Here is a 72,089-nt window from a genome sequence, read left to right on the forward strand (position 1 = left end):
CCTGCCTCCAGCTCCTTCAGAGAAGCCAGTGCCTTTCTGCTCCACCCTAGGCAGGGGAGTGACCCTGAGGACCAGGCCTGGGGCATCTGCCACCTCCAGTCTCCTGTCTGCCTGAGCCCTAGGGTCCTTCTGGTCCCCCTGATGTTTGTACACCCTTTCTACCCTCTGCCTCTGCACTTTCTGCTCAGCTCTGCTGTCCCTCCACTATGTCCTCTCTCCCACCCAGTGGGTCTGGCCCCTCCCCACTAGGAATCTTGTGAGCCCCTGCTGTGTATGAGGTCCCAGACTCTGGGCTCCTTTCCCTCCTGCACCCCCACCCATTGTCATCTCTTATTCATATCCCCCCTTTCTGCCCTCCTGGGAGAAGAATGAACATACTTTGACCCCTATTGTATACCAGGCCCTTCACTCACCCTCTCTTATCTCTTTACACCCTCCCCTTCCCCCTCCTGCTTTTCTGCCTGGAGAATATGGGTATTTATTGGGCACCAGCAGTATGCTAAGCTTTTTATAAACACTTCCTTCCCTTTCCCTTCCTCCCTTCTGTCCTTTGCTTCCTGCTGGCTCCCCCCACACACCCCAGGAAAACGAAGGGGCAACTAATTGAGCACTGACTCTGTACCAAGAAATCCACACGTATGCCTCTCTTGGCTCTCTGTCTCCTCTTCTGCAGGGGAAGCTACAACTATTCCAGAAAGAGGGATGGGGTGCCCTTTGGGAATACAGCTAGGGTAAGAATGGACCAGCACTCATCTCCAGGAACAAATGTGGAAACTAAGGCTGATGGGAAGAGGGTGCACCCCCTACAGCTGGCCTGGGTCCCCTACGCCCCTCTTTCTTCCTCCCAATGTGATTCCCACTCTGTGTCTCACACTCCCTGTCACATGCCATCTTTCTCTGACCTCTTCCCATCTCTGCCCACATGATATGGCTCCACAAACCTCCTCACATACAATGCAGTACCTGATGCTTGGGCACTCCCATTATCACCCAACTCAGGTGCTGCAGCCTCCTCCCAGGCCAGCCATCCGTTTCCTTTTACTCCTCTTCCTCCATTTCTTTGTCCTCTCCCTTCCCCTTCCCCTTCCCCTCCTCCTCCTCCTCCTCTTCCTCCTCCAACTTCTTCCTCTTTCTCTTCTCCAGCTTTCTCTTCTCTCTCTCCATTTCCTTCTCCCCCTGTACCTCCATCTCCTTTCCTTCCTCCTTCTCTTCCTCCTCCATCTCCTCTGTTGCCTTTTCTCCTCCTATTTCCTCCTCCTCCCCTAATTCTCTTCCTCCTGCCACCTTGTCCTCTTCTGCTCCTTTTCCTCCTCCATCTTCTCTTCCTGCATCTCCTCGATCTCTTCCTTGTCTCCCTCCATCTCTTCTCTCCCCTTCTTTTTCTCATTCCCTCCCTCCATTTTCTCATGTCCCTTCCTTCCTTCTTCTTCCTCATGCTTCTCCTACTCCATCTCCTTCTACTCCCTTTTCCTCCTCTTCCTCTTTTTTTTTTTTTTTTTTAATTTTTTTTTTAAATTTATTTTAATTTATTTTGCAATACAATTCAGTTCTACATATCGGTCACGGATTCCCTTGTTCTCCCCCCTCCCGTCCCCCTCACCTTCCCCCCAACGCCCCCCCCCATTCCCATCTCCTCCAGGGCAAAGCCTTCCCCACAGACTGAGGTCAACCTGGTAGACTCAGTCCAGGTAGGTCCAGTCCCCTCCTCCCAGGCCAAGCCAAACAATCCTGCATAGGCCCCAGGTTTCAAACAGCCAACTCATGCAATGAGCACAAGATCTGGTCCCACTGCCTGGATGCCTCCCAAACAGATCAAGCCAATCAACTGTCTCACCCATTCGGAGGGCCTGATCCAGTGTGGACCCCTCAGCCATTGGTTCATAGTTCATGTGTTTCCATTCATTTGGCTATTTGTCCCTGTGCTTTATCCAACCTTGGTCTCAACAATTCTCACTCATATAAACCCTCCTCATTCTCGTTGATTGGACTCCCAGAGATCCACCCAGGGCCTAGTCATGGATCTCTGCATCCAGATCCCTCAGTAGTTGGATGAGGTTTCTAGCACAACAATTAGGGTGTTTGGCCATCCCATCACCAGAGTAGGTCAGTTCGGGCTGTCTCTCGACCATTGCCGGCAGTCTGTTGTGTGGGTATCTTTGTGGATTTCTGTGGGCCTCTCTAGCACTTTGCTTCTTCCTGTTCTCATGTGGTCTTCATTTACCATGGTCTCCTATTCCTTGCCTCCAGTACCTTCTCCTTCATCTACTTTTCCTCCTATTCCTCTTCCTTCTCCATCTCTTTCTCTTCCATCTTCTGATGTTCCTCATCCCTCTTTCTCGCCTTCCATCTCCTTCTCCTCCTCCATGACCTCCTTCTCTTCCCTTTCCTCCTCCTCTTTCTCAGCGTCATCCTGGTACTTCTCCATCTCCTTCACCTCCTCCTTTTATACCTCTTCTTTCTCTGCCTCTTCCTCTTCTATCTTCTCCCCCTCTTCCTCCTTCCCTTTATCTCCTCCATCATCTTCCCTGATTTCTTCTCCATTTCCTTCTACTTCTATTCATCCTAATCTTCCATATCCTCTTCTTCCATCTCCTCCACTATCTCTTCCTCCTTCTCAATCTCCTCCTCTTCCTAGTCTTCCTCCTGTGTCTCTTTTGATCCTCTTCTTCTCCTCCATCTCCTGCTTCTTCTTCATCTCCTCCCAGTCTTTATCCCCTTCCTCCTCCATCTCTTCTCTTTCTGCTCCTTTACTTTCCCCCTCTCCTCTTTGTACAGCTACTCCTCATTTTCTTCTTTCTCCTACATAGTTTCTTATCCATCTCATCCTTCTCCTTCATCTCTTCATCTTCATCAGCTCCCCTTCTCCTCATCCTCCATCTCCCCCTCCAGTTACATGTCTTGATCCTCTGATTCCCAGTTTCCCACCCCTTAGTCTTCCATAGTCTCCCCTTCCTCCATCATTTCTTCCCCCTCCATCTCCTCCCTCTCTTCCTTCTCCTCTTTTTCCAACACCTCCTCATCATCTCATATACATCCTCTTCCTTTCTTCCTCCTCCTTCTCCACCTCATCTTCTACATCTATTTCCCCTCTTCCCTCTACTTGTCCTTCATCTCCTTATTCTCCTCCATTTTCTTCTCTTCCTCCATCTCCATATCCTCTTCCTATTTCTCTACTTCCTCTTCTTCCTCTGTTTTCTTCCTTCTCCTTTCCTCCTCCATATTCCTTTCTTCCTTCTCTGCTTCTAATCCCCTTCATCATCTCTTCTTCTTTACCCTCTGTTATTTCCTTCTAATCCTTTCTTTCTCTTCTTCCCTCCTCTCCTCTCCTCTTATTCTTCTTCCATCTTCTATCTTCCTCTATTTCCTTCTCTGCCTCCTCCTCCATAGCCTTCTCTTCCATCCCTTCCCTTTCTTCCATATCCTGTGTTGTCTCCTTTACTTTTCTGTCATTTCCTCCTTCTACCTCCTCTTTCTTTTCCTCCTAATTCTTTACCTCCTTCTCTCCTTTCCCTGACTCTCTTCCCTTTTACCTCTTCCTCTTCCTCCACATTCTTTCTTTCACCTTCCCCTTCTGTGGGAGCCCATAATTGACTTAGTTTTTTAGGTTAAATCTGAGGTCTATTCTGAGTCAATAGAGTTCAAGCTTGTTTGCTCCAAGGCTGTGAGAAAGTTCTGATTAGCCCACAGAGTCTCCTTAAAGTGCTGTGAAAAAGTTCTGATTAGCCCACAGAGTCTCCTTAAAGGGCTATTAGAAAGTTCTAATTAGCCCATAAGAGAAAACATACTATCTAGCTAGACACAAACTACTGATGCCTTCCAAAGATACATTAAGATAAAAAAGAAAACTGCCTGTTCCTTAATACAAGACAAGATAGATAATGGTTAAATGCCTATACTATACATTGTTCTACATCTGTCCTTCAATACTATATATAAACTAACTATAAAATAAACTCGGGGCTGTTTGGCAGTACTTTCCGACATTAACTGACAGACCTCTCAACTCTTTTCTGTCTTCTTCATTGTCTCTTCAATCCACATGCCTCTACCCAGCTACCCAGCTTACTGTCGACAGGCCTGACACCCTTCTCTTCCATATTTTTCTTCTCCTCCTCATCTTCCTTCCCCTTCTCATGTTCTCTTTTCCTTTCCTCCATTTCCTAATCATTTGTTCTTCTCTTCCTTCCCCTTCCTTTTCTTCCATCACTTCCTCCTCCTCTTCTTTCTCCCGTCTCCCTTTCTCCTTTCTCCCATCTCCTCCTCTTCCTCTTCCCCTTCTCCCCTTGTTCCATCTCCTCCTGTTCCATCTCCTCCTGTTCTTCCTTTTCCTATTCTTCCTCTCCTCCTCCTCTTCCTTTTCTCCTGCTCCATCTCATTCTCCTTCTCCTTCTCTTTTCCTATATCCTCCAGCTCCTATTCTATCTCCTGTACCTTCCTCATTCTTCTCCATCTCATCCTTTCCCCCCTACTTACCAATTTCTTTCTTCATCTTTTTGTCCTCCTCCTCTTTGTCCATTTCCCTTTTTACTTCCCCCTTCTCCATCTTTTATCTTTCCAATTTTCACTACCTTTATCTACTCCTCTCCCCTTTATCTTCCTCTTCTATCTCCTCCATCTTTTCTTCCTCCCATATTTCACTACCTTTATCTACTCCTCTTCCTCTTTATCTTCTTCTGTCTCTTCCTCCATTTCTCTTCTACCACCATATTCCTCCTTCCTTTCCTCTTTTTGTCTTCCTCCATTTCTTCTATCTCCTTCTCTACCTTTCTTCTCTTCCCCCTTTCTTCTTTCTCTATCTTCCCCTCATCATTGTCCTATCTCTTCACCTCTCTTCCCATTTTATCTCCTCTTCTTCATCCATCTTTCACATTTATCTCTTGCTCTTCCTTCTCCTATATCTCTTCTTCCTGTCTACCTCTTCCTTATCAATCTCCTACTTACATTCCATCTCCTCCGTTTTCTTTATCTCCTATTTTTACATTCCTTATTTCTCCATCTACTCCTCTACTTTCTTCTCCACCTCTTCTTCCTTCTGACTGTTCCTTTTCCTCCATCTCTTCCTCTTCATCTTCCTTCTCCTCCATTTCTTTCCTCGTCTTTTTCAATTTCCTCCTCCTGCATCTCCTCCTATCTCTTCCTCCTCTTCCATTGCCTCCTCCTCTCAATTCTGTTGCTTCCTGCTCCATCTCATCTTTCTCCAGCTCCTCCTCCATCTTCTCTCCCATTTCCTTCTCCTCCTCCATTTCCACTTCCTCCATTCCCTTATCATCCTTGTTTTTTCCCGTCTCCATCTCCTCCTTCTTTGCCACCTCTTCCTTTTCATCTCCTTCCTACTCTATCTTCTATCTTTCCTCTATTTCTTCCTCTTCTGTATCCTCTTTTAATTTCATCTCTCACCTGTTCCTTCATCTCTGTCTTCTATGTCTGCATCCCTCACCCCTTCCATCTCCTTTCTCTCATTTACCTTTCTCCTCTATCTCCTTTTCTTCATCCATCTCCTTCTCCTCCACCCCTTCCCTCTTCTCTAACTCCATGATCTCCTCACTTCTGTCCTCCTCCATCGCCCTTTCCATTTTCATCTCCATCTTTTTCAACATCCTCCTTCATGCCTTCCTTTCCCTGCCCCTCCTCATCATTCTACTTTTCAATATCCTGTCTTTTCCTCTTTCATCTCCTTCTTACCCTCCTCTCTTGCACCTACTCCTCCATCACATCTCCTTTTCCTCCATCTCCTTCTTCATCTCCCCCACAATCTCCCATCTGCATCTCTTCATTATATATTCCTCTGCTCCATCTTATTCCCCACTTCTTCATCTTGCCTTTCTACTCTTCCTCCTTCATATCTTCCTTACCTTGCTTCTTCCATCTCCTCCTCCATTTCCTTCCTCTCCTCTGACTTCCTTTTCTGCTTCCTCTCTTCCATATCCCACTCCTCCACCTCATCCTTTGTCTTTTCCTTCTTCTTCACCTCACTCATTTCTTCTATCTTTCCTTTGCCTCATCTTCTCCTCCTCCATCTTCTCTTCTTCCTTCATCTATCTTTTTCCTACTCCTTCTGTCTTCTCCTGCTGTTCCACCTTCTCCTTCTCCATCTTGTCTTTCTCCTCATCCTCAACTGTCTCTTATTATTCTATCCATCTCCACTTCTTTCTGTGATCCCTTCATCTCTTCCTCTTCCATCTCTTCCTCCTCCATTTCCTCTCCTTCATATCCTAACTCCCCATATCTTCCTCTTGTATCTCTTCTTTGCTCATCTCCTCCATATCCTCCCCCTGTTCTCTATTCCCTCCTCCATCTTCTTCCTTTCTCCTACCTTCTCCCACTTCCTCTGTTCCGTTCCTCTCATTTTCTCTCCAATCTCACCTATTTTTTACTCTTTTTCCTCCTCATCTGTCTACATCCCCCTACTCTCCCTTCTCCAACTCCTCCTTCTTCGTCCATCTTTCATCTCCTTCACATCTGCCTCCACCTCCATCTTTCCCTCCTTCATTTTCTCCCTGCTTTTCCATTTCACTTTCTCTCTTGCTCCTGCACTTCCTCCCCCTCTTCTTCATCTTGTCTTCTCTCCTTCTCTTCTTTGCTTCCTCTTTCCCCTTCTCTCCTTCTATCCTCTTTTCATTTACCGTCCACCCTCCTCCCCTCCCTCTCCTTCAACTTCCTCTTTCTCCTTTTATGACTTCTCCTCCACTTCCTCATTGCTCATCCTCATTTCTTCTTCCTCCGTCGTCTCCCCATTTCCACCTTTTCCACTTTCTGTCCCACCACTTCCTCCTCCTCTTACTGCTCCCTTTCTTTTTTCCTCTTGCATCCTTTCTCTTCCTTCTCTTCATCCTCTTGTCTTCCCTTCACTTTCTCCTTTTCCTGCATTTTCCTTATCCTAGTCCGATGGCTCCTTCTCTTCTTTGCCTTCTGTCTTTCTCCTTTGTCTTCCTCCTCCCCATCCTCTTTCCTTTCCTCACTCCTCTTCCTTCCTTTCCTCTACCTCTTCACTTCCCTTTTTCTTCCTCACCATCTTCCTGACATTTCTTAAAATAAACCTCTTCCTCCCTCCTCAGCTAACTTCTTGTCCTCTTCCTCCTTCCTCAGCTCTCTTCCTGTCCTCTTCCTCCTTCCTCATCTTTCTTCTTGTCCTCTTCCTCCTTCCTCAGCTCTCTTCCTGTCCTCTTCCTCCTTCTTCAGGTCTCTTCTTGTTATCTTCCTCCCTCCTCAGCTCTCTTCCTCCTTCTTCAGCCCTCATCTTGTCTTCTTCTTCCTTCCTCAGCTCTCTTCTTGTCCTCTTCCTCCTGTGATCTATTTTACCTTCCCTCTCTTACTTGTTTTGTTTCTCCTCCCCTTCCACTTTCTCATCTCCCTATATCATTTTATATCTCACTATACCTCCTTTCTCTCCTGCTCTTCTTTTGTCTTCTTTTAATCTTCCTCTCATTCCCTATTCTACTACTCTTTCTCATCCTAGTCACTCTCCTCCACTTCCAGATATTTCCTCTCCCCCTTTCCTCTAGTTTCCATCTCCTTTCTAGCTCATTCCCCTATTCCTAATCTTTCCTTCTGTACAACCCCTTCCGCATCCTCTCTACTTCTAGTTCTCTCTTCCTCCTTGCCGTCATCTGTAAGCTCCACTTCTTCCTTCCTATCCTATGTCTCTTGTTCTTCCTTCTACATTCATTACTTTCTCATCCTTCTACTAGTACTAGTCTCTACTTTTCTTCCTCCTCTTCCTTATTCCTTTCCTTCCACTCCCTCTTCCTCCATGTCCTCCTCTCCTTTTTATTTCTCTTGTGCTCTGGCCTCACTTCATCTCCCACTCCTTGACTTCTCTTTAACATTCTCCCTTCTATCTTCTTCTCTACTCCTGCACAACCTCATCCCTTAATATTTTCACTTCCTGCCTGCTGGCCTGCAATTGGTGGGGGTTTGGGCGCATGAGTTTTGCCCCTAGGCCTAAATCCTAGAGGCTGAGGTGATCGACTAGGAGAACAGACTCACCTCTTGGTCTGATCAGAGCTGGTAGAGTTTGTGTCTCATGGAGCAGCTGTGGTCTCAGAGGATGGGTGTGTTTGGGGGATGGAGTGGGGCTTGTAGGTTACAGGTTCTGGTGGGGTGGTGGTGGTAGTCAGACTTCCCTGTAGAAGTCCTGCCTGCTGGCCTGCAGTTGATGCTGCAATGGGTGGGAGTATGGGAGCATGGATTGTGCCCCTGGGCCTAAAGCCTAGAGGCTAGGGTGATTGACTAGGAGAATAAAGAATTACTTCTTGGTCCAAATGGAGCTGGCAGAGTCTGTGTTTCAGGGAGCCACTGTGGTCTCAGAGGATGGGTGAGTTTGGAGGGTGGAGTGGGGCTTGTAGGTTACAGGGTCTGGTAGGGGATGGTGGTAGTCAAGTCTGCCTGTAGGAGTCCTGCTTGCTGGCCTGCAACTGGGGCTGCAATGGGTAGGGGTTGAAAGATTACAATTTTATGTTTATTTTTATAACTTGCTTCTTTGCTGAAAATGCTTATTTGTTTCAAGAGATTCCTAGTATAGTTTATGAAACCTCTTTAGTGAGGCATGAAATGTTTTTGCAAATTTCCACAGGTAATTCTGAGTTCATGTTTCTGTTTGTAAAAACCAAGCTTTTGAGGTAAAATCTATCTCAATCATTCCGTGTCTTTGCTGATAGAGTACTTCTGCATGATTGTGTTTTTTTTTTACTAGTTGTCACATTAACTTTACACAAGATAGAGTCTTCTGATAGGAGGCAACCTTAATTGAGAAAATGCCTCCATAAAGTTGAGCTATAGGCAGGCAAATGAACAGGGCAAATTTGTAATTTTTTATTTATGGGAGAGGGCCAAACCCACTGCAGATGCAGGCATGCCTGGGCTGGTGGCTCTGGGTTTTATAAGAAAGCCTACTGAGCAAGCCAGTAAGCAATTCTCTTCCATGGTCTCTGCATCAGCTTCTGCTTCCAGGTTCCTGCCTTGAGTTCCTGCCTCAATTTCCTTCAATGATGGAACATGATATGGAATTGTAAGTGTAACATTCCTCCTAAATTGTTTTTGGTCCTAGTGTCTCATCCCAGCAATGGAAACCCTAAGTAAGACACGGATGTTCCACATTTCACCATAAAACACACACACACACACACACACACACACACACACACACACACACACACACACACACCAAAAACCAAATGGCTAGGTGCGTGAAACCATGATAATCAGGGAGTATTTATCTGACTCTGAAATGATTGAGTTAGGATAGATTTTTGTTTTTGCTTTTTGTTGCTTCCCTCCAAATTCCCCCCTTTTTTTGTGGAAATTGATGAGGCTAGCACATCCCAAGTTCAATGGATATGCTTTGCCATGGGAAGAACACCTTCATCATGGTATCTCTCCTGCCAGCTAAGTATGAAGGGAAAAGGACTTAAAGCAGGAAATGAAATGCTCTCTTACATCCTGGCTGGTGAGGCTGTGAAACACAGGGACTAGAAGGAATCAATTTGCATGTGATGACAACATGACATCTCCAAAATTACTATTTCCACAATAATGCCCTCTACTGATAATAAAATAGATGAAATCTCAGACAAAGAATTCAAAAGAATGCTTATAAATATGTCTAAAGAACTCAAAGGACACAAATAACTTCTGAGTGGATTCCAAGGTACACAAAAGGAAGCTAATAGAGGATATGAAAATGTAATTCAATAAAGAGAAATACTGAATAATAACCAAACCAACCACAAAGCTCCTTGGAAAGCTTCAGCTGAAGAATGAGTCAGGGAGATCACTGTATCAGGGCCTGAGGACAGGGGAGGAAGTGAGACTTGCAGACCATGATGACAATAAATAGGTAGGATGATAAACAGAACACTTGGGTTCCATGGGATGGGAAAGCAGAAAGTTTGAGGTCTATAAGTTGGTACAAACAGGACATTTGAGGTCTGTGTGATGATATGACACCCATTGTCTTGGTTAGGCTTTTGTTAGCTCTGCACAAGTGAGAGTTATTGAGGAAGAGAAACCTCAATTGAGATTTGCTTAGGCAAGTCTGTGGGGATATTTTCTTGATTAATGATTGATGTGGAAGGGACCAGCTCACTATGGGCATTGCCACCCCTTGGCTGGTAGTCCTGGATGCTGTAATAATGCTCATTGGGTAAGCTAGTAAGCAGCATTCCTCCATGGTCTCTGCTTCAGTTCCTGCCTCCAGGTTCCTTTTTGAGTTCCTTTGCCCCGGCTTCTTTCAATGATGGACTGTGAGCTGTAAGATGAAATAAATCCTTTTCTCCCCAAGTTGCTGTGATCATTGTCTTAGTTAGGGTAACTCTAGCTATGATGAAACATTGTGCCCAAAAGCAGGTTGTGGAGGGAAGGGTTTATTTGGCTTACACTTCCATATCATAGTCCATCATTAAAGGAAGTCAGGCCAGGAACATGGAAGATCCTCCTCTCAGATGACTTTAGCTTGAGTCAGGTTGAGATGAAATTAATTGACTCAATTGACCCCTTGTCTTGACACACAAACACATCAGGTACAGGGGTTGTAACAGGCCCCCAGACCTCAGCACAATGGACACTATGTTGGAGGCATCATTCTGACCTCAGAACCCAGCATGTAGGCCCCAACACCTGCAGAAATGGGAACAAAGACCTAATACATAAAAGACAAAGTCAATAGCTCCAGGATCCAGGAAAGCCCATAAATGTACTAGCCTTGCCTTTTTTTGGCTTCTATAGTTCTGCTTCTTGCTAACTGTTCTTGCTCACTAAAGCATGTCAACACAGGATATAGTTTTTGTGCTTGAAAGACCAGAGGCAGTGAGGCTCAGGGCTGCATGATTTGTGTAGGTTTCCCATGCAGCTGCTGGACAGAAATACAGACTTTCTATTCAGACATAAGAGTGTCCATGTGTGCTCTTTTCTAGAATCACCACACAACAGAATCACAATGGAGGTTCTTAAAAAAAACGAATCTTCCACATGACCCAGTTATACTATTTCTGGGTATTTACAAGAAGGATTCCAACTCATTATATTCGGGACATATCTGCACATTAATATTGATTACAGCAGAATTATACTAGTCAGGGTTCTGTAGAGGAACAGAACTGACAGACTCATTCAATCTATCCATCTCTCTATATATAGAAAGGGGATTTATTAGAGTGGCTTACAGGCTATGGTCTACTTAATCCAACAATGAATATCTACCAACTGAAAGTCCAAGAGTGGAGTAGTGGTTCAGTCTATGAAGCTGGATATCTCAGCTGGTCTTCAGCATACTCTGGAATCCCAAAGAAGAAGTAAGATCTAATGCCAGTGAAGGAAGGACATGCTAGCAAGAGCAAGGGCAAGCAAGCAAAGAGCAAAGAGCTTCCTTCTTCCATGTCCTTCATATAGGCTGCCACCAGAAGGTGTGGCCCAAACTAAAGGCAGATCTTCCCATCTCAAAAGATCTGGATTAAAGTTGAATATTTCTACGTCAAATGATTTAATATTTTTTAATGAAAAAATAATCCCTCACATTGTACCCAGTTAACTAATTCCACATGTATTCAGGTTGACACCAAAAATAGCCTTTGCAACAGTCCACAGCAGCAACATTAGGGAAATAGCCTGAGTGTCAACAACAGAGAAAAGTATAAAGAAAATGTGATGTATTAACTCGTTGGGAAATTATTAATTCATAAAAAGAATGAAATTATGCTTTGTGAAGGAAACAAATCTGTGGAGATTATCATATAAATTAACCAGGCTCAGTAAACTGTCCATGTTTTCTTTCATATGTGGTTCCTAGATTATATTTACATAAATGAAATCCTATGTATGTGTTTCATGAAATTAGAGGCATAGCTCTGTAGCAGAAAAATGATGTCTAAGTGCTGTGGGGAGAGGTGAGAAATGGTCAGACTGTGGTCAAAGAGGAAGTGTGCTCAATACTCAGTATGTGCTTTAAGGCATACCATGTCCTGTGAATGAAAAACTCCAGGATAATAATTTTAATACAACTAGAGCATTTAATTGATTTAATACTTAAAAGGTATTTTGTGAGTTTTATTTCATATAGAATATGATATTGTACTTGGAAAATGTAAAAATTAAATTATCAAAGTTAAGATAAATATTGAAAGACAACTTACTCACAGATGAAATAACAGACTTAAGACTTTTTAGGGAGTTTTACTAAGTACTCATATATATGTGAATATAGACATTTTGTATATCCATCTATATCTACATAGTTATCCGTATTACTACATTTGGACCTATGTATCTATACATTTCATTTAAGTTGTTAAACTCCTTGTATACATGTGTATTGGTATTTATATCTCTTCTTATCCACATTGAAAAGCACTTTGCTCTAAAAACCTGGCCTGCTCTTACATGACATAGCCATAATATCGAGAAATTTCCATATCCTTCTCCCTCTGGAGGAAAAGCTGCAGTTTTCCCAGAGAGGTGTACTTGGCAGCATTCTCTCTCTCCCATTGAGCCTGCCTCTTCATGGCCTCCCGCTCTGGTCTCTGCTCTTCTGTGATGGGCTGTGAGTTGACTGGCCCTGGAATGTGGACTTTCCTCCATGGAATTGGTTGGTGGCTGAAGTCTTGCAGTAGATATTGGATTTGAGGTTTGGGGGTTGATGGGGCCTTGTTCTTCACAGCAGCGGCAAGCTCCCTCTGGAGTGAAGTGTGAGATGATGCCCTGTACGATACTGGCCTGCAGACAGCTGGCTGAGACCCAGGGCAAGACTGGATGGGGTTGGTTATGTTAGGTCGTGTGGCACTGGTAGCAATAGGCAGAACTGGCTTGTCAGAGGCCATCAAAGAAGTGCTGGCAGGAGCTGGTTTAGATGGCTTGAGTGTGGTAGGCTGAGCCGAGTGGGAATGAGGCCCCACAGGGTATAATGCAGGGGGCCTCCGTGAAGCCAGGGAGAGAGGCTTTCTAGAAACCAGTCTGGCTTGTGGCTTGTCCACGGCTGGGAAAGGCAGAGGTACTAACTTGACCATCCCAGGTGGGGGCAGCTCATACTTCGATGGAGATGGACACTCCCTGTAAGCATTGCTTTCTGGTCTCTGAGCATTGCTTGGGGTTTTACCAGGGCCTCGGTCATCACTTGGCACATCCAGAAGGGATGTGGTGGCTGGGCCTGTCCTGGGATCTTTGTTACTATTGAGGTTTAGCCGAGCCTGGGAGGAGGAGATGCCAGTTTTCTTCTCACTCTTCTTCCCCAGTGGGTGAAAGATTTGCATGGATTCTAGCATGTGCATGCCGAGGTGAGTTCCAGGCTTTTTAAAGCTGTCATGGCTGAGCTCGGGTGGATTCCTCTTCCTCTGGTTCTTTGGCTTGGTGGTGTTTTCTTCCTCCTTGACTCTGTACCTTGACTGCTTCAGCTCCTCTGTTTTCTTGGAGTTGTTTTCTCTGGTTCTCTTGGTCTTGTCTTTCCCCTGAGCCCTACCTCTGCTGGACATGTTAGGTGTGGCTTTCTGGGCCTTGCCCTCCAAGTGCTTAGGCATGTTGTCAAGAGCCCCTTCACTGAACCCATCACTGCCCACAGCCTCTTCTTCCTCCACCAGGTCCTGGAGCTGGATTCTGGCCTGAGGAGACCCATCAAGCATCTCAGAGGCTTTCTGGCCTTTCACTTGGTCCACAGGTACACTGATAATGCTAGAGCTTTCCTGGGCCTGATCCCTCCTGATGTCTTTGGATTGGGTTGTTGTGGGATCTTGGAATTGGTACATTTCAGTGATTGAGTTGAAGAGTTGGGGAAGGTGACTATCTGCCACCAGTGTAGTCAAGTCTGCAAAGTCCATGCTGGAGCCCATTGCACCTTGCAACATCCCAGGCTCTTCCTGATCAAGGCTGCTGCTTCCCAAAGTGGCATTATCAGGAGAAAGCATCTGTTTTAGCTTCCCTGAATCAGTGTAGTTCAGGGCCTGCTGCATGTTGGCATGTGCTAAAGGGAGAAGTGATGGGTCTTGGTTTTCTTTTATGCCCTCATAGGCATCCAGAGGAGTTGATAGATCGGCTGTCATCAAATCCAAGTCATTATTCTCTGTTTGTTCCAAGCTTGGAGCAGGAAGCAAGCACAGGAATTCTGAAGGACTATCAAAGGGGGCAATTAATGACCAATCCCCATTGACAGGTGGTGTCTTCATCTGGACATCCTGGGTGCAGGCCTTGCAGAGGTCTGGACTTTGCAGCAGACAGAGTGTCTGGCCTGAAGCTGTCAATCCCAGGGATGTCTCCATTTTCACCACTGAAAAAGAGTCAAGGAAGAAGTCAGTGCCTGGTAAGTGAGGTGCTCCCCACTTTTCAGTGCACCTCAGTACTCAGACCCCTACAGCAGTGGGGAAGGCATTCCTATGAGCTCTGTTTGAGTAGCACAGGCGGCACGGCACCTCTGTTGGGAGACTTGTGACCACTGTCTTATTTTTGGTAACCATGTGATATCATGTTTTCTCAGATGTTTGTGTTTTCCTTGGTGTTTGTGTGTTGTGTGCATGCATAGTGATCATGGGGAGGTGACAGAATTCCCTTGGGGTGTGGTCCTCCCTTACTTTTCCCATGTCTCTGTAAGAGTGACCCTCATTTTCATGGAAGTTTGCTATCAGGCAGCTTGTCTGGTCCATAATTTTCAAGAACTTACCTGTGTCTGCCAACTTCTTGCCATTACTCAAATGCCCCCAGTAGCCTGGCTTTTTAAGTGGGTTCAGGTATCCAAACCCAGTTCCTCACTCCTGCAAGGCAATCCTTTCAACAAACCTGGATTTCCTCCAGCTCCACATTTCACAGCCTTGTTATTAATGACGTGAAAATTGGTTTAAGAAGGTGAAATCTTTAGTCTTGGGTGTGACTTGTAGTAGAGAACATATCCTAGTGATCATGCATAACCTTGGCTCACCTCTGAATAACCATAGCAAAGAAAAGGGGGGAGAGAGACAGAGACAGAGAGACAGAGAGACAGAGACAGTGAGAGACAGAGAGAGACAGAGAGAGAGAGACAGAGAGAGAGACAGCGAGAGAGAGAGAGAGAAGCTTTGCCCAACTTAGCAGTTGTACACTGGTACACTGGGTATTCTGGACTCTCAATGCACTTATGCTTGTAAGAGAATGGCAGGGCCAGCACTTGTAATCTGTGAGTTATACTTCCTCTGGGACAGGTTTGGATTTGCACTGCACTAGAGTCAGAATTTAACCCAGAGAAAATAAAGTGTTCCCAAACAGAAAGGCCTTGGTGTCCTCTACAGTCTTGAGCAATTCATTACGAAGGAAGTGATTGCAGTGCATGGACTGATTTGCTACATCAGTGACATGTGTGTTTATGATGTGCTCCATGGACATGTCTTAATGGAGGATGGATGCCACTCTGCCCTGCATTGTCAGTCATTATAGAGACTGAAGATGGGGATGGTGAGCCACACCCAAGGCTGAGCACTCAGGACTCCCATCTTTTCTCCCTGAAGACATCCACTGCTGAAAGTTGAAACTGTGTCTGCTTTGAGTGCTGATCTCACTCCTCCCCTCCTGGCTTTACTCACCTTGAAGACTGGTGTCTGGCATGTCTTGAGCAGGTGTGGGATAGTAGATGGCAGAGGTTGAGAAAGGTGTTTGGACATTTTTTGGCTAAATCTCCTTTATCATCATCACTATCTCTGGTTGCAGGGCAGAGCCCTGACCCCCAGAGTAAGATACAGAGCCACAGGCCTGCAGGCACTGCCCAAGTTCTCCAGCCATCAGAGAGCCCAGGATATTGAGTTCATAGTTGTAGACCTGGCTGCCTTCCTGGTAGGAAGGTGCCAGGCTGTATCCTTGATTTGGCAACTGTGGTGGTGTGGCCTGAACAAGGCTGGCAGACAGTGTTGGATAGGAAAGGACTAAGGCATTGGTATCTAAAATATTATCACTCTGGGCTGTCATACACAAGGAGGAGAATGTGGTATTCTGGTAAATGACAGGTACAGTGAAGTCCCGGAATGCAGATCCCCTCCTGTCAGTGCTTCCCGTGGGATCCCACTGGAGAACACCTGGATAGGAGAGTGCTGAGGCAGAGCTCTGGCCCTGGTCAGTCAGCGCAGTCACCAGGGTTGTGCCAGCTGGTAAGTAGGGGTAGGTATATCCATGAGCTGCTGGCAACAAGTGCTGGAGTCTGATGGCAGGAGCCATGCTGAACTCACAGCTGGGGTGGAGACCATGGAGAAGTTGCACACACTTTCTGCTAAGGGCGTGGCATTCCTCAGCACAGGTGCAGAAGGCTGCAGAGCACATTCTGTCCCAAAGAAAGGTGCACTTTGGAAATTTTCTGTAGGAAGGAAGAGGAAAGTGGGAAGAACAGTGAGATGGAATCTGTGTGGCTTCCTGTGAGGAGCTTTATTATCTGCAGTTTGTCCTGTCTGGGAAAGTCTGAGACCTATTTCCCCTCACATATCCCAAACAAGTGGTTCAGAATGATTGTTGATAATGGATAGGATGACACTCATTTGATGAGCTGCCTGTTCTTCCTGTGTGGGCATGCACTTCCTATTTGATCCACATTGACCCTTTCTCTGACTGGACAACACCCTTCTTTGCCCTGCTTTGTCTTGTTCTGATACTTGCTGTGGTACTGCCTCACACCTGTGTCTGAGAAGTGTTTAAAGGAGAACCTCATGCCTGTGCCTTTGTCCTGTTCTGTGCAGGTATTTCTCTATGTAGAGAGAAAAGGTCTCTCTACCTAGATCAGTCTGGCCTTGGCAATCACACAGACTTGCCTGCCTCTGCCTCCAGAGTGCAGTACTTACTTGCCATGTCTACCAGATTTGTCTCTACTCTGAGCTTTCTTACAATCATGATGTATCGGGAATTTCATAGATAAGCACTGCATTTAAGCTAAGAATCCCTTTCTCCTCTTAACTCCTACTGTTTCCGTCCCATGCCTTCTATAATTAATGTCCTCTTGCTATTTATATAACCCTTAAACACATATGGGTACATGAGTTCATGAATACAACCAACTGATAACATTTTTGTCCTGTATGCACCTGTGTAGTGTGTCCTCTTGATATTTCTAATGAATATTGCATCTGAATTAGATTGTTTCTCAATATAACTCTGGGACAAATTTTTTTTGCCAGTTGCTCAGTAACTGTTAATTGCTTATAACTCTTCTAGTGAGAAACCCTTGTGAAAATTGCTCCCACACAATGGCATGCCAGTTGTCATAGTGCAGTGTACAACTGTCTGTCAGAGTGTCCAGCCCCAGTTGTCAATATCCAACACCACCAGTGCCCATATGACAATAGGAACAGTGCAGAGTTTAACTGGATGGCTGGAAACAGAGCAGGATACTGTTTTGTGTATGTGACATGGAACCTTTTTTCAGACTGATCTTAACAGTGTGGTTGGTTGTCTGTACATGGCTTGGGAATTATAAAATGTATATATGTACAATGTATGCAATGCCTTTGTTATTTTGATTTAATATCTGTGGTTGTCTGCAACATTCTGTTCCAAACTACCTTAGTTTGCCTTCAGGAACACTCTGCAGTGTGCCTTCTTGTATGTCTATATTTTCTCACTCCTCGTACTTTATTTTCTTCTTCCCCAATTTCCTGTGTGTCTGTCTTACATGTAACTCCCTCAACATATCTTCCACTACATTACCTGCCTTCTCAGAATCCATGCCCTCTAAGTCAGTTTCCTTTTTTAATCTAGGGAAGTCCAAGTAACTCCAAAATTGGCAGCCATTCTCTTTGTCTATTTTTAATATTTATTTTAGTGAATGTGGAGACAGGCCAGTGTAGACCAAGTTACACTTGAACTGAACTTCATCCCTTCAATCTCTACATGCTGTGATTACAAGTGTATGTCACCATTCCTGGTGTGAACATTACTTTTAGAGCAGCCCTGAACTTGAAACAATAAATGGGAAATAGTATGCGAGGGAGTCTGTCCCATTCTTGTTAAGGAATGCTAGATTTCTGCATATCTTGTTCATGTTCCTGAGTCTCTTGAATTTAGCATCGTCAAGAAGGGCCTGATTATATTCACTGTTCACTTGCCTTTTGAGACTTGACAGTACAGAGCCCAGAATTAGTGACACTCTCATCCCCTGAGGTTGATGGAAAACACTTGAGATTAAATTGTCTGTCCAAGCTCATATACCTAGTCAGAACCAAACCTAAATGTGACATTCAATTCAAGATATCACTATCAGCATAAATGGTATCCCCCAAAAAAGATTTAAAAGAATAGTAAAAATAAGGGGAGATGTGATCAAAAGAAATGTTTAAAGTTTCTTTCCTTACCTGCCATGGTCGGAGGGAGAGTATCAGCAATCCAACCTACAATGTAGGAAGAAATTTGGTTGTCCTTGTCTGATCAGCTGACCTAAATAGCAATTGTGTCTGGTATCAGACAGCACTTACTGGTCTCTGGTCACAGGTGACCTGTGATGGTCCAAATATGTTTACAGGCATCTCCATGGAAACCCCAAGAACCTACCAGGTGGTGGTAAGGTTGGAGGGACAATGATGTCATAAACCGGGCAGCAGCCAATGGGAAGGTTGGATTCTGTGCTAAAAGATGGAATTTGTTGGATAGGATACCAGGAGACAAATAGCCATGGAGGCTGAAGTGTGGGCTAGTGAAAGAGACAATCCTGGCATGGAAGTCCCCCTTCCCATGAGGTTTACTCCAGAGTACTGGCAGAGCTTCTTATAAGGTTCCATGTTGAAGCTGTGTCTACTGTTTCTTTGAGGTATCAACTTCTAGCAGACAGTGTCCCATCAGCAAGCACTGTACATACAGTCAGTAGTCTTGGGCAGGAAGGAGGTGAACACCTAGGTGGAGGGAACTCAGGTGAGAAACCGTTACAGTTGATCTGATTTATGGGCTGTCAGCATCTGTCCATGAGCCAAGGAAGAGATCAAAGGGCTCCTTTGTGACTGTGTTGAAGGACAGGACTGAGTGCATTGAATGCACCTTGAATGATGAACTCCAAGACTTTTCTCTTTGAGTGTCTTTTCCTAGAGGCCTTCCTTAGTCTGTGTTGCCCCAGGCAGGACTCACATCTCTCTTCTCTGCTTTTCACCCCTTTTTGGTAGGGTTTGATTCTTGGACCATCGTGAACCTGTATCCTTACAGTGGTGGGCAGAATCATGGTGAACTTCCAGAAGCAGTGGTCTTCTGTTTACCGTGAAGATGCTTGTAATTGGATGCTGTTCGTAGAAGCAAATGCTTGAGGGCCTGATGGTGAACCTTGCTGCACATGTTACCTTTTTCGAACTTGTTGCTCTTTTGCTGCCCAGACTCGTATACCTCTGGATGTTTTCTCTCCTTCTTGACTTTTATTTTCCTGAGATAGGCAAGTCTCTGTAGCCCCTGTTATTCTGAAACTCACTGTGTGTCTCACCCTGGATTCAGACATGTGGGCATTCGTTTTATCTTGCCTCCCTTCTTACTGTATTGAGGTTGTTTGCCATTGAGTCTGGCCGTTTTCTCTCTTCATCCACAAGTGTAATGAGTGTGACAGTTACTGAAACTTCTTCCTCCTGGCAACAGTCTCTGCAGAATCCTGGGCTTCTAGCATTCTCTGCCAAGTGTGAGTCTGAGATCAGGATAAAGAGAGTAGAACACCTGGAGAAAGAAGACATGTTTTGGTACTGGGTGCTAGGTGATATGAAAAAACATAGTATTTATTTTTCTTCTGTATGTATGGAAAAGAACAACCAGTTTCCCATCTCAGTGTATCTTCTCAGACAGGAATGTGATCTTTTGTTGAAATATGGGGAAATCTTGTGTTTCCTCATTTTGGTTTAGATTGTTTTCGTTCTTTTCCGTCATTGACTGGTGGGTTTTTAGCCAGTATTATGGCATGTTTATAGTACATGTTTATATACATTTCTTATTTTAACTGCCTGAAAAAGTACTAATATGACAATGTCTGTCAGTCCTTACTGAAATTGACCCTGCAACCTGTTTAGCTCTCCTCCTGCATTCACATGAGTTGTCAGAACTTTCACTCAGGACCTCCTTTACACTGAGCTATTACTGTAGCATATAGCTACATGTCCAGCTCAGTAGAAGTGTTCCTCTATACATATTGTTTCATGTTTTGAAGTTCTTGGCAAAACTCTGCAATAAGACTGTCCTTTTTCATAGGCCAGCAGGCTGCCTCTGTCTTTCACACTTGCAATTTCCTTCATGACTGACCACTTGTCAGATAATGTGACACATTCCAAGTGTCAATGACTAAAAGTCAGAAGGTTCATCCAGGTTCCAGGTTGTAGACCTTTCTGGAAAAAACTGTCCTCTTGTAGCAGCGTAGACCCTAATGAGTAGAACATCACTGGGACTGTGTTATTGAGAAGTCTGAAAGTGGAGAGAAAACGAGAGATAAATAGGTAGATAGAGATAGATAGACAGATAGATGGATAGATAGATAGAACTATGTTCTGTTTATACTTCCCATCATTTCTGTTTTTTTTTATTTTTAAATATTTGCATATTATTTTTCCTTCAGTGTAACAATGAACTTATTTCATCTAACAACCTATAGTGATTTTAGTTTCCCCACCCTCCACTCCTTCTAATTTTCCAAGTCCCCACTTCTCAGTACCTACTCCCTTTCTGTCCCTCTTTAGAAAAGGTTTTCAAGAGATAACAACCAAATATGTTGAAATAAAGTAAAATAAGATGAATGTACACTTATTTTTACCAAATTGAACATGGCTACCCAGTGGGAGGAAAGGGTTGTGAGTGCTGGCACATGAATCAGAGAACCATTTGTTCTCTGAGTTCAGAGTACCATGATATTCTAAGCTAATAGCTATAATACATACACTGATTGGTAATTTTTTGACTTTATATTTAGATGAGTAGTGTCTGCCCTTAGCCTAAGACTCTGGGCTGTCTCGTTTCTGGTTCTTTGTTAGACAAGTGGTGTTGGGTATGGTTTCCCTCTTGTGGGGTGTGCCTTAAATTAAATCAGAAATTGGTTGGTTCCTCCAATATGTTCTGTGTCACCATTGCCCCACTGTAATTTTCAGGCAAGACAGATTAGGTCAAAGGATTTGTGGCTCTGTTGGTTTTCCAATTTCTCGTTCATCAACCTGCAGAATACCTTCTCACACCAACAACCCTTGATTGTAGGAGTTAAGGCTCCATGTAGGCACCAGGTTAAAATGTTCATGCTCAGTTTGTGTGTTGGTTGTTATCCTAGGCAATGGAGCAGGGATGAGACTGGAAGGATTGAATGTCTGAGTGTTGTTGTTCTCCCTTCTTCCTAATTGTTGCCCAAGGGATATATCTGTGAGATCCACCTTATAGAGTAGCATGTGTCAGAAGGCCAGGTTTGTACGTGTGTTCTGTTACAGAACTCAGGATGAGTTTGTGGGATTGGATCTGGGCATTAGAGAGAGAAGAGAAGGTTTGCAGGCAGCCTACATGGGTTTCCATTAGGCATGGCCTTGAGACTTTCATAGATAGTTAACCCCATTTCATTCAGAGTTCAGAATAATGGGTGACTGTTGCTTCCCATGATGTTGCAGTTTGTCAATGCCCAAACATTCATTTGCTTCTTTACTCTTGTAGTGCAGTTTATTACGTCCCCTGACTTCATAGGGGTGTTGTTCTCTCTCCTCAGTGCATAGGTCATCTTCAGGTCTGTGGGGCATTTACCCACCAACCCCACACCTCCCCAGAGTTTTCTTGAGTGTGAGCAGTAGGAAATATTAAATAGAAGGATTCAGATTGCAGAGATAAACAGATAGAAAATAAAGGATAGCCTCGAGAGGACCTGGAACCTTTTCCAATGGGCCCTGACTGTCTCTGCCCCAGGGTATTTATAGAGAGGCCAAGGGGGTGGAGCAAAAGACCTCCCCCCAGCACAGCCAATTGCAGACCATCTCAGACACCTGCACTCAGGCCCCTGGTCCTAATCATCCTCTCTATGAGGACCTGCTGGGTAAAGCCATGAGGAACCTGACAATGGGCTCCTACAGGTCCCCCTTTCTTAATATATAAAAATAACTTGTTATTAATGGTTACAGCAATCTCCATAGCTGTTACACCTCCCAGTATGGGAATAGAGGAAGATAAAGATGGCATTTCTCTTTTGGATTTGGTCCAAGGTGACTACAGCTCTCTTTAGTTGCATCAAGCCCTTTCTAAACCTAAAGCTCTTAATATGCAATTGCAAACTTAAAGAATCCCTTATTTCATCATTACCAGTAATAGGTTAACATAAATATTGCTATACATAGTCACAATTCTCCCAATCTTACAACTCAAAGCAAACTCTTCTTAACAGAACCATTTGAATTAACATAAATGGTGCTATATATAGTTAACAATTTTCTCAGGCTTACAACTTTAAGTCTTAATAGAATCATTTGAATTTTCTTGCTAACAGAACATAGGAAAAACTTCTGATGTATTCACATCAAACTTAAATATTTCCTTAACTTCACAAAACCAGGGTGTATTACTATCAATAGGTTAACATAATTTCTGCAAACATACATTCAACCTTAATTCACTCCTAACTCCTCGTTTTCTTTATAATTTTTAAAACAAAATCTCAAACCTAATTAGAAAAATCCAAACTTACACAATTCCTACAAACCCATATTGAAAAGCAATATTCTCAATCTAACCATTAACACTTTGAAAACTTTTAGCAAAACATCCAAAAGCAGTTTCATAATAAAACTCTTTACACTTTAATCTTAGTATACCCCCCTGCATTTCTTACTAACAAACCATTAATCCACTCAAATAAGAAAATATTTTTTAAATTAAGTAGACTAAGGAATATTATTTCTTCCTTTCTTTATAAATTTTTTTTGAATAAAATCTCAAGCCTAGTTAGAAAACCCAAACTTCTCTGTTTAAACAGTTCCATTTATAACACAAAACCAGTTCCATAAGTAATTCCATTTTTACATAAACAGTTCCATAAAACGGTTCATGAATTATCAGTTAATAAAGCATATATGCATGCACAAAACTGCATATTGACTCTAGGTAGAAACAATAAATTTCTTCATTTAAACAGTTCCATTTTTAACCCAATTCCAGCAAACTGTTCCTAGGTCATTACTATAAGTAAACTCAAAATTGTCCCATCAAAATGAAATCTCTACTGTTCATTTCATTTATTAAGTCCCAAAATTCAAATAATAAATTCTGGTATGAGTCTTCCAAATATGAAGAAATATATAACAAAAGTCTTTTTGTACTTTTATCTCATTTTTTTTAAGTTCAAAAAGTTCAAAAAAAGCAAATTCTGGTATCAGGCTTTCACTTCCAAATATGAAGAGACGTTTTACAAGCAAAACTTTTTGCAGTTAACAATTTTAGTTCAAACAAGTGTCTCTGCAACTTTTATTCTCAAGCCAGAGACCTTTTTAGGTACAGTAATATTTTAAACTGCACCATTTTTTATGTTAGCTCAGGTTTTTCTATGTTGCGTTGATTTTCCACAGATCTCAGCTGCAGATGCCTTGTTGTGGCTCTGGTGTCTGCCATTCTTCACTTCTTAGCAGCTTCTGGAGTTTTTGAGACCATTCAGACTGCCTACTTTGCCTGTGTCTCAGGTTCTTTCTCCATATACATTAAGCATAGATTCACACTTAACATTTACATTTTTACAAACTCACGTATAATGTATTCACATCTACTTACTTATACTCCTTAAGGAAACTATGGAACTACTTCAGCAAATGTATTTCTTATTTACTTCTTATTTTCATCTTTTTTACAACTAGAACCTTTATTTATTTACTTATATTTTTATTTAAACTTACATTTACAACTAACATCTTTACTTCTTACAAGCTTATTACTACATGTCTTAAGACTACCTTAGATACTTCTTGCAAGCTTATATTCTTTTTTATTTATTTTTTTTATTTTTATTTTGCAATACAATTCAGTTCTACATATCAGTCACAGATTCTCTTGTTCTCCCCCTCCCGCCCCCCTCACCTTCCCCCCAGCCCACCTCCCATTCACACCTCCTCCAGGGCAAAGCCTCCCCTGTGGACTGAGATCAACCTGGTAGACTCAGTCCAGGTAGGTCCAGTCCCCTCCTCCCAGTCAGAGGCAAGCAATTCTGCATAGACCCCAGGTTTCAAACAGTCAACTCATGCAATGAGCACAGGACCCGGTCCCACTGCCTGGATGCCTCCCAAACAGATCAAGCCAATCAACTGTCTCACCCATTCAGAGGGCTTGATCCAGGTGGTGACCCCTCAGCCATTGGTTCATAGTTCATGTGTTTGAATTCGTTTGGCTATTTGTCCTTGTGCTTTATCCAACCTTGATCTCAACAATTCTCGCTCATATAAACCCTCCTCATTCTCGCTAATTGGACTCCCAGAGATCCACCCGGGGCCTAGCCATAGATCTCTGCATCCAGATCCCTCAGTAGTTGGATGAGGTTTCTAGCATGACAATTAGGGTGTTTGGTCATCCCATCACTAGAGTAGGTCAGTTCGGGCTGTATCTCGACCATTGCCAGCAGTCTGTTGTGGGGGTATCTTTGTGGATTTCTGTGGACCTCTCTAGCACTTTGCTTCTTCCTATTCTCATGTGGTCTTCATTTACCATGGTCTCCTATTCCTTGTTCTCCCTCTCTGTTGTTGATCCAGCTGGGATCTCCCGCTCCCCCAAGCTCTCTTTCCCTCGACCCTCGCCCTTCACTATCCCCACTCATGTCCAGGCTATTCATGTAGATCTCATTCAATTTTTCTGTCATTGGGCAATCCCCGTGTCTTTCTTGGGGTCCTGTTTTCCAGGTAGCCTCCCTGGTGGTGTGAGTAGCAGTCCAGTCATCCTTGTTCCACATCTAGTATCCTCCTATGAGTGAGTACATACCATGTTTGTCTTTCTGAATCTGGGTTACCTCACTCAGCATGATTTTTTCTAGATCCATCCATTTGTCTGTAAACCTCATGATGTCATTGTTTTTCTCTGCTGAGTAGTATTCCATTGTGTATATGTACCACATTTTGTTTATCCATTCTTCAGTTGAAGGGCATCTAGGTTGTTTCCATGTTCTGGCTATTACAAACAATGCTGATATGAACATAGCTGAACAAGTGCTCTTGTGGTGTGGTTGAGCATTCCTTGGGTATATGCCCAAGAGTGGTATAGCTGGATCTTGGGGGAGATGGATTCCCAATTTTCTAAGAAAGTGCCATATTGATTTCCAAAGTGGTTGTACAAGCTTGCATTCCCACCAGCAGTGGAGGAGAGTTCCCCTAGCTCCACATCCTCTCCAGCATAAGGTGTCTTCAGTGTTTTTGATCTTGGCCATTCTGACTGGCGTAAGGTGGTATCTCAGAGTTGTTTTGATTTGCATTTTCCTGATGATTAGGGATGTTGAGCAATTCCTTAAATGTCTTTCAGCCTTTTGAGTTTCCTTTGTTGAGAATTCTCTGTTTAGTTCTATAGCCCATTTCTTAATTGGACTGTTAGGCATTTTGATGTCTAATTTCTTGAGTTCCTTATATATTCTGGATATCAGTCCTCTGTCAGATGTGGGGTTGGTGAAGATCTTTTCCCATTCTGTAGGCTGTCGCTTTACCTTGTTGACCGTTTCCTTTTCTCTATAAAAGCTTCTCAGTTTCAAGAGGTCCCATTGATTGATTGTTTCTCTCAGTGTCTGTGCTACTGGTGTTCTATTTAGGAAGTGGTCTCCTATGCCAATGCATTCAAGACTACTTCCTACTTTCTCTTCAATAAGGTTCAGAGTAACTGGATTTATGTTGAGGTCCTTGATCCACTTGGACTTAAGTTTTGTGCACGGTGATAGATATGGATCTATTTACAGCCTTCTACACGTTGATATCCAGTTATGCCATCACCATTTGTTGAAGATACTTTCTTTTTTCCATTGTGCACTTTTGGCTTCTTTGTCAAAAATTGTATGTTCATAGGTGTGCGGATTAATGTCAGGGTCTTCAATTCGATTCCATTGGTCCACATGTTTTTTTGTATGCCAGTACCATGCTGTTTTTATTACTGTAGCTCTATAGTAGAGCTTGAAGTCAGGGATCGTGATGCATCCAGAGGTTGTGTTATTGTACAGGATTCTTTTTGGCTATCCTGGGTTTTTTGTTTTTCCATATGAAGTTGAGTATTATTCTTTCCAGGTCTGTGAAGAATTGTGTTGGTATTTTGATGGGGATTGCATTGAATCTGTAGATTGCTTTTGGTAAGATTGCCAATTTTACTATGTTAGTCCTGCCTATCCATGAGCATAGGAGATCTTTCCATTTTCTGACATCTTCTTCAATTTCTTTTTTTCAGGGACTTAAAGTTCTTGTCATATAGGTCCTTCATTTGCTTGGTTAGTGTTACCCCAAGGTATTTTATGTCATTTGTGGCTATAGTAAAGGGTGATATATCACTGTTTTCCTTCTCCGCTTCTTTGTCCATTGTATATAGGAGGGCTACTGATTTTTTTGAGTTGATCTTGTATCCTGCTATGTTGCTGAAGGTGTTTATAAGCTGTATCAGTTCCTTGGTGGAATCTTTGGGCTCGTTCAAGTATACTATCATGTCATCTGCAAATAGGGAAAGCTTGACTTCTTCCTTTCCAATTTGTATCCCCTTAATCTCCTTATGTTGTCTTATTGCTCAGGCTAGAACTTCAAGTACTATATTGAATAAGTATGGGGAGAGTGGACAGCCTTGCCTCGTTCCTGATTTTAGTGGATTTTCTTTGAGTTTCTCTCCATTTAATTTGATGTTGGCTGTTGGCTTGCTCTAAATTGCCTTTATTATGTTTAGGTATGTTCCCTGTATTCCTGATTGCTCCAAGACCTTTATCATGAAGGGGTGTTGGATTTTGTCAAATGCCTTTTCTGCATCTAGTGAGATGATCATGTGGTTCTTTTCTTTGAGTTTGTTTATATGGTGTATTACATTGTCAGACTTTCGTATGTTGAACCACCCTTACATCCCTGGAATGAAGCCTACTTGATCATGGTGGATAATTGTTTTGATGTGTTCTTGGAGTCTGTTTGCCAGTATTTTATTGAGTGTTTTTGCATCAATGTTCATGAGGGAGATCGGTCTGTAGTTGTCTTTCTTTGTTGTATTCTTGTTTGGTTTAGGAATCAGGGTAATTGTAGCCTCATAGAAGGAGTTTCATAATGTTCCTTCTGTTTCTATTGTGTGGAACAATTTGGAGAGTATTGGTATTAACTCTTCTTTGAAGATCTGGTAGAATTCTGCGCTGAAACCTTCTGGTTGGGTTCTTTTTGGTCGGGAGATTTTTAATGACTGTTTCTATTTCCTTAGGGGTTATTGGACTATTTAAATAGTTTATCTGGTCTTGATTTAACTTAGGTATGTGGTACCTATCCAGAAAGTTATCCATTTCTTTTAAGTTTTCCAGTTTTGTGGAATAGATTTTTTTGAAGTATGACCTGATAATTCTCTGGATTTCCACAATGTCTGTTGTTATGTCCCCCTTTTCATTTCTGATTTTGTTGATTTGGATGCTCTCTCTCTGTCTTTTGGTTAGCTTGGATAAGGGCTTGTCTATCTTGTTGATTTTCTCAAAGAACCAACTCTTTGTTTCATTAATTTTTTGTATTGTTCTCTTTGTTTCTATTTTATTGATTTCAGTTCTCACTTTGATAATTTCCTGGCATCTATTTTTCCTGGGAGACTTTGCTTCTTCTTGTTCTAGAGCTTTCAGGTGTGCTATTAAGTCACTAGTGTGAGATTTCTCCAACTTATTTATGTGGGCTTTTAGTGCTATGAATTTCCCTCTTAGCACTGCTTTAATAGTGTCCCATAGGTTTGGATATGTGGTGTCTTCATTTTCACTAATCTCTAGGAAGTCTTTAATTTCTTTCTTTCTTTCTTCCTTAACCCATTGGTGATTCAGTTGGGTATTATTCAGTTTCCACGAGATTATAGATTTTCTGTAGTTTTTGTTGTTGTTTAAATCCAACTTTAGACCATGGTGGTCTGATAGAACACAGGAGGTTATTCCAATTGTTTTGTATCTGTTGAGATTTGTTTTGTGGCCAAGCATATGGTCGATTTTAGAGAAGGTTCCATGGGGTGCTGAGAAGAAGGTATATTCTTTTTTGTTAGGATGGAATGTTCTGTAGATATCGATTAAGTCCATTTGAGTCATGACATCAGTTAAGTCCTTTATTTCTCTGTTAAGTTTCGATTTGGGAGATCTGTCCTGTGGTGAAAGTGGGGTGTTGAGGTCTCCCGCAAGCTTATATTCTTAAAGGAACTCTGTAGATCTATTTTACAAACTTATATAGGGCTACCATTAGCATATATCTAACTTAGCAAACACCTAAAGATTTCTTAACACAGATCTAACAGAACAGAATTTCTACAAACTCACATATCTTATTTTCATCTTTTTCTACTTCTTACTCTTAATTATCATCACTATATTAGAAAGATTCTTTTAACTAGAGAGAAGTACATACATCATTTCTAATGTTTAGAGTTTATACTCAGCTTTGCTATACAACACTGGGATTTAGTGAGTGTTGTTGTTATAGAGTTGTGATACTTTTTGCTAGGGAACTGTAACATTGGGACAAAGCCACACCCCAAATTTGCCAAATTCTCTCAGCCGTACCAGAGCAGGCAGAGATGCACTGGCAGCGGTAAATGTTTTTTTAACTAGAGGCTGTCCCTTACAACCACATTTTTGCTTCAGGGAGAAGTTACTTTCTCCTGCCACTTGGACTTAGCATTTCAGCTGTCCCCAGGTCAAAAGCTTCCATAGGAAACTTTTTCTTCCCTATAAGCTCAAAGAAGAGCTTTTTTACTACCCGTAAAGCCCAAAGAAAGTTTTTTTCCCAGTTTGATTTCATAGCTCCCAAAGTTAGAAAATTGAAGAGTTTTTTTCTATCTAGTTGAATCCAAGAGTGTGGCTGCCTTTGCGTGGGTGGAAAAAGGCAGTTCCCAACTCAACAGGTACAGGGCTTATGCAGGGCTTCTTAGTAGGGGAGTTTTTCCAGGGTGAAGTTTTTCAGGGTGAGAATTGCTCAGATTCCAATCCCTCAGTTTGGAATAACTTAGAAATTGGGTAGAATTTATGCTCAGGGATTTGTTGTTTTTTTTTGATTGGTGTGCTGAGGAATAGTGTGTTTCTTTGACTCGTTTCAGGGCCAAAGTGTGTTTTTTTTTCCACTGGCCCTTTTTAACCTTTTGGCTCTGCTTTTAGAGCCATGGTTTCAGGATAACTATGTGTTTCTTTGGCTGGCTCTTTTATCCTACAATTTCGCTTTATATTTGAAAAAAACCCCATTTCCCACTTCAGTGTATCTTCTTAGGAATATGATATTTTGTTTAAATATGGGGAAATCCTGTGTATTTCCTCATTTTGATTTAGATCGTTATGCTTTTTGGTCACTCACTGTGAATTCATAGACTGTCTTATGGCATGGGTGTAGTGTGCATTTATATACAATTCTTAATCTGTCTCAGCAAGCACTACTATGACAGTGTCTGTCAGTCCTCATTGAAAATGACCCTGGAGCCTGTTTAGCTGTCCTCCTGCATTCACATGAGCTGTCAGCACTTTCCTTGGGACCTCTTTTACACTGAGCTAGTGCCATAGCTAGCAGCTACACGCCCAGCTCAGTAGAACTGTTCCTGCATGCAGATTGTTTCATGTTTTGTTGTGCTTGGCAAAACTCTGCCGTAAGACTGTCCTTTTTCATAGGCCGGCCAGCAGGCTGCCTTTGTCTTTCACCCTTGCAGTTTCCTTCATGACTGACCACTTGTCAGATAATATGACACATTCCAAGTGACAATGACTGAAAGTTGGAAGGTTCATCCAGGCTCCTGATCAGAAAAAAAAAGTGTCCTCTTATAGTAGCTTAGAACCAAGTGAGTAGAAGATCATGGGATTTGTGATACTTGAATTCTGATAGTGGAGAGAGAAAATGAGAAATAGATAAGATAGATAGATAGATAGATAGATAGATAGATAGATAGATAGATAGATAGAACTGTGCTCTGTATTTAATTCCCATTATTTCTGTGTTTAGTTTTAAATATTTGCATATTATTTTTCTTTCACTGTAACAATGAACATATTTCCTCTAACAACCTATAGAGATCTTAGTTTCCACACCCTGTACTCCTTCTAATTCTTTTCTGAGTCCTCACTTCTCAGTACCTACTAACCTTCTGTCCCTCTTTACAAAAGAAAAAGCTTTCAAAAGATAACAAAAAAATATGATAAGATATCGTTTTGGGACAGCATCTCCAAGAAAAGTTAATGTAAATTAAATAATTTGAAAGATGGTATCTTGCATGGGTCGAAGAATGGCACTCCCTAAAGACAGATGCCTGCTAAATGATAAGTGCTAGAGAAGGGCTTAAACCTCCGGAGATGTTGACCATGAAGGTCCTTAGTACCTCCTAAAATATGAAAGTTATTGTGATCCTGTTGTAACTTGTGAGCAAGAAGTAGAAAAGGGTCAAACTGAATGATTTGCAGGATAGGAAAATTTCCAAGATGCCTGGAGGTGGAAGCCCCTTTCTGATAACCAGTTGGCTGGCTTTCATAGACCAAGCAGGCTCTTCCATCATTTTGAGTGAGAATGGTCTGGAATTGTGCTATTAGGTTGTTGGATGTCTCTCCCATATAGTAAAATTTCAAGAGAAATGTATACACTGGTACAGAGAAAGGACAGTTGTTAAATATATTTGCAATAACTCTCCAATTTGATATGTGTACACATGCACAGAAAGGAATTCTTATCTTGTACTGCAATCCACCAGAAAATCTCCTGTGACTGAGGAGTTCCAGGTCTAGAGGGAAGACAATTGTTTTGTTGAATGGAATGGTTGAGTGTCAAAGTTTCTCTTCTAAACCTTTGTGGTTTTGCAGGAGATTAGTGTAGTTTCAGGTGTAGATGTAACTGTTACAGCCTGCCTCCTTGCTGGCCTTCCTTTGGCATTTGATTCTGTTGCTGATGGAGAGAGTTGTCATCATTTAGGCTACTGAGACTCAGTGGCTGCTGTTGTGATGGGATGGCAGGCTGGTACTCAGAAATGGATCATGTACAAAGCAGTCCATCCAAAGCTCAGGAATTGTCTTGCAAGTAGGAGCCCAGTCAAATTGAGAGCTAGAGCAGTGGGGTAGAATAGAGTAGCATGGTTTTCTATTCCAAAATCAAGTGAACATCCTATTTTGATGTCTTAGCAGTGATTACCTCAGATGGATGGAGACCTTAGAAAGCAATTGAACAGATTAATGCAGTGATAGACAGGTCTGTGACTGTGAAGCTTAACTGTACATACTAGAAGGAGCCATGGAGAGTCATAATAACTTGACTTGTCATTCTAAATGTTACTTGCATTTGAACATCAGGCCCTGGTGGAAAATGGTCTTTTTGGAAGCTAGAGAATAGAAGAAGTGGAGAGTTAACTGAAAGTAAGGGACTTCCATGTATTGCTTCCACAGGAAACACCAGTAAGTCGGTGAGTGTAATGTGAAGTATTCTACCTTCTATGAATTTCAGTGTGGAGAGCCTTTAAACACCAACACCTGGTCTTCCACATATCTCATTCTTACTATTACAAGAAATTGATCATGTTATTGCTTTGCACATCAGTGTAGATTGCAGCATTTTTCAGGAATATCTATGTTAGGGCCTGATCTTGGTTCAGTAACAGCAATGAATAGGGAATATGTGATGTCTACACACCATGGAAATCATTTCCACTAAAGTGATGAATGCAGTCAAGGTGATTGCAGGAGAATTCTTGTAACTCAAGATAATCATATTATACCAAATGTATCAAGTCCCAGACAAATATCTGATGCTGCCTCTATAGATAGATCTGACATTACGTATATCTACATGGTTCCCTTTCTGACATTGGATGCAATGCTCTTGAGTAGATGATCAATGCCTAAGTTTTTGGTGAGAGTTAAGGATGGTAGGTATTGGTCACAAAGTTGCTGGGCTCAGTATACAATATATAGGTTTAAAAGAACGTGTTCAATGAATAGTATAATGGGAATAAATGTCATTGAGAAGGATTCAATACAAGTACAGCATTGTATTAATTACTTTAATATGAAACAATGCTTCTAGAGCTTTATTTATTAGGGATTACACTACAAGATCCTTAGTTTGAAAACATAAAGATTAAAATAATAATATCAAGGTGAGACGATATCCATCTGAATGTGTTTCTACTGCTCCTAAGGTGTAAAGTGAAGCACAGTAGTCTCATGGCAGAGCCCAAATCTGTAATTAAATTCAAATGCCCCACTTTGTAGAAGTAAAAAAGCAATCATAACTTTATCACAAAAGCACAAAATATCCGGGATAGCAAAGCATACCTCATATGAGGTCAGGACTTCACAAGCATTGTAGCAAGTACAACCTACAATTGAAACAAGGCAGATTGTCAGAATAAATGAGTCTGAGTTAAGTTCCTTTGTCAACACATGCGGTTTAGTCTCTTTGGATTTTATATATGTACCAAAAATGCACCCTGGAATACACATGGCCTCTTCATCAATTCATGCACAGAAATGTGTTTATCCACATGTATAGAAAGAACCTTGATTCCACCTGGCTTCTTGGAGCATTCCTATACTCCCAGCACTCTTGAGGGAGTGACAGAGGAGGAGGCAGAGGTGGAGACAGAGGCTGAGATGGAAACACAGGCAGTGGGAGGCAGACAGATGTTTGTGAGTTCAGTGCTTGCCTGGTCGATGGAGCCAGTTCTAGGACATGCTGGGCTATGGAGAGGGTCCCTATATCAAGAATCTAAAAGTGAGTTAATAAATAAGTAAATTTTTTCTGTATGTAACACTGGAAAAAGATAATGCCAAATGCCTCAGAGGCCAAAGTGTAACAAACTCTGATACTATTAGAGCACAGAGTAGCACAAAGAGTTGAAGGTTCAGGAGATGCCAGTTTTCTTCTCTCCCTTCTTCCACAGTGAGTGACAGACCATCACAGACTCCAGGATGTACATGCTGAGGTGGCTTGAAGGCTTTTTAAAGGTCTCATGGCTGAGTTCTTAGTCTGGTTTTGCCCATGACCATACCTAGGTCTGCTGGGCCTGCAGAGTATGACTTTCTAAGTTTTACTCTCCATTTGCTGGGCCGTGTTGTTAATATCCCCTTCTCTGGCCCCAGCACTGGCCCCAGCCTCTCTCTTTCCACCAACTGCTAACACTAGATTCTCACCAAAGAATTTCCATGAAGCAGATTAGAGCCTTTCTCTTCCTTCATCCTCAACTGGTTTAAGGACAAGACCTTATCTTTACTGGGCCTTATCGCTCCTGATGATCATGGAGTCTTTGCATTAGGTGGCTGTGGGAACCTGGAATTGCTTTAGTTCTGAGAGGGAGTTGAGCAGTTGGGAAGGTGAACTTTTGCCACCAGTGTAATCATGTCTGCAAGTCCATGCTGGAGGTCAACACACTGTGGATGCCCCAGGCTCATCCTGACCATGACTGCTGCTTCCCAAGGTTGTGGTGTCAGAAGCAAGCTTCTGCCCTAGGCTCCCAACATCAGTCAAGTGCAGGGGTTTCTACATGTGGGGTTTGCTAAAGGGAGGAGAGATGGGTTTTGGTTTTCTCTTGTGCACTCATAGGCATCCAGAGGCATTGAAAGATTGGCTGTCATCTCATGCAGGTTGTCATTCTCTGTTTGTTCCAGGCATGGAGCTTGTGGCAATGCCAGAAATTTTGAAGGTTGTGGATGGGGACAGTTAATGACTTGACACCATCAACATGTTGTGTCCTCATCTGCTAATCCAGTTGCAGGAGTAGCAGAGTTCTGCTCTGCAGCAGACAGAGAATCTGGCTTGATGTGTGATTCCCAGGGAAGTCTCCCTTTGCACCACTGAAAAAGAGTCAAGGAAGAAGTCAGTACCAGGTAAGTGGGATGTCCCCTCCTCTCAGTGCACCTCTGCACTTAGGCCCCTACAACAGCTGGATGACATTCTTGGGATCTCTGCCACAGCTGCAGATATTCAGAAACATCAGTCTGAGTTGAGTTCCAGTTGTAAACACATTCAGTTAAGTCTCTTGGGATTTTGGGTAGGTACCAAAAGTGCACCTTGGTTTACACATGGCCTCCTAAACCATCCATGCTGGGAAACCTGGATATCTACATAGACAGAAATAAACCTGATTCCATTTAATTTGTGGCAGCATTCCTTTAGTCTCAGCACTCTTGAGGCAACATCAGGGCCAGGGTCATGGCCAAGGCAATTGGAGAGGCAGAGACAGAGTCATAAGCAGAAGCAGAGATATTGGCAGAGGTAGAGGCAGGCTGATGTTTGTGAGTTCAAGGCTAGCCTGATCAACATAGTTAGTTCTTGAACATGCAGGGTTATGGAGAGAGAACCTGACTCAAGAAACTAAAAGCAAATTAATAAATCTATGAGTTGTATTTCCTACGTGTCACCCTGTCAAAAGAATGCCACATGACTCAGAGGCAATCGTGTGAGTAACCCTGATAATATTAGAGCACAGAGTATGCCAAAGAGTTGAATGATCAGAGATAGTCCAGGATGGAGCAACACACCAGTCACTCAAGAAATCCTGGCTGTAGTTGACAGATGGTCTCTCAGGGAAGTAAAGCATTTGTTGCCAGAAAAAAAGAAGCAGTTATTTGTGAGGGGGTCCTAGAGAACTGGAGTACATCTTTGCTATTGCTACACCAGTAAGAATATTAATATGTAGATTATTTAGAATTAGATAAAATACATAAATCATAAGAAAGAAGGCAACACAGGTAGTAAAGGACAAAGAAAAAGAGAGTCTACTCTGTTATAATCAAAAGAATAGTAAGCACATACAAATGTTCCTATTGAGAAGGAATGAAGTAAATTCGTAGTGAACCTCCTAGATGCCACTTAAGGCCAACTAGAAAAGAAATGAGAGCCACCACTGAGAGAGTTCACAGAAAGGAATGTTATACAGTGCTGGAGGGGATGGGAAGTTTTCCAGCCTGACTGGATGTCAGTGTGGAGGATCCTTCAAAAGCCTAAACCCGGCCCATCACATGATCCATATATGCCTTTCCAAAGAACTCAATATATTAGAGGGGTACTTGCCAATCAACGTTGACTGCAGCACCACCTGCATTTATTAGAAAACCAAGCATGGTGTCCAACAGCATTGCCATGGGTGAAGAAAATGGGATGTCCGAAGAATGTGAAGTCTTTTCAGCCATAGGGAAAATGAAGTTATGTTGTTTGCAGTATGTGGATTTGACTGAGGCTCGATGAGATGGCTCAAAGATAAGAACACTTGCTTTTCTTGCAGAGTCCCCAGGCTTGCTTCAGAGCACCTCCTGGTGGTTTTGGATCTCTGTCTATTCTAGATCCCAGAGATCTGATGGTCTCTTCTGGCCACTGTGGACACTCCATGCATGTGTTCCACAGGAATTCAGATGGATGACAATCAAAACATACACACAAAATAAATTAAAGTATTAAATGGATGATTTCAAAGATGGATACAACTTCAGACATACATCGTTATGAAGGAAACCCTTCTCAGGGAATTGGTCAACCTTGTATATTTTCTCTTTAAGGTGGGTGCTTTATAGTGTGCACATGGAATCCTGTATTTCATTTCATGAAATTTCAGGAGGAGCTCTGTCCCAGACTAGTAATAAAAGGGCTGGGGTGAGAGTTTCAAAATGGGAGGAATTGTGGAGAGAACAGGAGTGTGTTTACTATAACAGTATATACTATAGGAAACATACCAAGTTCAAAGACTTTTTTATTTAAAAATAAAAGCCAAGGAGTATAATTTTATTACCACTATATGTTTTGGCTAATTACTTTTGCTTTAAATAACACTACCAGGGATTTATAGCATATGATATATTTATGTAACATATATTACTACTTAGACAACATAAATGAATAACAGGAAAGGTACGAAGAAACCATCAAAACCGTCTGTATAAAATTTACTCATGGATAAATATAACTGACTTTAGTTTCTCTAGTCACTTTTAGTGCCTTCAGATATTTACAAGTATAGAAACTATGTCTGACCATTTTTATATAAATCCTGGGATGTACATATTATTCAACTTCACTCAATATGTACCTACATATCTACACGTACATCCAAGTCTTTATATCCAATATATACATGTATATGTGTCTCTATATCTCACCTTCTCTATGTTGACTGTTACTGTGCTCCAACGTCTAGGGCAGCCCTTACATGACATAGCCATAATATCAAGAAATTTCCATATCCTTCTGCCTCTGAAGGAAGAGCTGTGGTTTTCCCAGGGAGGTGTACTTGGCAGCATTCTCTCTCTCCCGTTGAGCCTGCCTCTTCATGGCCTCCCGCTCTGGTCTCTGCTCTTCTGTGATGGGCTGTGAGATGACTGGCCCTGGAATGTGGACTTTCCTCCATGGAATTGGTTGGTGGCTGAAGTCTTGCAGTAGATATTGGTTTTGAGGTTTGGGAGGTGATGGGGCCTTTTTCTTGTCAGCAGAAGCAAGCTCCCTCTGTAGTGAAGGGTGAGATGATGCCCTGTGGGATACTGGCCTACAGAGAGCTGGCTGAGGCTCAGAGCAAGACTGCATTGGTTTGGTTATGTGTAGTTGTGTAGTACTGGTAACAACAGGCAGAACTGTCTTGTCAGTGGCCATCAAAGAAGTTCTGGCAGGAGCTATTTGGAATTGCTTGATTATGGTAGGCTGAGCATAATGGAAATGAGGCCTCATAGAGTAAACTGCAGTTGGCCTGTGTGAACTCAGGGAGAGAGGCTTTCTAGAAACAGTTCTGGTTGAGGCTTGTCCAAGTTGAGGAAAAGCAGAGGTACTAACTTGACCTTCCCAGGTGTGGGCAGCTCATGGTAGGACAGAGAAAGATAATTTTTGCAAACAATGCTCTCTGGTCTCTGAGCATTGGCCAAAGTCTTTACAGGGCCTCAGTCATCAAAAGGCACATCCTGTAGTGATGTGGTGACTTGGTCTGTCCTGGGATCTTTGTTACTGCTGAAGTTTAGCAGAGCTGGGGAAGAGAAGATGCCAGTTTTCTCCTCAGTCTTCTTCCCCTGTGGGTGAAGGACCTGCATGGAGCATCTTCTTGCTGTGTTTAGTTCGAGGCCTTTTAAAGATGCTGTGGCTGAGCTCAGGTGGAGTCCTCTTCTTCTTGGTCTTGGGGATGGTTGGCTTCTCTTGTGTCTTGACTCTGTGACTTGATGGCTTCAGCTGCTGTATTTTGCTGAAGTTGTTTTCTCTGGTCCTCTTGGTCCTGTCTTGCCCCTGCACCCTAGCTACCCTGGGCCTGCTGGCTGCAGATTTCTGAGCTTTGCCCTGCAAGTGTTTGTTGTCCATGTTGTTAATAGCCCCATTCACTGGCCCCAGCATTGGTTCCAGCCTCTGCTCCCTCCACCAGGTCCTGGTGCTGGATTTGGGCCTGAAGAGCTCCGTGAAGCAGATGAGATACTTTCTGGTCTTTCTTGTTCACCTTTTCAGAGTCAGTGATGCTGGAACTTTCCTGGGCCTGATCCCTCCTAATGACTGTGGAGTCTTTGGAATGGATTGCTGTGGGACTTTTCCCAGTGGTCTAGGTCAGTGAGGGAGTTTAAGATTTGGGGAAGGTAAATATCTGACTGCACTGTAGTCATGTCTTCTAAGTCAATGCTTGAGACCATAGCACTCTGTAGAGACCCAGTCTCTCCTAGACCAAGGCTATAGCTTCCCAAGATGGCATTATCAGAATCTGGCTTCTGCCTTAGTCTCCCAGCATCAGTGTAGTTCAGGGGCTGCTGCATGTCAGAGTGTGCTAAAGGGAGGAGTGATGAGCCTTGGTTTTCTGTACTGCCCTCATAGGCATTCAGAGGCTTTGATTGCTCAGCAGTCATCTCTTCCACATTGTTATTCTCTGTTTGTTCCAGGCTTGGAGCTGGAGGCAAGGCCAGGAATTCTGAAGGACTGTGAATGAGGGCAGTTAATGACCTGTCCCCATCAACAGGTGGTGTCTTCTTCTGGGTATCCTGGGTGCAGCATTTCAGAGGTCAGGACTCTGCAGCAGACAGAGTGTCTGGCCAGAAAATGTCTATCCAAGGGCACTCTCCATTTCCACCACTGGAAAAGAGTCAAGGAAGGAGTCAGTGCCTGGTAAGTGAGATGATCCCTTCCTTTCAGTGGACCTCAGCACTGAGGCTCCTTCAGCAGTGGGCCAGGCATTCCTATGAACTCTGCTTGAGTGGCAAGTTTAGCATCTCTGTTTATAGACACTCAGTTGTTTCTGGTGACCAAGTGATGTCTTTTTTCTCAAATGTTTGTGTATTCCTTGGTGTTTTGTGGTGGGTGCATGCATAGTGGTCATGGGGAGGTTACAGAATTCCCTTGGCATGTTGTCTTCCTTTTTCTCCCTTTTGTCTTTGAAACAGTGCCTCTCAGTTATTTGGAAGTGTGCCATTAGGCAGTTTGTCTGGTCCATAATTTCCAATACTTACCCAATCTGCTGGATTCTTTCAGGTAATGGCATTACTCATATGCCCCCAGAAGGTTGGATTTTTATGTGGGTTCAGGATTGCAAACCCAGTCCTTTAGTCCTGAAATGCAAGCTGTTTAAGAACCCCAATTGTCCTCAAGCCCCCATTTCACAGACTTTTTATAAGTGACATGAAAAATTACTTGAAGGCAGTGAAATTTTGTGGTTCAAGGGTAAATTTTTGTAGAAAACATGTGTATATGATCATGGACTTGGGTCATCACTGAAGAACTGCAGAGAAAGAGAAAGAGATAAAGAGAAGAGACAGCAAGGGAGAGAGAGAGTATGAGAGCAAGAGACAGAGAGAGAGAGAGAAAGAGAGAGAGAGAGAGAGAGAGAGAGAGAGAGAGAGAGAGAGAGAGAGAGAGAAGACAGAGAGATTTGCAGTTATGTTGCTCAGGTGTTCAATTTCAACTCAGGGAAAATCAAGTGCTAGCCAAATATAAAATTCTTGATGACTTCTAGAACCCTGAATAATATACTAGAAAGCAGGTGATTATAGTGTGATGGAGCATGGGACTGATTAGCTTAGGCAGTGACGTGTGTGTCTGTGGTGTGGTCCCTTGACATGTCTTAATGAAGGATGGATGTCACTCCCTATCGTGTAATGTCTCTTACTTTAGAGAATGAAGATGGAGATGGTGAGCCAGAGTCAAGGATAACCTCTCAGGACTCCCATTTGTCCTCCCTGAGGACATCCACTGCTGAAAGGTCAAGCTGTGTCTGCTTTGAGTGCTGATCTCACTCCTCCCCTCCTAGGTTTACACACCTGAAGACTGGTGTCTGGCATGTCTTGAGCAGGTGTGGGGTAGTAGATGGCAGAGGTGTAGAAAGGTGTTTGGACATTCATTGGCTGAATCGCCTGTAAGTCAATTAAATATCAGGCTGTTAAAGCAAGATCTGCACCCTTGGAGGATTGAATTAGAGACATGATTAATGTTGAGTCTCTTGGCCAGGAGAAGCAATTTCAAGAGGTTTGAGGAATGTCAGATGTTTTGGATATGGAAAGCAAGGACATTTGAAAAGGGACTGTAAACAGGGCATTCATAGAAACAATGTTTCTTCAAGAAACAATGGCAACAGAATGCCCCTTCCCTCTGGAGTATGCAGAAGGTGTGGTAAGGGTAAACATTGGACCAATGAATGCAGATCAACAAGGGACAGACAAGGTAATCCTTTTCCTCAGTCGGGAAACTCTCAGAGGGGCCTCAGGCAGGCCACCACAGCAAATCCAGTTCAGACCTTTCCTGCCATTGTAGAAGAAACCCCTACTCAGAGCAACTAAATAACCAAATGCCTATTGGAATAAACCAGGCTGCTTGGGGTGATGGAACAGCTGAGACAGAGAGAACAGAAAATTCAGGAGAAACCATAAAGAAAATTTTTTGACAAACTTGTATAAATGAACAAAGACCAAAATTAACAATAAGAATAAACGATGTTTTGTTATCTGGTCTGTTAAACACAGGTGCTGTCACCATAATTGCACCAGAATTTTGGCATCCAATTTGGCCTCTTCAGGAGATAAATGTTCAGCTTTTAGGGACTGAAACTTTATCTCAGGTAAAACAAAGCATGAGATGGGTAGAATGTATGGGGTCATAAGGACAGAGAGGAAAATTAAAGCTATGTGTGCCAAATATAGCAATGAATTTATGGGGACATGATTTCTTTCAGCAATGAAATACACAGATGAACATTCCTCCAATCTCAGAAACAAACCATAAACTAATGTATGTTTCTGGGAAAATATTAAAAGGTGTTATAAAGAACAGTCACTGACCATTCAGGGTGTACAAAAACAGGTCACAAGAGCGATTGTTATTTAACAGGTACCAATAGTCCGAACTTTAAAATGGTTAACTGACAAACCTGTCTGGGTGAAAAAAAATGGCCTTTGACATCAGAAAATTTATAGGCCTTGGAACATCTGGTACAGGAGCAGCTAAATATTCAACATATTGAAGTACTGACCAGTATTTGGAGTTCTCCTGTATTTGTTATTAAAAAGAAATCTGGAAAATGGAGAATGGTAATAGTTCTAAGAGCTATTAATAAGGTGATTCAGCCAATGTGCTCTTTATAGCCTGGAATTCCCCTGCCTTCTCTATTATCTAAAAGATGGGCTATTATAGTTATTGATTTAAATGACTTTCTTTACTATACCTTTACAAGAAAAGGATAGAGAAAAATTTGCCTTCATGGTGCCCACTTAAAATAATTCTCACTCTGTTAAGAGCTATCAATTGAAATTTTTTTCCACAAGGGATGTTAAACAGCCCTACCCTGTGCCAATATTTTGTACAACAGCCATTGCAAATGATTTATGTACAATTTCCTCAATCTATAATTTACCATTATATAGATGATATCTTACTTGCTGATTAATATGTAGATACTTTAAAGAAAATGTCTGAAAAAGTAAAGAAAATTTGCCTTGTTGGGGATTACAAAGTGCTCCTGAAAAAATACAAATAGGAGATTCTATTAATTACCTAGGATATAAAATGAGTTAACAAAAATTCAACCCCAAAAGTTACAAATCATAAGAGATCAATTGCAGATTCTTAATGACTTTCTAAAATTGCTGAGAGACATTAATTGGCTACAACCCACAATTGGATTAATGACTAAGAACTGAGTAATTTGTTTCAAACCTTACAAGGTGATCCAGAGCTTGATTGTATTCTGGTAATTTTACCTTCTAAGCATTTCCCTTCAGGAATTTTAATGTGGACAGAAGATTTCTTAGAATGGATATTACCCCAAAACCGTAAAAAAAAATTAAGACCTATGTGGAAAAGGTTTCTGCATTGATTCTAAAAGGAAAATTGAGACTTGATCAATTAGCAGAAATAGACCCAACAGAAATTGTAGTACCTTTGAAAATGAACATTGGAAAAGAGCTGCAATACTTTCAAGGGAGAGATTAGCAACAGATATCCCAAAAGCAAGAGAATTCAGTTTATAAATAGAACTAACTGGAACTTTCCTCATACTGTATGGGGAACACCGATTTTTAGAGTCCTTACATTCTATACTGATGTGAACAAATCAGAAAATGATGGTTTTAAGTCAGGAAATTAGAATAAAGTGGCTCAAAGCCCTTATAATTCTGTTCAAAAGTTTGAATTATATGTTATTCTCATGGTATTATTAGATTTTCCAGAACCTTTTAATATAGTTAGTGACTCTCAATATGCAGAAAGAGTTGTTTTACATATTGAACCTGCTGAATTTATTCCAGATGATACAGAACTGATTTTGTTACTTATTCAGCTACAAGAAATAATCAGAGCCAGGCAGTGGTGGCACATGTCTTTAATCCCAGCACTCGGGAGGCAGAGCCAGGCGGATCTCTGTGAGTTTGAGGCCAGCCTGGGCTACCAAGTGAGTTCCAGTGAAAGGCACAAAGCTACACAGAGAAACCCTGTTTTGAAAAACCAAAAAAAAAAAAAAGAAATAATCAGAAATAGAAATCATCCCTTATATATAATGCATATTAGATCCCATTCGGGTCTACCAAGCCTTGTAGCACAAGGTAATGATGAAATCCATCAGCTATTGGTACAAAATGTGCTAGAAGCCTCATAATTTCATTAAAAAACACCATGTCAATAGCAAGGGTTTGAAAAAAGATTTTTCCATCACTTGGCAATAAGCGAAGGAAAGTATAAGAAAATGTCCTAGGGTGATATTTTATATTGTGCTGAAATGTGATTTTATTTGTATGTTAATAAAGTTGCCTGAAGATCAGAAGTCATAGCGAGCCATAAGTAGGAGTCAGGTAGTAGTAGCACACACCCTTAATCGATCACATGGCAGGCAGAGTCTCTGTGGTCAAGGACACATCCAAAGCAAGGTGACCTGAACATTTAATCGCAGTACCAACCGTAGAGACCTGGAGGTCTGTATAGACAGGCAGTAACGAGGAAATCATGTGGTTTTGTTTAGAGCCATTGAGAAGGCAGAACAGAAAGGCACTAAAAAGATGACACAGAAAGAAGGTTTCTCACAGAGGAAGGACAACGACGAGTGGTAAGCTAAAGGCTATGATCTCTTGGGCTTTTAACTCTGTATTTGGCTCTGCATTTATATTTACTAAGACCATTTAGAATTTCATCTACAATTTCCTTTAGCACCATAACCATCCCTGGTTACAGAGCAAAGGCCTGACCCCCAGAGTAGGATACAGAGCCCAGGGCCTACAGGCACTGCCTGAGTTCTCCAGACATAAGAAGACCCAGGCTGTTGATGTCATTGTAATAGATGTGGCTGCCCTCCTGGTAGGAAAATCCCAGGCTGTATCCTTGATTAGGCACCTGTGATGGTGTGGCCTGAACAAGGCTGGCAGACAGTGTTGGATAGGAGAGGACTAAGGCATTGAGATCTAAAATATTATCACCCTGGGCTGTCATAGACAAGGAGGAGAATGTGGTATTCTGGTCAGTGACAGTTACAGTGAAGTCCTGGAGTGCAGCTCCCCTCCTGTCAGTGATTCCCGTGGGATCCCACTGGAGAACACCTGGATAGGAGAGTGGTGAGGCAGAGCTCTGGCCCTGGTCAGTCAGTGCAGTCACCATGGTTGTGCCAGCTGGTAAGTAGGGGTAGGCACTGTCCATGAGCTGCTGGCAACAAGTGCTGGAGTCTGATGGCAGGAGCCATGCTGAGCTCATAGCTGGGGTGGAGACCCTGGAGAAGTTGCACACACTTCCAGCTAAAGGCGTAGCATTCCTAAGCACAGGCACAGAGGGCTACAGAGCACATTCTGTCCCAAAGAAAGGTGCACGTTGGAAATTTTCTGTAGGAAACAAGAGGAAAATGGAAAGAATGGGAGATGGAAACCTAGTTTCCTGTGATGAGCTGTTATGAGTTTGTACTGTCTGGGAAAGTCTGAGACCTATTTTCCCTCACATATCCCAAACAAATGGTTCAGAATGATTCTTGATAATGGATAGAATAACACACATTAGATGAGCTGCCTGTTTTTCCTGTGTGAGCATGGACTTCCTAGTTGATCCACGTTGACCCTTGCTCTGACCTAGACAACACCCTTCTTTGCCCTGCTTTGTTTTGTTCTGATACCTGCTGTGGTACTGCCTCACACCTGTGTCCCAGAACAGAAGTGTTTAAAGAGAGAAGAACCTTAGACATCTTCTCATTCCTGTGCCTTTGTCCTGTTCTGTGCAGATCTTTCTCTATGTAGAGAGAAAATTTCTCTCTACCCTGGTCAGTCTGTCCTTGGCAATCACACGGATTGGCCTGCCTCTGCCTCCAGAGTACAGGTATCATTGTTACTTGCCCTGTCTACCAGGATTGTTTCTACTCTGATCTTTATTAATGTAATGATGTATCAGGAATTTCATAGATAAGTACTGTAATTAGGTAAGAATCTCTTCCTCCTCTAACTCATCCTATTTCCATCCTAAGCCTTTTATAATTAATAACCTCTTGTTATTTATATAACCCTTAAAGACATATGCGCACATACGTTCTTGAATACAACCAAATGATAAAATTTCTTGTTGTTCGCACCTGTGTAGTGTGACTTCTTGATATTGCTAATGGATTGTGGGGTAAATTCTAATAAGATTATTTTCCAATTTAGCTGTTGGTTATGTTTCTCTACAAGTTACTCAGTAACTGTTGATTTCTTATAACTCTTCTAGTTGGGAATCCTTGAAAGAATTGCCACCACACAATGACAAGTCCATTGTCTGTTGTGCAGCCTACAACTGATCTGGGAGTGCCTAGGCCCAGTTGTGAATATCCAACACCCATCAGTGCCCACAGGACACTAGGAATGCTGCAGAATTGGGCTGGATATCAGGAAACAGAGCAGGATATTGTTTTGTAGTTGACATGGAACCTTTTCTCAGACTGATCTTAACAGTGTGGCTGGCTGCCTATACATGGCTTGGGAAATAATACTATTATATATATATATATATATATATATATATATATATATATATATAAAATATGTAATGTTTACAATGACTTGTGTTATTTGATTTAATATCTATGGTTGTCTGCAACATTCTGTTCCAAACTACCTTAGTGTGCCTCCAGGGTCACCTCTGCAGTGTGCCTTCTTCTATGTCTATATTTTCTACCCCCTTGTACTTTATTTTCTTCTTCCCCCATTTCCTGTGGGTCTGTCTTACATGTAACTACCTGAATATAACTTCCACTAAAATAATTGCCTCCTCAGAACCCACAGTCCTCTAAGTCTCTCCCAGTTTCCTTTTTTAATCTAGATAAGTCCAAGTAACTCCAAAATATGGCAGTCATTCTCTTTGTCTATTTTTAATATTTATTTGGTGAATGTGGAGACAGGCCAGTGTAGACCAAGTTAGACTTGAACTGAACTACAGCCCTCAGCGCTATATGCTGTGATTACAGGTGTGTGCCACTGTAATGGTGTGAACATTATAGCAGCCCTGAACTTGAAACAATAAGGGGAAACAGTAACGGAGGGAGTCTGTCCCATTCTTGTTAAGGAGTGCTAGATCTCTGCTCATCTTGTTCATGTTCCTGTGTCTGTTGAGTTTAGCATCCTCAAGAAGGACCTGATATATTTCCTGTTCACTTTCCTCTTAAGACTCAACAGTAAAGTACGCAGAGCTTAGTGACACTCTCATCTCCCTGAAGGTTGATAGAAAACATTGCCAAGTAAACTGTCTGTTCAAGCTCACATACCTAGTCAGAATCAAACCTAAATGTGACATTCAACTCAAGATATCTCTATCAGCATCAATGGTGTCCCCACTAAACAAAGATTTAAAAGTATAATAAAAATAAGGGAAGAATTGATTAAAAGAAATATTTTGAAGTTTCTTCCCTTACCTGCCATCTTTGGAGGGAGAGTATCAGCAATCCACAGTACAACTGAGCAAGAGAATTGGTTGTCCTTGTCTGATCAGCTGACCTGAGTGGCAAGTGTGTCCGGTATCAGACAGTGCTGGTCACTGGTCACAGGTGACCTGTGATGATCCAAATTTGTTTACAGGCATCTCCATGGCAACCCCATGACCCTACCAGGTGGTGGTAGGGTTGGAGGGAGAATGATGTCATAAACAGGGCAGCAGCCAATGGGAAGGTCAGATTCTGAGCTAACAGATGTGATTGGTTGGAGAGGATGCCAAGAATCCAACAGTAGCCATGGAGGTTGAAGTGTGTTGTAGTGAAAGGAGGCAATCCTGGCATGGAAGTCCCCCTTTCACGAGGTTTAGTCCAGAGTATTGGCAGAGCTTCTTATAATGTTCATCGATGAAGCTGTGTCTATTGTTCCTATGAGGTGTCACCTTCCAGCAGAAGGTGTCTCATCATCATACCTGTACATATAGGTAGTAGGCTAGAACAGGAAGGATAGGAACATTTGAGTGGGGGGACCCCAGGTGAGAAACTGTTTTAGTTAATCTGATTTATGAGCTGTCAGCTTCTGTCTATGATGAAAGGAAGAGATCAAAGGGCTCCTTTGTGACTGTGTTGAAAGACAGGGCTGAGTGCATTGAGCACACCTTGGATGATGAACTCCAAGAATCTTCTCTTTGGGTTTCTTCTCTCAGATGCCTTCCTTAATCTGTGTTACCTCAGGTAGTACTCACATCTCCCTTCTCTGCTTTTCATCCCTTTTTGGTAGGGGTTCATTCTTGGACCAGTACAAACCTGTATCCTTACAGTAGTGGGCAATATCATGGTGAACTTCCAGAAGCAGTGGTCTTCTGTTCATCATGAAGATGCTTGTAATGGGATGCTGCTGCTAGAAGCAAGCACTTGAGGGGCTGATGGTGAACCTGGCTGCACGTTACCTCTTTCAAACTTGTTGCTCTTTGCTACCCAGACTCATCTATCTAGCTCTGGATGTTTTATCCCCTTCTGGTATTTGTTTTCCTGAGATAGGCAAGTCTCTGTAGCCCCTGTTATTCAGGAACTCACCATGTATCTCACTCTGGTCTCAGACACTTGGACATTCTTTGTATATTGTCTCCCTTCTTATAGTTTGAAGTTGTTTGTTATTGAGTCTGGCCTTCTCTCTTCATCCACAAGTATAATGAGTGTGACAGTTGACCCGTCCAGCAGGTCAGGTTATTCGAGGGTCTCGAGGAGGGAACCACCTAAAAGCCAATGGGGGCGAGAGAAGAAGGAGACCAGGCACATAAGGAAAGACAGAGTCAGTCTGAGTCGTGTCAAGGTCTCGTTTATTGGCTGTATGTTGCAGCTTATAAGCAGGATTTCAGGCAGGGAGGGGGAGCAGGGAAAGGAGAGTGGAAATTTTTAAAGAAGTCAGGGTGGTCAGGGTGGGTGTTTCTTTGGTCCCAGGCTTTTGCAGCTGGCTGATTACAGTTTATGCCAAGTGGTTTATCTAAACGTACATTTTGCAGTTAGGCCAAGGATGCCCTGTTTTTGCAAGACTCCACGAAGCAGAAAACTCAAGACATAACAGTCCTGGGTCAAACAGTCCTGAGTCAGTCTCCAACAAATTCCCCCTCTTTTCTTTAAAAATGAACCACGTTTGTGGTTGAGCTTTAAGAGGTCTGGGGGTCTGAAGGAATGGCTTCTGGAGGATCACAGGGGCCCCGTCCCTCTATGCTATGAGAAAGAGTTCCGGGAGACAACATCTCCCCAGATTCAAACATTACAGGCGTCCCCATAGTGCGGGAATCAGCGGACCGTGTGGTTTTTTGGAGGGAATGGAAATTGATAAGCGCTGAGCGTTAGGCTGCTACCGCACAACCATTATGCAACGGGCATGTAATCCAGGCTCTTGGGATATTAGGGCACCCATGTCCCCAGCCTGTGCAGTCACAGCTGCATTCCAGTCATGCTTGGAGCTTCCCCTCACACAGGGGCGGCCTCGCTCGAGTTGAGGGTTCTGTGTGGGGCATCTTCATCATGGTCCTAATGAAACCAAGGGATGTTAGGACCCAAGGACATTGAACCTGAATCTTTGACGGGGCTCCTGGCCACTCCTCTGTATCTAGTCTGTGATAGTGAATTGAAATATGCTGTGGTAAAGCCGAATCAATCTGATTTTTGATAAATCGAGTCAACCGCTGAAAAGCCCAGGGGCCAAAGGTGATGAGGAAGAGAAGAATATTCAAAGGAGTTAAAATGGTGGGTAACAGGGTGGAGAGCCAGGGGGATCCTTGCAACCAGTCTTCAAAACATCCGCGCTGATTTTCAAACTCCCTTTTTCTCTGAGCTAGCCTTTCCCTTAATTTTTCCATGGATTCTCTGACAATACCAGTGTGGTCTGCATAAAAGCAACATTCTTTCTTTAGGGAGGCACATAAACCTCCCTCCTTTAGGAACAGCAGATCTAGACCCCTTCTGTTTTGCAGTACTACCTATGAAAGTGAAGTGAGGGACTTTTTAAGGGCTGAAATGGATTTTTCTATAGCCTCTAGATCAGTGGTCATGGCCATTTGTAACTGCATCAGGTGGATATTTTGTACAAGAGCAATGGTTCCTGTACCGACTCCAGCAGCAATGCCTCCGATACCTAACAAGAGAGCAATAGTCATAGATACAGGCTCTTGAGTGTATCTACCCCTCTGCTCAAAGAATTCTATCACTGAGCTTTCCTCATGATATGTGACACGAGGCCACAGCTGAACAAGTACACAGAATTCATGGGAGTTATTAAATATCTGAGCAGACACACAGGGGGTTAATCCGGTGTTGCAGGCCCAGTAGGACCCATTAGGTGCCTCAAGATAGTAGCTTCCCTTGGTGGGTGCTATTGTCTGATTGCAGAGATGTTGGTGAGTCGATGGTACCGTACCCAAACAGAATCCTTGCCCTGAGATTTCAGAGAGTGTCAATCTATGAGGGTTAGTTTGGCACCTGCTACTAGGGGAAGTGAGGTTGCTGGCAGCGGACTGGAAGGCGATTCCTTCATAATAAGGGGGGTTGGGGGAGTTTTGCACAGATGCAACTTGGATTGGTTTATTTTTATCTCTGTTCTCTTTTAATTGGGTGAGGGTACGTAACCTTTGAATTTACTGGTTAGTGGTTACAATTATTACTTTGGGGGCAGTCCAGCACAAATCCCAGGCTTTGTCCTTGAGCCACCATGGGGGCTGGCTGGCCAAGCACATACTGCACATAACTCTAAATTGGTGAGGGGCTCCAGACAGTATACATCTGGCTGAACTTTGAGCAGTCAGAGTACTTGCAGAAAGGGAGCTACTACAAGGACTATGTCTTTTGTTCATGGCCCTCCCAGAAACTGCTTGCTCAAGTCTCAGGAAACTGAAATTGAGGCCTGATCTTTGAGAGAAGACTGAGCAGCCTGTTATGGCATCTGCTTGTTCCTATCATTCCCCCCTTGAGTTGTATATCATCTCCAATCATGGAGATGTTGCTTTTTGGTAAAAGACTTTATCACCAGGGTAGTAGATCATATCGGAGACTAATTGGAACATAAGAACATAAGAGTTTTCCCATTAGCAATGGCAAAGCGAGCTTCCCCTTATTCAGGTTTTGCCATCTGCAAGTGTGTCATGAGTTCAGAGGTGGATATTGGAATTCTAGCATCCTCAGTTTAGTGGTACCCAGACATGAATCATCATTTAGTTAAGACATCAGTGATATAAGAGCCAACAGTAATTAGCAGAAGCACAAGGGCCAAAAGCCTTGTGATGGCTGACAGAGTTCCTTATCCTCAAGGAACAGGTTTCTTATAACAAGAAATTCCCTTTTGATCTAACATTCCAGGGGGAGGAAACAAGGGCGATGTTTTCTCTTCTGTAATTACTTCCTGCTGACATTGGGACGTTGTTGTCAGGGCCCTGGAAAGCCAGAATGTTAGTCAAAGACAAAAGGGAACGTTTTATTGACCAGCTGAAGAGATGGTATGCATATCGGCTGAATTGGTCCATATCAGCTTTCAGCAAGTTCAGGGCTCACAGTCATTTGCAGTAGGTTGTCACCAGCAAATGATGCTTGGATGTATCTGTCAGCCAAGTGGAAACCTGTTGAGATAGATATAAACTAGGAACAGAAGTTGAAACTTACGAACTTATTTGGAACTTTTAGACCCATAGTCTTAGTAATTGTAGTATTATCAATTTGCCCTGAAATCCATAGTGTCTTTTCTATCTAGAGAGACAAGTATAGATTGGACTGAAATTTCTTTGGCCCAATGAAAAACATCTGTAAGTCTTTATTTAGAACCTGTTTATCTTTTTTAAAGAGACTTGTAGCTAGAGTTTTCCTGCCTGGCCCACAGTCAGGACAAATCTCTCTCACCTGCCAGTCCCACAGCCGCTCAAACCCGACCAAGTAAACACAGAGACTTATATTGGTTACAAACTGTATGGCCGTGGCAGGCTTCTTGCTAACTGTTCTTACAGCTTAAATTAATCCATTTCTATAAATCTATACCTTGCCACATGGCTGTGGCTTACCGGCATCTTTACATGTTGTTTCTCATCATGGCGGCTGGCAGTGTCTCTCTGACTCAGCCTTCCACTTCCCAGCTTTATTCTCCTCCTTGTCCCGCCTACAATTCCTGCCTAGCCAATGGCCAATCAGTGTTTTATTTATTGACTAATTAGCAACACATTTGCCATACAGAACATCCCACAGCAGAAGGGTTAATAAGAGAAGCTGCTGACCAGCAGAAGAGACCTTGAAGTTATCACAGTAAAGGAAGGGAGGGGGAGCAGTGGGCATAGAATGTGTCCTTGGCTGCCAGTGTTCCTGAAAAAAAGTTTTTGTTAACTCCTCTGACTAAAGTCAGATTCTCTGTTCAGTGTTCACACAGTTTTTGTCAATTGCAGGCAGTCCCCATTGCCCTGTCCAGAGCTCCTGTCTTTGCCCGCCTGTACGGAGAGCATGCACCCCCACCCTCGTGAGAGCAGCCAGCTGGCTGCAGTCCTGATAGCAAGAGAGCTAGGGAGGGACGAAGGTCGCCTTTGTTATGCCTCTCTTTCCTCCTCTTCCTTTAGGAAAATAAGGGAGGTTAGTATACAGAAACAAATAACATTTACACAGACAATCCAAGAACCGGTACATCAGCACTGAGACAACGGCCTCATTCACAGCCAGCAAGTCCCTCTTACAGTATGCAAGCCCCATCTGGCAGGAGCTACCTGTTTATCTCAGTTCAATCAGGGAGTGGGGGTGGGGGACCCAGTTCCCTCTATTGTGGCTCAAACATCCTTCCAGTGGGCTAGGCAAAGGTCTAGTGGAGAAGAAGGGAACTGTCCCATAGCGTCCGTCACAGTCAAGTCAACAATGAGAACAGTTAATACATTACACACAAGACCAAGGGCACATGAAAAAACTTTGCCCCAACAAAACAACCAACAAAGCTCCAAGAACAATGACAGCCTGATGTGTTCTGGGTGGGGGGGTAACCCTCCAGGCTCAATCACATCAAAAACAATCCAGACTCGAGGATCTCTGTCCTTAATCAAACAGACATCAGGGCCTTCCACATCCCTGTCAGTCAGACATGAACTTTTTTTTTCTTGGAAGAGAAGGAGAGAGTAAAGTAACAATGATCACAACAAAACATACAAAAAAAAACCATAAAATGGCTCTGATAATTTCCCAGGACAAAATACAAAGTGGCACTTCCTCCCACCATGGGGGAAGATACCCAAAGATGCTCCTAAACCAAATGGTCACCTCTGAGGTGGCCTTAGGGCTCTGGGACGTCTCCCTTCACTGCCAGGTTCACTGTCCGGACACGTCTGTCCCAGTGAGCCTGCAAAGTACAAAACAAAAGTAACAAAACAGAGAGACACAGACAAGACAGAGAGCGCTCTTACCGGTAGATGTCAATAAACCTCTGGACCCTTGGGTGTCAGGCAGGGGGAGTTTGAGAGAAAATCCTCTGCAAGGGCTAGTAAACACGCCCATCTCCCTCTGCTTCCTTTAGAACATCTCTGATCACACCATAAAAACTAAAAAAGGCCTCGGGGACATTTTCCCCGTCTCTGATTAATTTGTTAATATCTTTTCCAACCTACCATTCTAGCCCCCTTAATTGTTTTTCTCCTTCTCATAACGGGCCGCCTCCTCTTCTAAACTGGCTTCTGAAGTGGGGTCTAGCCAATGATCACCCTTGTCTTTGTGGATAACAGGATACATAGACTTAACGGGAGGGGGAGATTTGATTAAAGGGGGGTCCAAGTCCTTTTCTAATATGGGCTCATCAATCATTGAAGGAGCGCGAGAGCTAGTCCCCCCTGTGGTCTTGTTAATGAGGCCATTTTTACTTTCAGTTTTACCGTAGGTTTTACCCTGTCTGTCTGTGTTGGCTGTGGTGCTGACGTTCTTATTCTCTTGAGCTGTCCTATTTGAAGCTATTTCACCCTTTTTTTCTTTTGGATAGGATACCTCATTTAATAGATCCTCTGCGAGTGCCAGTAGATGCAACACCCTACCATCCTTTTCTGAATCTTTTAGGATATCTCTTATTACTCCATAGAAACTAAAAAATGTGTCGGGGATGTTTTCCCCATCTTTGAGCATCTTATTAATATCTTTTCCTACTTTATTCCAAGTCAGAGGGTGAATGCCCGGGCTGTTGATAACCAGCCAGGGACATTTCTCCTCCACAAAACAAAAAAAAATTTTATTAAATCTTTCTTTTTTACTCTTATTCCCCTCTCCCTGAGACTATCCTGCATCTCTTTTATGAAGAGAGCTTCTTCAGTCAAAACTTTGCCCATGGCTTGTGGGACGACAAGTCTTACCTCACGGTAACCCGCGTCGCACGAGTGATGCTGTCCGGGAGCCTCTACCAAAATATGTTTGTCCGGCCGGACCTTTTCGTCTGTCGTCCGGTGGGTCGCCGTGTCTCGAGCCCCACGTTCGGGCGCCACTTGACCCATCCAGCAGGTCAGGTTATTCGAGGGTCTCGAGGAGGGAGCCACCTGAAAGCCAATGGGGGCGAGAGAAGAAGGAGACCAGGCACATAAGGAAAGACAGAGTCAGTCTGAGTCGTGTCAAGGTCTCGTTTATTGGCAGTATGTTGCAGCTTATAAGCAGGATTTCAGGCAGGGAGGGGGAGCAGGGAAAGGAGAGTGGAAAATTTTAAAGAAGAAGTCAGGGTGGTCAGGGTGGGTGTTTCTTTGGTCCCAGGCTTTTGCAGCTGGCTGATTACAGTTTATGCCAAGTGGTTTATCTAAACGTACATTTTGCAGTTAGGCCAAGGACGCCCTGTTTTTGCAAGACTCCACGAAGCAGAAAACTCAAGACATAACAGTCCTGGGTCAAACAGTCCTGAGTCAGTCTCCAACAGACAGTTACTGAAGCTTCTTCCTCCTGGCAACAGTCTCTGCAGAATCCTGGGCTTCTAGCATTCTCTGCCATGCTTTTTTCTGAGAAAGGGCTAAAAGGAGACTGGAACACCTGGAGGAGGAGGGCGTTTGTTGGTATGTGGTGGTGGGTTACATGAAAAAAGCAATGTAGGTGTTTTTGTAAGTGTTGCAGCTGGATGGAAAGGGATCTTGGCTGTTGAGAGCCAAGGAACAGCACAAAGTGAACTTAAGCATAGCAGGATACATCCCTGCTCCAGGGAAAGCTTTCCCTAATGTAACAACTCTTCTCTTTAGGGGAATGTTTCCCCCAGGGAAAGTGTTCCGGTTCTGCTCTGCTCTGCTCTGGTCCACGGTGGCTCCACTGTGGCTAATGTTCCCTCTCTGCTCTGCTTACTTCTGACAAAAGATGGTCTCACCCAAACCTCATTCAAGAGATTATTTTCGGGGAAGAATCCAGGAGCATGACTGCCTCTGCCAGAAAAAAAAAAAGGCTGTTACCAACTGAACAGGTACAGGACTTATGTATGGCTTCTTAGTGGGGGAGTTTTTCCAGGGTGAAGCTTCGCAGGGTGAGAATTGCTCAGATTCCAGTCCCTGAGTTTGGACAAACCCAGAGATTGGTTCGATTATGTTGGGTAGGTTTTCCAGCTTAGGAATTTTTTGATTTTTGTGCTGAGTGGGTCATGGGCAGAGTGTGTTTCTCTGACTCTGGTTTCAGGGCCAAAGTTTGTTTTTTTCACAGGCCCTTTTTACGGTTTTCACTCTGGTTTCAGGGTTAGGGTGTGTTTCTTTGGCTGGCTCATTTGTCCTACAGTATTATTTTATATTTGAAAAAAAAAGAACAACCCATTTCCCATCTCAGTGTATCTTCTTAGACAGGAATATGATATTTTGTTGAAATATGGGTAAATCTTGTGTGTTCTCTCATTTTGTTTGTGATTGTTATCATTCTCTTTGGTCACTGACTGGTGGGTTCATAGACTGTCTTATGGCATGGGGGTAGTGTGCATTTATAGACATTTCTTACTCTAACTTCCTCAACAAGCACTACTATGACAGTGTCTGTCAGTCCTCATTGAAAATGACCCTGGAGCCTGTTTAGCTCTCCTCCTGCATTCACATGAGCTGTCAGCACTTTCCCTTGGGACCTCTTTTACACTGAGCTAGTGCACACGCAACTCAGTAGAACTGTTCCTCCATGCAGATTTTCATGTTTTGTGTTTCTTGGCAAAGCTCTACAATGAGACTGTCGTTTTTTATAGGCCAGCAGGCTGCCTTTGTGTTTTACCCTTACAGTTTCCTTCATGACTGACCAATTATCAGATAATGTGACATATTCCAAGTGGCAATGACTGAAAGTTGGAAGGTTCATCCAGGCCTCTGGTCGTAGACCATTCTGAAAAACTTGTGTTCTTGTAGCAGTATAGACCGAAGTTAGTCTGGGCCTGTGTTATTGAGAAGTCTGACTGTGGAGCAAAAATGAGAGATACATAGATATAGATAGATAGATAGATAGATAGATAGATAGATAGATAGATAGAAAGATAGATAGATATAACTGTGTTCTTTGTTTAATTCTCATCATTTCTGTGCTTTTTATTTTTAAACATTTGCCCATTATATTTTTTTCAGTGTAGTAATGAACTTATTAATTCTAAATCCTGTAGTGATTTTAGTTTCTAAACCCTCTACTCCTCCTAATTCTTTTCCACGTCCCAACTACTAAGTTCCTACTATCTTTCTGTTGCTCTCTAGAAAAGAAAGGCTTTGAAGAGGTAACAAATAAATATGGTAAAATAAAATTTTGGGATAGCATCTCCAGGAAAATAAATGAAAGTTAAAAAATCTGAAAGATGGTATCCTGCATGGGTGAAAAAATGGCACTCCCTGAAGACATATGCCTGCTAAATGCTAAGTGCCAAGAGGGGGCTTAAGCCTCAGGAGATGTTGACCAAGAAGATCCTAGAACTTCCCAGAATATGAAAACTATTTCATTCCTCTTTAAGTTATGAGCCCAAAGTAGAATAGCGCTAAATTGATTGAGTAGCAGGCTGTGAAAGAGTCAGACTTGCCGCAAGCTGGAACCCCCTTTCTGATAGCAGGCTGGCTTTCGTAGACCAAGCAGGCTCTTCCATCATTTGGGGGAAGAATTACCTGCATTTGTGCTATTAGGATGTTGGCTGTCTCTCCCACATACTAAAATGTCAAGACAGATGTATACACTGGGACAGAGAAGGCAGAGTTGCGAGGTATATTCGAAATAACTCTCCAATTTGATATGTGTACACATGCAGAGAAGGGAATTCTTATCTTGTACTGCAACCTACCACCATAAATCTCTGGTGACTGAGGAGTTCCAGGTCTAGAGGGAAGACAAATGCTACTGTTTTGTTGACTGGAATGGTTGGGATCCTGACAGTTGAGATCCAAGCAATAGCACAAAGTCAATTTAAGCTAGCAGCTTACATCTGTTCCAGTTAAAGCTTTCCCCAGTGCAACCACTCTGCTTTGTTAGGGGAAGGTTTCCCCAGCAAAAGTTACAGTTCTGCTCTGCTTTTCTCTACTGTGCCTAATGTTCCCTCTCTGCTCTGCTCCCTTCTGACAAAAGAATGTCTCACCCAAACCTCATTCAAGAGATTTACTGGAGGGGAAGAATCCAGGAAGGTTGCTTCCTCTCACAGAGTGGAAAAGGGCATTTCCCAACTGAACGTGTACAGGGTTTATGTAGTAGAGCTTCTTAATGGGGAAGCTTTTCAGGTTGAGAATTGCTCAGATTCCAATCCCTGAGTTTGGACAAACTCAGAGATTCGTTACTTACATTTTGTGCTCAGGGATTGGTTAGTTTTCTTCCTAAGGGATTGGTTGGTTTTTGTGCTGAGTGTGTCAGGGGCAGAGTGTGTTTCTTTGACTCTGTTTTCAGGTCCCAAGTGTGTTTTTATTCACTGGCCAATTTTAATCTTTTGGCTCTGGTTTCAGGGCTATGGTCTGTTTCTTTTATTGACCCTTTTTAAGCTTTTGGCTCTTCTTTTAGAGTCATGGTTTCAGGGTCACTGTGTGTTTCTTTGGCTGGCTCTTTTATCCTACAATTTGCCTTTATATTTGAAAAAAAAAGAGAACAACCCATTTCCCATCTCAGTGTTTCTTCACAGACAGGAATGCAAAATATTAGTGAAATATGGGGAAATCTTGTGTATTTCCTCATTTTGGTTTTGATTGTTATCCTTTTTGGTCATTCACTGGTGAATTCATAGACTGTCTTATGGCATGGGTGTAGTGTGCATTTATATACAATTCTTAATCTGTCTCAGCAAGCACTACTATGACAGTGTCTGTCAGTCCTCATTGAAAATGACCCTGGAGCCTGTTTAGCTCTCCTCCTGCATTCACATGAGCTGTCAGAACTTTCCAGTAGGACCATTTTTACACTGAGCCACTGCTGTATCATGTAGGTACATGTCCAGCTCAGTAGAACTTTTCCTCCATGTAGATTGTATCATATTTTGGATTGCTTGGCAAAGGTCTGCAATAAGACTGTCCTTTTTCATAGGCCAGTAGGCTGCCTTTGTTATTCACCCTTGCAGTTTCCTTTATGACTGACCACTTGCCAGATAATGTGGCACATTCCAAGTGGCAATGACTGAAAGTTGGAAGGTTCATCCAACGTCTAGTTGTAGATCCATCAGAAAAAAGTGTCCTCTTGTAGCAGCTTAGAAACAAATGAGTAGAACATGACGGGGCCAGTGTTATTTGAATTCTGACAGTGGAGAGAAATTGAGAGATAGATAAGTAGATAGATAGATAGATAGATAGATAGATAGATAGATAGATAGATAGAACTGTGTTCAGTGTTTAATTCTCATCATTTGTGTTTTTTACTTATTAATATTCGCATATTATTTTTCTTTCAGTATAACAACGACTTATTTCCTCTACCCACATATACCGAACTTAGTTACCACACCCTGTACTCCTTTCAATTATTTTCCAAGTCCTCATTTTCTCTCCCTCTTTACAAAAGAAAAAGCTTTCAAGAGATAACAAACAAATATGATAAAATAATTTTTGGAACAGCATCTCCAAGAAAAGTAAATGTAAGTTAAATAACTTGAAAGATGGTATCCTGTGTGTGTGGGAAAATGGCACTCTCTGAAGACAGATGCCTGCTAAATGCTAAGTACCAGAGGTAGGGTTAAGCCTCAGGAGATGTTGGCCAAGAAGGTCCTTAGTACCTCCTAAAATATGAAATTTATTGTGATCCCGTTTTAAGTTATGAGCAAGAAGTAGAAAGGGGCCAAACTGAATGATTTGCAGAATATAAGAAGTTCAGACTTGCCTGGAGCTGGAACACCCTTTTTGATAGCCAGCTGGTTGGCTTTCATAGACCAAGCAGGCTCTTCCATCATTTTGGGGAAGAATGGTCAGGAATTGTGCTATTCACTTGTTGGATGACTCTTCCACATAGGAAAATGTCAAGAGAGAATTATAAACTGGTAGGGAGAAGGCACAGTTGTTAGGTATATTTGTAACAATTCTCCAATTTGTTATGTGTACACATGCACAGAAGGGAATTCTTATCTTGTACTGCAATCCACCATAAAATGTTCTGTGACTGAGTAGTTCCTACATCCCAGAGGTAAGACAGCTGCTATTGTTTTGTTGAGTGGAATGGTTGGGTCTCTACATTTCCCTTCCAAACCTTTGCAATTTTGCAGGAGATTAATGTAGTTTCAGATGTAACAGTTACAGTCTGCTTCCTTGCTGGCCATCCTTTGGCATTTGTTTCTGTTGCTGTTGGAGAGAGTTGTCATTGTTTCAGCTGCTGAGTCTCAGTGGCTGCTGTTGTGGTGAGATGGCAGGCTGGTACTCAGAAATGGATCATGCACAAAGCAGTCCATCCAAAGCTCAGGGATTGTTCTACAAGTAGTCCAATCAAATTGAGAACTGGAGCAGTGGGGTAGAATAGTGTAGCATGGCTTTTTATTCCAAAATCAAGTGAACATCCCATTGTGATATGTTAGCAGTGGTTACCTTGGATGGATGGATACCTTAGAAAGTAATTGAACAGAAAGTTACAGTGATAGACAGGTCTGTGGCTGTGAAGCTTAACTCTACATAGTAGAAGGAGCCATGGAGATTCATGAAAACTTGACTTGTCATTCTAAATGTTACTTGCATTTGACTATCAGGCCCATTGGAAAATGGTCTTTCTTGATGCTAGAGAATAGAAATGGAGAGATAACTGAAAGTAGGGGGCTTCCCAGTATTTCTTCCACAGGAAACACCAATAAGTTGGTGGGTATAATGTGAAGTATTCTACCCTCTCTCTATTTCAGTATGGGGTCACTTTAAACACCATCACTATGTCTATATCATTTCCCATCTATACTATTCCAAGGAATTGAACATGTTATTGCTTTGCACATCAGCATAGATTGCAGCATTTTTCAGGAATGTCTGTGTTAGCTGATTTTGCTTTCCAATAAGAGAGCAATGGAGAAGGAATATGTGATGTCTACACACAACAGAACCATTTCAGCTAAAGTGATGAATGTAGTCAAGGTGATTGCAGGAGAGTTCTTGTAACTCATGATAATCATACTATACCATATGTATCCATTCCCAGACAAATATCTCCTGATGCTGTCTGTATATATGGATCCTAGATTACATATATCTCCATGGTTCCATTCATGACATGGGAGGCAATGCACAGTAGTCTCATGGCAGTGCCTAAATCTGTAATTAAAGCCACACAGAGAGCATAACCCCAGAGGCCTCCTTAAGCCATTGCTTTTCATTATTCTGTTGTACCCAAATTTGTCCCTGTGAGGATCATCGTATACAGATAGTAGGATCATTTAATGATGGGTTTGTTAATATTTTCTACATGGATGACTTTGGAAATAGCCCTTTTTAGAATGAACAATTTTGGTCCCACACAGTAGTTGGGGGTTAGGTATTGTGAAGACAGATACACCATTTGTGGTGATATTTTATTTGTATGTTAATATATAAAGCATGCCTGGAGATCAAGGGGAAAATGGCTAGCCACTTTTAAGTAAACATAGAAGTGATGCAGTGGTAGCACACACTCTTAATTTGATCATGTGGCATAGGGTCTCTGTGTGTTCAAGGACACACTAGGGAACAGCCAAGCATGGTGACACACGCATTTAATCCCAGTACCAACCATAGAGACCTGGCGGTCTGTACAGACAGGCATTGACAAGGAAGTGAGGTAGCTGGGCTAAGAGCCAATGAGAGGGAAGTACAGCAAGGCAATAAAGGCATGGGTAAGACAGGAAGGAGCTCACTTTTGGTAGGTGCAGGACTGGAGAGGTAAAGTTGGTGGCTCTCTCTATTTCTCTGATCTCTAAGGCTTTCACCCCTATATTTGGCTCTGTGTTTCTTATTTAATAAGACCATTTAGAAATTCATCTACAATTGGTGCTCACGTGGCAAGAGTTCATTAAAAAAACCATTGATGGCCTTATAGGCCAGGGTTTACAGGCCCACTGGCTTGGCCAGAGCTACATGAGATCTGGCTAAATGCAGCTGGAGCTACTTGCAGCCAGATCTCCTATTCATGTTGCTGGAGCTGCAAGGTTGCAGAGCTGCAAGCAGCTGGACTGCTTGTGTGTTTACAGAGCCCCTGGTTCAGGTCAGAGCACATGGCTGGACTTTTTATTTAGTTTTTAGCTTTTAGTAGGTGCTTTCTCTCTCTTTCTCTCTGTCTCTGTCTCTCTGACTATGTCTCTGTCTCCATCTCCATCTCTCTGTCTCTGTGTCTGTCTCTTTCTTTCTCTCTCTGTCTTTCTGATTCCCATTTTGGACTGCTACCATGCTAGGTAGCTGCTTTGAAAGTCCCTTGGACTTCTACTGTTCTATGCAGACTTGGTAAGTCAATTAAGATATCAGATATCTTAAAGGGAGAAACTAGTTAAAAGAGAACATTTTTTCCATATTAAAAAATAGGAAATATTTTTCAATAAAAGGAAATTAGTCTTTGTTTGATAATTCATTAGACAGTCTGAAAACTGTACAGTTAAATGAGAGGATAATTAATGTTGATAGGATGTAGGAAACATCAGTTATAACTATTATTTGTTTAATTATCCTTATTTTAGTATTAAAAAGATTGGTCAACTTAAGTGCCAAGATAAAAACTTGAGAAAAAAAGGTTAAAATGCATTATAGAGAAATTCAGAACAAGGCAGAAGACTTTAAAGCTGAAATTATTTCAGGAGCACATTATATGGTTACAGAGAAACAGCATCTTTTCAAACAATCAAACTTAATTCATCTGGTAGCCTTACAGGAACTACCTGCTCAAGGGCATGTACAAGCGGATTGGACTCCAGTGGAATTGTTAGATTTAAGGAGATTTAAAGAAGCTATAGTATCCTATGGAATGCATTCTCTGTTTTTAAAGCAAATGTTAAACTCGTGGTCAACTTGTAATAGGATTATTCCTCAGGACTGGAAAGAGTTGGTAACAGATGTTCTAGAATCCAGAGCACAATTACAGTGGTGACAATGGCTTAAGGAGGAGGCTAAGGCAATAGACACCATGTAGAAGTAGAGGTGTGGAAATTGCCCAGGATCAACTTCTTGGAGAAGGCAAATACTCTGATATACAAAGACAATGTTTATATGATAATCAAACCTTAATTCTATGCTGCATGGCAGCCAAGAATGCATGGGACAGAATTGAGGAAGCAGGAAAAAAAATTGAAAATTTAAGTAAAGTGGTTCAAAGTCATTATAATTCAGTTCAAAAATGGAATTGTATGATATTCTTTGATATTAACAGATTTTTCAGAACCTCTCAACATAGTTACCAACTCTCAGTATGCTGAAAGAGTAGTAGTATATATTGAGACTGCAGAATTTATCCCTGATGTGTCAGAATTAACTTCACTATTTGTTCAGTTACAAGATATAATCAGGAATAGGAAGCATCCCTTATATATAACTCACATCTGATCCCATATGGGTGTGCCAGGCCCTCTAGCACAAGGTAATGACAAGATTGATAAATTATTGATAGGAAATGTGCTGGAGGCTTCAGAATTTCATAAAAAACATCATGCCAATAGTAAAGATTTAAAAAAGAGTTTTTCCATAACATGGCAACAAGCTAAGGATATTGTAAGTAAATGTCCTATTTTTTCCTTTTATAACCAGACTCTGCTACCAGCTGGATGTAACTCAAAGGGTACTCAGAGGAATGAAATCTGGCAGATGGATGTGTTTCACTTTGCAGAATTTGGAAAACTAAAATATGTACACTATACCATTGATACTTATTCAGGATTTCAGTGCAGAAATGCTTTTGGTTCTGAAAATGCTGATCCTGTAATCATGCATTTGCGAGAAGTTATGGCCATCATGGGTATACCTACACAAATTAAAACTGACAGTGTTCCAGCATATGTCTCTCATAAAATGAAACATTTTTTGCTTATTATAATATAAAGCATATTAGAGTTATACCACATAATCCTACAGGCCAAGCAGTTTTAGAAAGATCAAATAGAGCTCTAAAGGATATGCTAAATAAACAGAAAGGGGCAACAAACCCCCCCAGAAATAGATTACAAAATGCTCTATTAACTTTGAATTTTCTCAGTGCTAATGAGAAAGGGACAATAGCTGCAGAGAGACATTGGATAATAGAAAAAACTGCAGAATTAAATCAGCCTATATACTTTAAGGATGTTCTGACCTCAGAATGGAAACCAGGATATGTGTTACATTGGGAACGAGGTTTTGCTTTTGTTTCTATAGAAGAAGATAAGCTGTGGATACCATCAAAAATGATATAGGTTCAATTTGAACAAGAGAGACCTCTTAATTAGAAGAGGTGATAGTTCATCAACCAGCATGACCATCCAATTTAAACTAACTTATACCACTAACAAATGCCTTTTCATTTAATCAGATATAACGTGCCAAAGGGAACTTCTCCAAAGTTAGGCTCAGGGAAGCCTTTTTGTTTTTGTCTTTCAGGAGAATGAAGACCAAGGAATCTGAAGAACACTGGACAAATGAGACATCTGAAGAAAAAGGACAAATCATCTAGAAAAATGTCCCAAGAAAAAGAGTAATTTGGCCTATTGGTGTATCACATGTAAAATTTCTTAAGTCTTCGTAAATGTTTGTTTCTGCTCTTCTCTACAGACAACTAACACAAATGGTCTTTTTGTAGTCCTAGTTCAATTAACAATTAAAGCTGGCTTTGAAGTTGGAGAATGGCACTTTCCTTCTCTAAACCCATGTATATTGTTAAAAGGAAAATGGAAAAATCTCTGTATCATGTCAGATGAAAGAGCCATCTTCTGATATAGGACAGAAGATAACCAAAAATTAAGGAACTGTTTTTTGCCACTAATCTCAATTCTTTGGTTCTATTTTGAGTCTTTAAACTTTTCTTAAGTTATGAATTTTATATCAAAATTTACAAGATTTATATATGTATATAACTTTGTCATGATATTATTGGTCATATAGAGTACTAACTAATTCTAGAAAAAGGCTTAATTTAGCTGCCTATACATGTTTTTGTGTTGGAGTCTCTATCAGTTTTCTGCAGGGAATGATGACCAGGCCTAACCTCGAATTTGAAGTCTCCAGAAAGATGATGGGGTCCCATTACAATGACTCCATATGGACGATAATAATACCACTAAGCTGACAAACATCACCCAAAGATCAGCTTTGGACTACAAACTGCTCAGAACAATTTCGAGATGGCTAGCTGAGAAGATCCTGTTTCACAGACTACTTGAACAAGGACTTGAGATAAGCCCTGCACTTGGGCATTATGCCAAGACTGGACAACAAATGATACAGCTACCTCCCCTGGAACTTGACAATTAACCCAAAAATTTTCTTTTCAGAATCTTCTAAAGATGCTATCACCCACAAACTGCAGAAAGCAATTTTTCAGAGCACAATGCCCACATTCCCAAGAGGTGGGGCGGGTGGTTTTTGGTTTATCAATGGGTTTTGGGTTTGGGGTAGTTGTCATTGTTTAGGAGGCTTGGTTACAAGTTGTTGTAGTTAATGGTCAGGAAAAGGGCTAAACAAAGGAGATTAGATTTAAGATTCTTGTTTGGAAAAAAAGGTGATATAGATAATATGTAGATTATTGAATATACTCTGAAAAAAGATATAGAAATGATAGAATAAAAGGTAGATAATTGAATCTGCTCTGAAAAAACGAGAGGATATAGATATGATACAGATAAAAAGTAGATTATTGAATCTATTTTTAAAAGACAACTACTAGTTTCAAATACTTTACATTGGATTGGATTTTTATATATTGTATACAAATAATATATATTGAGATTGATATTGTTAGAAAATGCTGTATGTATATTGCTAATCTTGTTCAGGGTATTGTACCTATACAGTTCGTTTAACAATTTGCTAATTCTTGAAAGTTATTATTATCAACTATTAGGATATAGAGAAATGAGAATTAGTAGTTAGTCATTACAGTTGAACTTGTCTTCATATTAGGTTTTCAAGGTTAAGCAGAGATATATTTTTAGATAGACAGGTCATCTTCAAATCCTTCAGAGATCTACAGAATATGGCATTTAAATGTTTTAATAACTTACAATTTTTTCTTTTTTTATGATTATGAGACATGTTGGCTCCTGGCAGCACCAATCTACTTCAGAGAAGATATGGGCATTGAAGAAACTGCATATGGAGTTAACTTTCATTATGGCAAAAGTTAGCCACTGGGCAACAAAGTGCCCTCGTATCAACTGCTGAGAGTATGCTATCCAAAATGGACCAAGAGGACACAAAGCAAAGGACTACCGATCCTTGCCAAAACAAGTGTGGTTGTGACTTTAGCAACAGGCATCCTCTGATGCCTAGACTATATGGCACCATTGCTAAAGTGGCCTTTGCAATCTGTAAAAGGTACAGGGCCCCTTTCTAAGAAGGCAGCTCAACAGGCAATGGACCGATGTCTTCTGGTATGCAGTGGAACAGTAGCTGAAACAGTTATTCTTGAAAGAGTAACTAGGCAGATAGAGTCTAACCTCTCAATGGTAGACTGGCATTTAATAAAGGATATGAAGCCACCCACAAGCCGAGAAGAATGGGATGCGGAGAAGAACAGGATGCCGAGATGAACCCAGCCACAAGCTGAGAAGAATAAGCAGAGGAATTCCAGAAACACCAGCAATTTCCAGGATTTAAAATCCTGAATCATGACAGGACACTGGTAGAATTCAATTTTATCTGGTACATGGAATTCTCATGCCGAATGTGAGTTCGAGCTGTAGGCCTTGTGTATATCCTACTTCACAAATGAGTCTGTCAGATATGCTAGCCTGTACGCTGAAGATGATGCCCCAACATTGCAGAAAACCTGTGACTGTCCAGACAGCTGGCTGTTTCTGTCAACTCAAAATTTTCCGGAAGTTGCTTGTTTGCAATTCTTGTTTTACTAGGTATATTATTTCCTTCTTGGTCTCTGAGGGAGTTGAAGATTAGATAGCCATAGTTACATTTTTCCTTCTTAAGAAATTTCAAAAAAAAAAAGAAACTCACTAAGAGGTGAAAAGTATATAAGTTTGAAGGAATATTACAAGACAATTTTCTGTTGGTAATACAAGTTCAGGTAGAAAGTGAATTTTAAACTCACAAAAAATAGAGTAGATAATGTAGTATTTTCTCTAAATTTGTCAAATTGCTGATGTATTTATTGCTTGTATATATTGTATATAGTTGTACTTATTGTATATAGTTTTTCTTATACTATTTATAAATTTTATTCTTTATTTTTAACAGACCAAAAAGGGGAAATGTAGTGATGTTTTATTTGTGCTGAATTGTGGTGATATTTTATTTGCATGTTAATAAATAAAGCATGCCTGGAGATCCAAAGGAAAATGGCCAACCACTTTTAAGTAAACACAGGAATCAGGCAGTGGTAGCACATACCTTAATCCCATCAAAAGGCAGACAGGGTCACTATGTGTTCAAGGAGGCACCAGGGAACAGCCTAGTGTGCTGCCTTTAAACCCCGCACCAACTATAGAAACCTTTAGGTCTGTATAGACAGGCATTGACAAGGAAGTGAGGTAGCAGGGCTAAGAGCCAATGAGAAGACAGAACAGCAAGGCAATAAAGGTGAGGGTAAGAGAGAAAGTAGCTCACTTTTGGTAGCTGCAGAGCTGGAGAGGTAAGGTTGGTGGCTATCACTATTTCCCTGATCTCTAAGGCTTTCACCCCTATATTTGGCTTTGTGTTTTTTATTTATTTAAGACGGTTTAGAAATTCGTTTACAATGAATTCATGAAACTCTATGAACAGGGTGAATACAATTCCTCAGTAAAATTCAGATGCCCCACTTCCTAGAAGTAGAAAAACAATCATAACTTTACCACAAAAGCAGAAAATACCCAGGATAGCATGAGCACACCTCATTAGAGGTCAGTGCTTCACAGGTATTGTAGCAAGTACAGCCTACAACTGAAACAAGGCACATTGTCAGGAAAAGATGAATCCGAGTTAAGTTACAGTTATAAACACATGTGGTTTAGTCTCTTTGGATTTTAGGTATGTACCAAAAATGCACCCTGGAGTACACATGGCCTCTTCATCAAGACATGCATGGAAATGTTATTCACATGTACAGAAAGAATCTGGATTCCACCTAGCTTCTTGAAGCATTCCTTTAGTCCCAGCACTCTTGAGGCAGCAGAGGAGGAGGAGGCAGAAGTGGAGACAGAAGGGGAGGCAGAGGCTGAGATGGAGTTGGAGGCAGAGGGGGAGGCAGGCAGATCTTTGTGAATTCAATGCTTGCCTGTTCGATGTAGTCAGTTCTAGGACATGCTGGGCTATGAAGAGGGTCCCTGTCTCAAGAAATTAAATGTAAGTTAATAAATAAATTATTTTGTTTAGTATACGTAACCCTGGAAAAAGGTAATGACAAATGTCTCAGAGGACAAAGTGTAACAAACTCTGATACTATTAGAGCACAGAGTAGCACAAAGAGTTGAAGGTTCAGGAGATGCCAGTTTTCTTCTCACCCTTCCTTTCACAGTGAGTGACAGACCTTCACAGACCCCAGCATGTGCACGCTGAGGTGTGTTTGAGGCTTTTTAAAGCTATGATGGCTGAGCTCAAGTGGATTCCACTTCCTCTTGTTGTGGAGGACAGTGGGCTTCTCTTCTGCCATGACTCTGACTTGATTGCGTCTGCTCCTTCAGCTTTCGTGGAGTTGATTTCTCTAGCTCTTTTTGGTCTCATCTTGCCCATGAACCCTAGGTCTACTGAGCGTACAGAGTGTGACTTTCTGAGCTTTGCCCTCCTTTTGCTTGTCTGTGTTGTCAATATCTCCTTCTGGCCACAGCACTAGCCACAGCTTCTCTCCTTCCACAAGGTCCTGATAATGGATTCTGGCTAGAGAATCTCCATGAAGCAGGTTAGAGTGTCTCTCTTCCTTCATCCTGAACTGATTTAAGGATGTGCTGATGACACCTTATCTTTACTGGGCCTGATTGCTCCCGAAGACTATGGAGTCTTTGCATTGGGTGGCTGTGGGAACCTGGAATTGGTTTAGTTCAGAGAGGGAGTTAAGCAGTTGGGAAGGTGAACTTCTGCCATCAGTTTAGTCATGTCTGCAAGTACATGCTGGAGGCCAACACACTATGCATGTCCCAGGCTCATCCTGACCATGACTGCTGCTATCCCTGGTGGCATTGTCAGAAGCAAGCTTCTGCCCTAGGCTCCCAGAAACAGTGAAATGCAAGGGATGCTGCATGTCGGGGTGTGCTAAAGAGAAGAGAGATGGGTCTTGGTTTTCTCTCGTGCACTCATAGGCATCCAGAGGCATTGACAGATTTGCTGCCATCTCATGCAGGTTGTCATTTTCTGTTCCAGTCATGGAGCTTGTGACAATACCAGGATTTCTGAAGGTTGTGGATGGGGCAGTTAATGACTTGTCCCCATCAATAGCTAGTGTCCTTATCTGGGAATGCAGGGTGTAGGAGTAGCAGAGGTCTGTTCTGCAGCTGAGGGAGTGTCTGGCTTGAGGTGTGATTCCCAGGGAAGTTTCCCTTTGCAACACTGAAAAAGAGTCAAGGAAGAAGTCAGTCTCTGGTAAGTGGGATACCCCCTCCTCTCAGTGCACCTCTGCACTTAGGCCCCTACAACAGCTGGATGACATTCTTGGATCTCTGCCACAGCTGCAGATATTCAGAAACATCAGTCTGAGTTAAGTTCCAGTTGTAAACACATTCAGTTAAGTCTCTGGGAGGATTTGGGGTAGGTACCAAAAATGCACCTTGGCTTACACATGTCCTCTTCTTCCAATCATGCTGGGAAACCTGGGTATCCACATAGACAGAAGGAAACTTGATTCCATTTAGTTTGTGGGAGCATTTCTTTAGTCTCAACACTCTTGAGATAGGGCCAGGATCAGGGGTAGATCCAGGGCTATTTTAGAGGCAGAGGCTGAGTCATAGGCAGAGGTAGAGGTAGTGACAGAGGTAGAGGCAGTCTGATGTTAGTAAGTTCAAGGCTAGCCTTACCAACATAGTGTGGTGGTATTGTGTTCCCCAAAATATTGTGCACCCAAGTAAACTTATTTAGGGTAAGAGAACAGCCACTAGATACAGAGGCTAGAAAATTGTGGCACTCATTCCTTTAATCCTAGCATTCCAGAGGCAGAAACCCCTCTGGATCTCTGTGAGTTCAAGACCACATTGGAAACAGCCAGACATGGTGATACATGCCTTTAATCCCAGAAAGTGAGCCTTTAATCCCAGGAAGTGAGGGTAGAAAGCAGAAAGGTATATAAGGCATGAAAACCAGGAACTAGGCTGGTTAAGCATTCAGGCTTTTGAGAAGCAGTTCAGCTGAGATTAATCTGGATAAGGGCTCAGAGGCTTCCAGTCTGAGGAAACAGCATCAGCTGAGGAATTGATGAGGCGAGGAAGCTCTGCCTTGTTGTGTCTTTCTGATCTTCCAGCATTCATCCCAATACCTGGCTTCAGGTTTGTTTTTATTAACAGGACTCTTTAAGATTCATGCTACAACATAGTCAGTTCATTAACATTCAGGGTTATGGAGAGAGAACCTGGTTCAATAAATTAAAAGCAAATTAATAAATAAATGAGTTATATTTCCTATGTGTCACCCTGTAAAATGAAAGGCCAAATGCTTCAGAGGCCATAGTGTGAGTAACCCTGATAGTATGAGAGCACAGAGTATGCAAAAGTGTTGAATGTTCACAGACAGGCCAGAATGGAACAACACACCAGCCACTCAAGAAATCCTGGCTGTAGTTGACAGATGGTCTCTCAGGGAAGTAAAGCATGTGTTGCCAGAAAAAACAGTTATTTGAGAGGAGGTCCTAGAGAACAGGAGGACATCTTTGCTATTGCTACCTCAGTAGGAAGATTAATATCTAGATTATTTAGAATTAGATAAAACACATAAATCATAAGAAAGAAGACAACCCAGGTAGTAAAAGACAAAGAAAAAGACAGTCCTCTCCAATTTCATAAAAAGGAGAGTGAGGACATAAAAAGTTTCAGATTGAGGAGGAATTAAGGACATACATGTGAACCTCCTAGATGCCATCCAAGGCCAACTAGAAAAGAAATGAGAGCCACCACTGAGAGAGTTCACAGAAAGGAATGCTATACAGTGCTGGATTGGATGGGAAGTTTTCCTGCCTGATTGGAGGTCAGTGTGGCAGGTCCTCCAACAGCCAAAACCTGGACCACCACATGGTTCATATATGCCTTTCCAAAGAACTCAATATATTAGAGAGGTACTTGCCCATCAGTGTTGACAGCAGCACTGTTTGGAGAACAAGCATAGTGTCCAACAGCATAGCCATGGGTGAAGGAAATGGGATGTCTGAAGAAAGTAAAGTGTTTTCAGCCATAGGGAAAATGAAGTTATGTTGTTTGCAGTATGTGGATTCAACGCAGGCTCCATGAAATGGCTAAGTAGATAAGAACACTGGAGTGATTGCAGAATCCCCGGGCTTGCTTCAGAGCACCTCCTGGTGGCTTTCTAACTCTCTTATTTCCAGACCCTAGAGATGATGCCCTTTTCCATCCTATGTGGGCACTCTACACGTGTTCCATACGAATTAAGGTGCACGACACACAGACAAACACACATGCAAAATAAATTAAAGTATTTAATGGATGAATTCAAAGATGGAAACAACTTGAGATAAACATAGTTATGAAATGAAACTCTTCTCAAGAAGATGGTCAGCCTTATATATTTTCTCTTTAAGGTGGGTGCTTGATAGTGTATACATGGAATCCTGTATTTCATTTCATGAAATTTCAGAAGGAGATTTGTCCCAGACCCAGTAATGATTAAAGGACTGGGGTAAGTGGTTTTAAATGGGAGGAAGTGTGGTGAGAACAGGAGTGTGTTTACTATAACAGTATACACGATAGGAAACATACCAAGTTCAAAGACTTTTATTTTATTTGAAAATAAAAGTCAAAGAGAATAATTACTTTTACCTTAAATAAACACTACCAGTGGTTTATAGTATATGATATATTTATGTAACACATATTTCTAGTTTGGCAACATGAATAGTAGCAAAGGTATGAAGAAAACATCAAACCCTTCTATATATACTTACTCGTGGATGATATAACTGACTTTAGTTTCTTCAGTCACTTTTAATGTCTTCAAATATTTACAAGTATAGAAACTATGTCTGACAATTATATATATAAATCCTTGCATCTACCAATTAATCTCCTTAACTCCATATGTACCTACTTATCTACACATTCACCCAGATATTTAAATCCAATGTATAAATGTATATGTGTATCTATATCTCCCTTTCTCTATGTTGAATAGTACTGTGTTCCAAAATCTAGGCCACAACTTACATGAAATAGCCAAAATAGTAGAAATTTCCATATCCTCCTGCCTCTGAAGGAAAGGCTGTGGTTTTCCCAGAGAGCATTCTCTCTCTCCCGTTGAGCCTGCGTCTTCATGGCCTCCCTCTCTGGTCTCTGCTCTTCTGTGATGGGCTGTGCGATGACTGGCTCTGGAATGTCAAGTTTCCTCCATGGAATTGGTTGGTGGCTGAAGTCTTGCATTAGATATTGGATTTGAGGTTTGGGAGATGATGGGACCTTGTTCTTGTCAGCAGAAGCAAGCTCCCTCTGTAGTGAAGTGTGAGATGATGCCCTGTAGGATTCTGGCCTACAGACAGCTGGCTGAGGCCCAGGACAAGACTGGATGGGGTTGGTTATGTTAGCTCATGAGGCCCTGGTCACAATGGGCAGAAATGGTTTGTCAGAGGCCAACAAAGAAGTGCTGGCAGGAGCTGTTTGAGGTGGCTTGAGTATGGTAAGCTGAGCCAAGTGGGAATGAGGCCTCACAGGGTATACTGCAGGGGGCCTGCTTGAAGCCAGGGAGGGAGGCTTTCTAGAAACCAGTCTGGCTTGAGGCTTGTCCAGGGCTGGGAAAGGCAGAGGTACTAACTTGACCTTCCCAGGTGGGGGCAACTCATAGTGGGATGGAGAGTGCTACTTGCAAACACTGCTCTCTGGTCTCTGAGCATTGCCCAGCATTTTAACAGGGCCTCAGTCATCACATGGCACATCCTGTAGTTATGTGGTGCCTGTGTCTGTTCTGGGATCTTTGTTGCACTTGAAATTTAGCAGAGCCTTGGTGGATGAGTTGCCAGTTTTTTTCTCACTCTTCTTTTCCAGTGTGTGAAGGACCTGCATGGAGCATGTGCTTTCTGAGGTGAGTTCGAGGCTTTTTAAAGCTGTCATGGCTGAGCTCATGTATATTTTCTTCCACTTGGTCTTGGGGATGGTGGGCTTCTCTTGTGTCTTGACTCTGTGACTTGATTGCTTCAACTGCTGTATTTTGCTGAAATTGTTTTCCCTAGTCCTCTTAGTCCCATCTTGCCCCTGCACCCTAGTTACCCTTGGCCGGGTTGGGTGTGGCTTCCTGAGCTTTGCCTTCCAAATGTTTGTTGTTCATGTTGTCAATAACCCCTTCACTAGCGGCAGCATTGGCCCCAGCCACTCGACCCTCTACCAGGTCCTGGTGCTGGATTTGGGCCTGAAGAGCTCCATGAAGCAGATGAGATAATTTCTTTCTTGCTCACCTGTTCAGAGAGTCCTATGATCCTGGAGCATTCCTGAAACTGATCCCTCCTGATGACTGTGGAGTCTTTCGATTCTCCCAGTAGTCTAGGTCAGTGAGGGAGTTTAAGAGTTGAGGAAGTTGAATATCTGACAGCACTGTAGTCATGTCTTCCAAGTCAATGCTTGAGACCATGACACTCTACAAAGACCCAGGCTCTCCTAGATGAAGGCTATTGCTTCCCAAGATGGCATTATCAGAAGCTGGGTTCTGCCTTAGTCTCCCATCATCAATGTAGTTCAGGGGCTACTGCATGTCTGGGTGTGCTAAACGGAGGAGGGATGAGCCTTGGTTTTCTGTACTGCCCTCATAGGCATTCAGCAGCTTTGATTGCTCAGCAGTCATCTCTTCCACATTATTATTTTCTGTTTGTTCCAGGCTTGGAGCTGGAGGCAAAGAAGGAATTCTGAAGGACTGTGAATGAGGGCAGTTAATGACCTGTCCCCATCAACAGATGGTATCTTCATCTGGGTATCCTGGGTGCAGACATTGCTGCAGTCAGGACTCTGTAGCAGACAGAGTTTCAGGCCTGAAGGTGTCAATCTTCAGGCTGTCTCCATTTCCACCAATGGAAAAGAGTCAAGGAAGGAGTCAATGCCTGGTAAGTGAGATGATTCCCTCCTTTCAGTGCACCTCAGCACTCAGGTTCCTTCAGTAGTGGGCCAGGCATTCCTATGAGCTATGCTTGAGTAGCAATGGTACCACCTCGGTTTACAGACACTTAGTAACTACTCAGTTTTTCCTGGTGAACATTCCCTGTCCTGTTTTCAGAGGAGTGTTAATCTAAGTATTTCATTGTTATAATAGATCACGGCCCCAAAAATTCATAGCTATATTAGCCACATATGGTTTTAATTTTCCTCTCTGTCCTTCTGGACATATACATTCAAGTGATCTTGTGCTTTGTTTCACTTGAGATAATGTTCCAATCTCTAACAGCTGAATATTTACCTCCTGAAGCAGCCAATTTGGATCCCAAAATTCTGGTGCAATTATTGTCACATCTGCACCTGTGTATACCAAACCATCCATAAATGTCATTTATACGTATTTTTAGTATTGGTCTTTGTTCATTTATAAAATTTTGCCAAAAAATTTGCTTCATGGTTTCTCCTGAATTTTCTA

The 72,089-nt window shown here is 42.2% G+C and overlaps 1 pseudogene; it reads right to left on the reverse strand.

Annotated features, from left to right (window-relative positions):
* Nucleotides 1–12,368: 12,368 nt before the first annotated feature.
* On the reverse strand, nucleotides 12,369–18,279 carry LOC128124131 (uncharacterized protein C2orf78 homolog; annotated as a pseudogene).
* Between the last annotated feature and the right edge of the window lie 53,810 nt (nucleotides 18,280–72,089).

Source organism: Peromyscus californicus, unplaced genomic scaffold (assembly GCF_007827085.1).
Source record: "Peromyscus californicus insignis strain IS unplaced genomic scaffold, ASM782708v3 Scaffold_4__1_contigs__length_199733344, whole genome shotgun sequence".
In the NCBI taxonomy this organism is placed as follows: Eukaryota; Metazoa; Chordata; class Mammalia; order Rodentia; family Cricetidae; genus Peromyscus; species Peromyscus californicus.